This window comes from Myotis nattereri (assembly GCF_964212035.1).
Source record: "Myotis nattereri genome assembly, chromosome: 14".
NCBI classification, from domain to species: domain Eukaryota; kingdom Metazoa; phylum Chordata; class Mammalia; order Chiroptera; family Vespertilionidae; genus Myotis; species Myotis nattereri.
The window spans coordinates 51,476,205-51,538,772 of record NC_138089.1 but is presented as its reverse complement, the minus strand read 5'-3'; the positions used below and the strand labels follow the sequence as shown (position 1 = coordinate 51,538,772).

The 62,568-nt window shown below is 46.6% G+C and overlaps 1 protein-coding gene across 1 annotated transcript; it reads left to right on the top strand.

Moving 5' to 3' along the window:
• Positions 1-13,379: 13,379 nt before the first annotated feature.
• Positions 13,380-27,632, top strand: DCLK3 (doublecortin like kinase 3). Its single transcript, XM_081106226.1, has 4 exons — positions 13,380-15,233; positions 24,977-25,109; positions 25,691-25,858; positions 27,027-27,632. The coding sequence occupies exons 1-4, from the start codon at positions 13,425-13,427 to the stop codon at positions 27,263-27,265; spliced, it is 2,349 nt and encodes a 782-aa protein (XP_080962352.1). The 5' UTR covers positions 13,380-13,424; the 3' UTR covers positions 27,266-27,632.
• The last annotated feature ends 34,936 nt before the right edge of the window (positions 27,633-62,568 follow it).

Below are 62,568 nucleotides of genomic sequence, written 5' to 3'. Positions count from 1 at the left end.
GGGCGCCCTGTGCCCAGGCATGGGATGAGTAGGGAGGGGTTCAGCGCCCGTGAACCCCCTCATCTTTGTGCCCAACAGAAGGGGTGGCATGGTGCTTGGGCGCTCTGCTCAGAAAAGCAAAACCAGATTGCTACCCCACTATTCTGAGCCTCAGAGTTGCTGAGTTGTCCTAAGATCTCATTTCTTGGCTTCTCTCATCCCCCTTTTTCCCAGTTCAAGGAATCTACCCTCCATGTTTTCCTAAATATTTGAATATTTTAGGCCCTTGTTTTGCTTTTTTCTGGTACAGTGTCGAGCTGGTTTAATGTCTCAGCTTCTTTCTAAAGCCACTAAGTGGGAAGAAAAGGCTGTCTTGGCCAGTGGAACCAGCACACCACAGACTGCAGGGGGTGGTACCTGGTCAGAGAGGGTGGGCAGGTCTCCACCCACCTGGCCTTCCAGGAGGCCTCTGCCGGACATGGGCTCACTGTGTCAGGGTTTGGATGGGCTGCTGTAGGCAGAGGCTCTTGCCTGATGAGGTTTCCTTTCCTTGTATCCATGGGGCCATGATATCTGGTGTCAGTTTCCCCACCTTTTCCTTGGTGGCCTCCGGTTAGTGGCTAAATTTGGCCCATCTGGTGGTAAAGCATGTGGGGGAGTTCTTTGGAAAGGATTTTTTTTTTTTTTAGCTACCTGGTAATGTAGGTCAGAAGAGGGAAATACCAGGAGAGTGGGAGAGTGGGGAAGAAGACGGCTGTCCTGGGAGTCAGGGATGTGAGGGCTCTGGCACCCTTTTGCCCAATGAAGCAAACACGTTTTTGTCTTCCACGGGTTTGAAGAAAGCCCCAGAGATCTGAGGCTCCCTGGTTTCCTGGGGCAAGTCGTTGACTTCTCTGGGAACCTCAGTGTCTTCACCTTTATTAACTTAATCATGATTGTCCAGCCAACCTCAGAGGGTTGTTTGATGATAAAAGGGAAAATCTTTCTATGGGCTCATCAACATTATTGAGCAAGCCCATAAAATCCATACCCAGGAGAACCGGCAGTCTCTCTGGGACAGTGGTGTACGTGGAGGCCTCGTGGTGTGTGTAGTCAGGGATGGAGTAGAGAGAGCACCAGTTCAGTGGCTGTATGAAGGGATAGGGAGGTCTCCAGTGCTGCTTCGGCTGATCTCGAAGGTGGAGTGTTCACAGAACTCTGTAAATGGCAGGGTGCCATGGAATGTGTCATTTCGGGGGTTAGAGCTCTTGAGTCCATCAGAACTGCCTTCACATCTTGGCTCTGAAACTTCAAAGCTGTGTGATTCTGAGCAAGGTACTCAACCACTCTGAGCCTCTTTTTCCTCATTGATAAAATGGGCATGACCATGTTCTGAGAATTTAGTGAAGTGAAAGCTCTTAGCAGATATTATTGTAAATGGAAGTATTATTTGCAAGTTACCCTTTAGGCGGAAGAGATCCTGTCTGGGTTCTTATGAATTTGGGATGCTATGTGCTACGCCACCTGAGTTGTCTGATGGCTCAATGCTCTCAGCCGTTTCCTCGCTCGATACTTAGTCCGATTTGTTATTTTTCTCGTTAGCCTGTGACAGTTAAAAAAATATTTCTTGTTGCCTACTACATCATCAATGCAAGAATACGTACGGTGAAATAATGTGGCAGCACTTGGTCATCACGTGGTCATTCGGATGATCCAGAATACGTTTCATTGATTTTCTATTGATGATCTTAAAAAAGGTGATCATGAAAATGAAAGGATAAAGTTAAGCGGGGAATAATTTTAGAGAACATCTGAGCCCCCTAGAATATGTGCGAGGCTCCCCCAGAATTTGAGAACAGGTGGAAGTCCACCAGACTGTTTTCTAAAGGTGAGATGACCCGCTTTGTGGGTTAGAGACATCACTTTGTCCAGGTGGGTGGGGAGGGGAGGGGAGGAAGGCCGGAGACAGATGGGTCAGGTCACATGTGATGAGGGTGGGCTCTAAGGCAGTAAGTAGTTAAGGTGCCATATTTGAGAGGCATATTGGAGGTGGAATCCACAGGACTGGGAGATTGACCGGATGTGGGAGGTGAGGGAAGAGAAGAGGAGGTGGAGATGATGCTTAGTCACGGGGATCTGGGCAGTTGATGGTGCCACTGACCGGGGTGAAGACCACACGTGTCCACAGGAGGACCGGGAGAGCTCAAGGCCAGAGCTGTGTTCAGCCACATTCATCACCCCATCTTTCCTCACTGACTCGAGCGTTCCTAAACCAATTTCTCAGGAACTGCTGCATTTTGTGGTGTCTATTTTTGGGGGATACTTCATTAGCATTCATTGGGATGATTTGAGGTGCTTTGCTAGCCTTTCTGTTGTGTCTGCTGGAGAGGGTTCTAGCGACCTTTTGCCTAATTAAGTACACACTGTTTTGTGTTCCACATGTTTGGAGAAAGTGAAAAACATTGAGAGAAGTGTGGATGGTTCGGAGTTAGAAGCCGTCATAGTATGTCACGTGAGATTGGCTATCTGCCTTCAGTTTTGAAGAGCACCAACAAGCAACTTTCCACTCTGTGTTTTTGGACTCAGATGCTCAACGTTCTCCAAGGAGACAGCAGACCTGGTGCAGGTTAAATAATCTCCGGGGAATTACGTAACAGGGAACGTGGAAACTCAGCACTCTGGGGAGGTGGGGGGCAGAGAACACGAGGTCACCCTATCAGACAAACAACAATTTCACCAACTGCCCTGGCTGGTATGGCTCAGCTGGTGGGGCCTTGTCCGTGCACCGAATGATTGCTGGTTTGATTCCTGGTCGGGGCACATGCCTGGGTTGCCGGCTTGATCCCCAGTAGAGGGTGTGCAGGAGGCAGCCAAATCGATATTCCGCTTTCACGTAGATGTTTCTTTCTCTCTCTCCCTCTCCTTTCCTCTCTCTACTTCTAAAAATCAATAAATCTTAAAAAATGTTACACACTGGAAACAAATCCTTGTGGTCGCTAGAGTGAAATCATGTGTTACAGTTTGCAGCATTAAATAATTTAAACTGTAACTTGGTGTTTCCTCTTTGTATGAATTATTAACCTAATGCACCAACTGTTGGAAGCCACGTGAGCCGGCAGTGGCTTTGACCCTGATTGCTCTCGCCCATGACAAACTTCTACTTGTCTCTTGGCCTTGGTACAGGCATCACCTTCATGGCAGAGCCCCCGCGGACCTCGAGGGAGACGTGTAGTGCCCTTGCTGCATCTCTTAGGAACTTGTGACAAACGCTTCATAAGCAGGTGCTTACCTGTCACCCCCAGAGACCACATACCACTTGCCTTTTCATCTTGGGATCCCCCCAAAGTAGCAGGGCATTTTCCCCACCAGCCCTCTCCATATCCATGAGCTAGTCCAGGGCACCTGTCAAGAAGCATCGCTGGGTCTCAGGGCAGGTTGGAGGAGCAGGTTTCCCAGCAACAATAGCCGTGGTTTTAAGAGTGTCGTTGCAAGAATAGATTGCATGAAGCTGGTTGTTCAGTTTATTCCAGATGCCAAGTTGCTTTCAGATTGGCTGCAACCAGAATAACCCTCTGGAGTTTGTGCCTCTACCGCTGAGGCAGACAGGTGGTGCTCCCCAGATATCATGTGCTCCCCTTCTTTAGCAGATGCTCTCATTCCCTGTCCACAGTCCCTATTCTGACAGTTGGTTGGCCCATTCTTGGGGCAATTACTAGGATGATGAAGTTGATTTGTTACCGCAGCAGAGCTGAGCCTATGTTGACTAATACGTCTTCAGGAACTGAGCTCTGCCTCCCTGACTAAGCCCTCCCCAGCATACTCCATGCTTCAAGCAACTCTTAGTTCAAGGACCTGAACACACCAAACGGTGTGTCATTCTCAGGTAGAGCCAAGGCACTGCCATCATGTCTCTCCCACTGCTCAGCAACCTTGGAGGATCTGAGCTGGAGGAAGGCTGCTCAGTCCACATGGGAATTCATAGGAACAAGAGGCTTTACTATGGAAGCCACTGAGCTTCTTGGCATTTATTGGTTGTGGCACCTTCCTACCTGACCCATGGCCTCAGCACTGTCCCGTTGTGGGTGCCAATATGTCAGTCAGCCCATCGCACACCTGCGTCCTGTAGGACACAGAAGAACTCCTGGGATTGTTTACTTGTGTTCTCCCTTTAATGTTTCTAATTTCCAGACTTCTCCTCTCTTCAGTGGTTTGATTTATGTTTGGCTGTGGCTCTTTTTGGTTTATTCTCACCCAAGGACATTTTCCCATTGATTTTTAGAGAGAGTAGAAGGGAGGAGAGACAGAGAAAGAGAAACATCGATGTGAGAGAGGCACATCAATGGTTGCCTCCTGCACGCGCCCTGACCAAGGCCAGGGATTGAGCCTGCAACCAAGGTATGTGCCCTTGATCAGAATCGAACCCGGGACCCTTTAGTCCTTGGGCTGCTGTTCTATCCACTGAGCCAAACCGGCTATGGCTGGCTATGGCTTTTAATTAATATGAAATTGTTTTGACATATACTTGTGAAATAAAAATCCAAATTCATTTTTATCTCCAAATTAATAACCAATTCTTTCAATCTTGAATAAAAATTATTTTTACCTTCCTGATGAGCTTGTAAGGATCTTTTATTGTACATTAGATTCCCATGTCGAAAAGTATCTATTTTGGGGTTACAGTTTTCTTTTTACTTAAATTCAGCTATTCTTGTATAAGTACCAAGATGCTGTAATTATAGCTCTGTAATATATTTTACTATGTTCATTACTCATTACTCATTTCTCTTCTGTCTTCCCTCAACAATCCTGTTAGTGCATCACAGCGACAAATTACAATGGGAAAGAATTGATGTGTTCAGCTCACTAGGACTTCACATTCTGGAATGGGCAGTCATTGAATTGGATCTTCTATGTCCTCTCCCAGTTTTGTAGTTTTCCTTATGTTGATCATATACGTTTCTTGCTAACGTCATTCCTAGGAATCCTTTTTACGTTGACATTACATGTGTTCTTATTTTTAAGTTTTATTTTTCCAACTGGTTATTGCTATTATGTAGGAAAGCGTAATCTATATGATTAAAAATTTTGGCTTTATAGTTTGTCCACTTGCTAATGATATTTAGGAGTAAAAACATACAAAGCTATTTCATGACGTTCCATGTACTCTAACTGTCTTTGCAGGTGGCACAGAATAAACAGAGACATTCTAGAACTGAAATAAATCCGGGGAGAGAGAGGAAAGGATACAAGGAGTTGGGCTGCGTAGGAATCAGAGGGTCCCACCCACACTGCAGGTGCAGAGTTACAGATGCCTGACAACAAACAGCTTGGGTTCGTCCTGTTTTCTCGCTGAGACATAATCGCTTACGACGTTCAGCGTTGCTTGTAGGTGTCTCTGACTGTCCTAGACATCACTGGCCCCCACATCATAGTCTTCCCTTCGCCAGCTGACACATGTTGGTAAGAACATGTTTATATTTGAGTCTGGATAATAAAAGATAATGTCAGGACGCCGGTTCTTCAGTGATACTGGAGACAGGCCTGGCAGGTCAGACTGGCTAATGGAAAACCAAATAAAAGGCGCCCGCAGCCCTGCTCAGTGTCTCACCTTGAGTTCAAGTTACGATAACCCCAATCATGGACATACTGATTTAAAGAGAAAAAAGAAACAGAAAGACACCAAGTGGACTAGATGGAGATGAAGCTTCTTTTCCTTTTCTTTTTTAAAAATATATTTTTTATTGATTTCAGAGAGGAAAAGAGAGGGAGAGAGAGAGAGAGAGAGAAACATCAATGATGTGAGAGAATCACTGATTGGCTGCCTCCTGCACACCCTCTGCTGGGGATTGAACCGCAGTCTGGGCATGTGCCCTGACTGAGAATGGAGCCGTGACCTCCTGGTTCATGGGTCGATGCTCAACCACAGAGCCATGCGGGCTGGGCTCTTTTTTCTTTCTGGAACTGGGAGTCAACAGATGCAGACCTCCCAGGGCTGCAGACCCCCCGCCCCAGCAATCTCATGAGGAGGTCACACATGTGCTGTGTGCCGGCTATTAGGACCGTGTAGTCCTTTCTTTTAATGCCATTCATATTACTTTAGAACTCAAAGGCGCTGATTGTTTTCTGTAAGAACAGCATAACTGAAGATGTCTCATAGGTCTTAAAGATGATGATCTTTTTCAAGCATGTCCCGGGGTGTAAAAGGAAAACAGGAGTCCCCCCTCACATTAAGGGGAGATGGAGAATAAGCCAGCTCCCCTCCCCAAGAACCAGTGGGGTGACCCCTGTGGTTCCCTTGTTCTCTGCCACATTTATGAGTTCGTTGCTTTTTTCCAGGGGCTTTGTCTACAGTACAAAGCACCACAGCCGACAGCCAGGTGGCTGCCTGGGGCTCTTTATTTTAGTTGCACTTTCCTCATCACAAGTACAAAGCAGGTGTGTTTGAGAAGCTGTTTTCAGAAGGGAAAGGAGTGTTGGTGCGGAGGTTGAGAGGGCTGGGTTAGGAGACAGGCTGGTGTCTATCCTGCCCTCAGGGTGTTCTCCTGGCCATAAACACAGTGGGCCCATGCTCAACCACAGAGCCACGCCTGCTCGGCTCCTTTAAGTAGGCTTAAGTGAGGATGTTAATAAAGAAAAACGTATATATTTGATGGATTTTTACTCTCTTGAGAAGAGGGAATGGGGTTTTAAATATCAGCCCATCCCAAGGGGAGGGAGAAAAGGAGAGTTTTATATTTTTCATGCTGCCTTCAATCAGTGTCAAACATTCTCAGCGGTTTCTGGCTATCTGGAGGTTGGCACTGTGTTTTTTTAACCTACAATTAACTACCATTCACTAAAAATTCAAGCAGTAATAGGTCTGTTGTTTCATAACCATTCATTCATTCATTCATTCATTCATTCATTCATTCATAGATAGAGAGCTAGGGAGAGAGAGAAACATCGATGTGAGAGAGACACATAGATTGGTTGCCTCCCCCACATACCCCGACCAGGGCTGGGGTAAAACCTGTAACCCAGGTACATGCCTTCGACCAGGAATTGAAGCCTCAACCTGTCAGGACTCAGGTAGATGCTCTAACCACTGAACACACCGACCATGGCTATCTTTTTTTTTTTTTTTTTTAATATATTTCATTGATTTTTTACAGAGAGGAAGGGAGAGGGATAGAGAGTTAGAAACATCAATCAGCTGCCTCCTGCAACCCCCCACTGGGGATGTGCCCGCAACCAAGCTACATGCCCTTGGACGGAATCGAACCTGGGACCCTTCAGTCCGCAGGCCGACGCTCTATCCACTGAGCCAAACCGGTTAGGGCCGTTTGTTTTTAATGAAACATGAGAGGAAGGATGGCTTCTACTGAAGAATTTGGGGGGGGGGGGAGCGGAGCTCCTGAACCCTGAGTGCTCGTTCTTATTTTAACATGTAAAGGCCTTTCATAATTTCGGGCAGTGGTGTGGGTCTAGGTTCCTTAGAAGCAGAACCTCAGAGCAGCATTTTTGTGCACATGATTGTGCAAGGCGGCGGGGTGGGGGAAGTCTGCTGTCAGGAGAAGGGAGCGAGGGGAGCAGGGCGTGGTTGCAACCACAGGAGCTCTGGGGCATGCATTGCACCCCGGAGCTGGTCCCGCCTTCGGGTGAGGGGCTGGGCTTTTGTACCCTTCCCGGTGCCCGTCAGCCAGTCATGGATCACGGGCTGCCCTCTGAAGGCGCATTGCGTGTGTCAGTCCCTGGGGCTCCCGGCAGAGGGTAATTCCTGGGATAAGTGAGCAGTGGCGGCCCCTTTACAGTCAGCATTCGTAAGCGCTGGTGGGTGGGCCGCTGCCTGGTTAGGGGCTGGGGGTGGGCACCTACAGCATCCACAGCTGTGCTGGCCTGTAGCGTGTTCCTTACTGAGGCTTTGGGGCAGGAACATGGGAAGTCCTGAGGACAGGGTGGCTTTGATCACCCAGCACGCTCTGATGATTACGCACTCAGCGGGGAGGCTGTTTGCATTAACTGGATTTCCTGGGTTCTTTCACACAACACCTGTTTGTGGCCAGCCCACCCCAGGCCTGGCGCCAGGTCTGTGTATTTGGAATCTTCCCAAGGAAAGCCCGTTTATTTAGAAGAGCCCGTCCCTTCCAATTACATATTCTTGGCAAATGCCAAGAGACAGCATCGCAAGGGAGACTGCAGAAGCTTCACCTCCACTCCTGGGGAAGCCACATCTGCCACCGTGTACCCTCTCAGGGCTCTGAAGGCAGCGGTCTTTGTGAAAACTGTTATTTATAGGAGGCCCTCGGAAGGCCCGGGCTGTTTGAGGGATGATGTAAGGCTCTGCCCTCTGACATTGGCTTCTCAGCAGAGGGGCTGGCTCGCCTTGGTGCCCCTGTTGGCGATCTGCTTTAACCAGCAAGCATGAGTGCTTCCCACATGCAGGTCCCCTATGTCCATCATTTCGTTACGGTCTTCACAGCCACCTGGGAGCTGGGCAGGTGGGGCCGTGCAGGCCCCATGCCAGTGAGGACATGAACACCTAGATGTAGGCCAGGCCCCTCGTGGCTCTGGCACTCAAGGTGGCTATTGGGGCCACTGCTAGAGCTTTGGGGTGCCTGTTGGATGCCTTTTTACAGCCAGGGTCATGGTACATGACTTTCCTACTTTTAAAATATACACATATATTTTAAATTGATTTCAGAGAGGAAGGTAGAGAGAAAGATAGAAACATCAGTGATGAGAGAGAATCATTGATTGGCTACCTCCTGTATGCCCCCTACTGGGGATCAAGTCCGCAATCTAGGCATGTGCCCTGACTGGGAATCGAACTGTGACCTCCTGGTTCATAGGTCGACACTCAACAACTCAACACTCAACCACTGAGCCATACTGGCTGCGCTCCTACTTTTAAGTAAGAGGAAACCCAAGCCCAGTTTGAATTTCCTAAAAGAAGAAAAGTTTGCACCACAATCTGCTTTACCCCAACATCACTCTTCTTTGTTTAGAATCTTAAAACACTTTGGGGAGTTTGTTTTTTTAGATCAGTGTTTTTTTAGAACACTATGGGGACATCGGGGAAAAGCTCACTTGTTTATTGCCAGCTGCAGGAACACTGTGTGACTTTATTTTGTCCAGTTGGGGTTCTGGCTGGCTTAACAATTAGGACACAGCTAAACGGAGGCTGCTTTGCTGGGGTATCGATGCCCGTGGATGGGCCTGTGTCCTGCTCCATTTCCTCTGGATGATCCTGTGAGCTTTGCTTTATTTCGTGATTCAAATGACACCCCTACACCCGTCTGAGCCATTGTTCAAGAAGATTGAGGATCTATGGAAGGACTCTTTCAGTTTTTACTAACTAGCTGTGTAGCCTTGGGCTGATTGCCTACCGTCTCTGGTCTGCAGGTGCATTTGAAAATTGAGGGTGGTGGCTACTGGCCCTTTCATTTCTAACTTGCAGATTTTCACTCACACAGCCTTTGTGTCTAGAACACGGATCCTCCTTAGAATTCTCCTTTGCATCCTGCTTAGATTGGATTGCTGCCCTTAATTTTATTGAAGGATATTTACAAAGGATATATTTTTCAACATAAGCAATTTTCCCCATGAATCCAATCAGTCATATAAATGACCATGTCTTGAATATTTATGGAAAGTTCTTCCTCAGTGTACCTAAGCTTCAGATAAATAGCACAGGGGAAGCTATTAGTTTATTTATTCCTCCTTGAGTCAACTTTGGTAATATGTATCTTTCATGGAATCCGTCCATTTCATTTAAGTTATCTTATTTATGAGCACAAAGTTATTCATAATATTCCCTTATTATTATTTTACATAAACAGGCTCACTGTTTTTCAAATGTGTATTCTCTCCTGAATATGAATGAAAGCTATATATCTTTTGGACACATTTCTTCTCCCATAGTTTTACTTGCTATTTAATTTTATGTTGTACATTAAGGTTGTGTTTTATTTTAATCCTCACCGGAGGATATGTTTTTATTGATTTTAGAGAGAAAGAGAGAGGGGGGGAGAGAGTGGGCGAGAGAGAAAGAGGGAGAGAAACATCGATGTGAGAGAGAAAGATTGATGTGACAAACATTGATGGGTTGCCTCCTGTACACTCTGCCCCAACCAGGGGTCGAACCTGAAACCTGTGTATGGGTGCTGACCGGGAATTAAGCCAACCGGTGACCCTATGACTCCAACCAACTGAGCCCCACCGGCCAAGGCCATGAAGGTTGTCTTATCCAGAAGTCAAAATCATGCAAAACCACAGACCCTTTGCCTCCTCTGTTCTGTACAACAATAAGTGGTGGAGGTGTCTGCCTGCCCCTCAGATAGGCATCGGGTACATGAGGGTGAGAGGTTTCAGGGCCCAGCACGGACACATGGTTCAGAGATTCCCAAGGTCTTCACATCAGTCTCAGATCTGCCCAAACCAAGGCACAAAGATGGAGAAATGAGATAGATGGGCTCAGTCTTTCCACACAGAAGATGGAGGAGTGCTTTTTGAGTGATTTCTGCAGCCTCACCCATAGGGGTGGATGGGTCGTGGAAAAAGTCAGCTAGTCCAGTGTTTGCATGTTGTTGTGGCACAGGTCGGTGGAGACAGAAAGGAAAACATGGTGAAGTCTTGCGGGCATCAGTCAGCTGCAGACTGGCCCCAGGTGGGGGTCCTCACCGCTCTCCTTCTGAAGGGGCGCGTCCAAAAAGCCAACCTGGACAGCGCCGGGAAAAGCAAAACTCGGCCCAAGTCACGGTTATCGTGAATCTCTGAGCTGCCACAGACAGTGGGGATTCAAAATCCAGGGCATAGGAAACAGCAGCCGGCTTGGGAGCCCTGCCCTCTTGGAATTTTACTGAGTGAGTGGTGACACCCCAGCGATGAGGTCGTGGGTGAGCTGGGAGTGTTGGGAGGAAACAGTAAACCCAGGGGTGAGACAGAAAGATAAGCTGTTCTCCCCGCCCCCGCCCGCCCTCCCCCCCCCCCCCCCACCCCGGGAAGCTTTGGGCAAAGCGAACCAGCATCAGGTGTCTCGAGGACAACACCAGGGCCAGGGCGGCATCTGGAGAGGCTCCCCGCAGTGGCCCACGGACAGCGGGCAAAAGGGAGCATAGAGGCTTCGTGTGCCGGAATGATCGGAAGTGGGAAGAGGGTCCGTCTGGAGGAAAGCCGCCAGGGAGAACTGTGATTGTGATTGTGTGGCCACCGGATGTCCGGGGCCTCGGCAGCCCTGGGAGCAAACGAGGCCGCGTTAATATTAATGTCCAGCGTGGAGTCCCAGTGGCTGCACCTGCTCCCACGGGACCTCAGCCAGTGTCCTCGGAATCCCCAGGGCGGGATGTCACCTGTGCTCAGGTACACCGGCTCCTGTTCTTCCTTGTCATTCTATCACTCCTCACGGCCCCTCCCCTTGCTGTTCCCTGGCTGTCAGTGTGTCCTCATGGCCCCACATGGCCGCACCCCCACACCCACCCCCGGGGCCCTGGGGCCTGTGCGGCTTACGCTGTTGTACCTCATCACCTGGGTCCCAGCGCCTCTTACAGGCTTTTGAAACACTGCTCCCTCTCCTCCATCCTGAACCCTGGGCATGTGCCCTGACCGGGACCTTCTGAACCATGACCTTCTGAATCCTAGGTCGATGCTCAACCACTGAGCACCTGGCCGGGCTGTACTGAGGGTTTTACTCTGAGAAGCACCATAGGAATAACAAATGAGAACACGGGTTCCTTTGCGCACATACATTGGAAGGTCACCTTCCTTGGCACCCTTCAATCTTTCCATTGAGGAAACACAAACTAGTATTGCTCCTGGAGCCCTCTCTCTCAGCACCAGCTCTCTCCGACAAATACGGAGGCAGACTACGGAGCACGAGAAGAAAAGGAATAACAGATGCCCATAAATAGTGCCACTGTCAGCGGGATGGTTAAGCTCACAAATCTATGGCACGTGGGAAGATCAGTACCAGCCACCACTTGTCATCTACTCTGACACCTGTGTCTAGATGGAAATCATCGCAGAACAGATTGTATGTTATAATTAAAAAACGAAAAAAAAAATGTTCTGGGTAAATACGCTCGGTCAAGTTGCCCATCCTGGCACAACAGGAGCCTTTGCCACAATTCAAATGTTCTTCAAAAGTCACTTGTAGCTTCTTTTTCGAGGAGGCACAGGTGGCAGGTTCCTACACGTGGGACGTGGCATATGGATCCTGTGGGGTCACTTGAATAGCTCCCCGCCCACCCTCATGGTCGAGCTGCTCTACACATTTGGTCATTTTCCTGTTTCCTTTCCCGACCTGGAGGGGAATGGAAATTAAACCGCTTTTTGTCTCTTCTAGTTTATGCTGGCTGGGTACAGTTGATCAGGAAACACAGAATCTTGGTTTATTCATTTATTCAGTTTATCTGGAAATACAAGGAGAATGAACAAAATGCTCTGAACATTAAATAATGGTTTCTTTCCTTTTTTTTTTTTAATAATGAGAGAAAAAAACCTTTTGGAGGAGAACTTTCTAGATGTAGACTGAAATTGTCAACTCTTTTTTTTAACCCCCCAGAGCAAGAAAATCCCAATCAGAGCTTTAAATACCCACCCCGTTGTTTGCCCAGGAGCTCTGTGAGGCCAGGTGAAGCTGTGCACAGTGGGGTTCTACCTTCTCAATAGATGACGTTACTACCGATGAAGTGATCATACAATTAGATGGTGTAGACAGGATGAGTAGCTGCCAATTACTATGCCTGTGTGTTAAGTCCTCTAAGTAAATTGTATTCATTTTGTTATTTATTCTTCACAAAAGTCCTGGGAGGAGAGTGTTAGCATCCCGACTTCATAGATGAAAAGACTGAAATGTTAGTACTTTGCCCAAGTTCACACACACAGTCAGTCGGTGGCCATGCCAGGATTCAAAGCCAGATCTGTCTCAAACTGTGACATAACCTCTTCACAGACTGCCTCGCCGTGAGTGGGTTGAAAGTCAAGCTGAGTAAAGTTGAGATGGGTGAGATTAAGGTTCTGTAAAGTTCCAGAATGTTCTCACCTCTTGGTGGTATTTCTTGGGTAGCAAACCTTGGACCTTTTTTCTCAGTTGTGGATCCTTGAAGGTCACCTCACTTTAGGGAAGCAGGAGTTGTGTTCTCAGAGTCAGGCCTTGCCTAGAATGGGCTCCTGAGGGGTGGTCCAACCTAGGGGGTCCCTGGGAGGCCTACAGGAGCCACCTCAGGCCCAAAGCAGATTCTATTCCACACTCCTGGTCTCTCACAGAGGAGACAGCGATTAGACCTAAAGTACGAAGGCCCCGTCATTTCAAGCAGATCCTCAAAGGTCACCCTTATAAACTGTAATAGAACCAGGAACCTTTAGGAGAGTCTTGCTGAAGGTCAAAGGCTCCTTGAACCCATTCTTGACTAATACCCTGTTGTCCTTTTCCTCTGGCAGGACATCGAGGCCCATGTGACCATTCGCTAAAATATCTAAGCTCCAGACTCATGGAGCGGAAGCTGCAGGGCACGGGGCTGCCTGCTGGCCGGGGGCACGTGGAGAGACCGTGCCTGGGCCCCCGCGGCTCCCTGGTGCCCGTGTTCAGCCCTCAGCACGGCCTTCACTGCATCCACGCCGAGAACAGCGCCCTGAAGCCCAGGGTCGTGACCGTGGTGAAGCCGGGCGGGCACCCCCTGCGCAAGGTCACCCTGCTCCTCAATCGGCGCTCCGTGCAGACCTTCGAGCAGCTCTTGGCGGACGTCTCGGAGGCCTTGGGCTTCCCACGGTGGAAGAGTGATCGCGTGAGGAAACTGTTCAACCTCAAGGGCAGGGAGATCCGGAGTGTCTCTGATTTCTTCCGGGAAGGGGATGCCTTCATCGCCATGGGCAAGGAACCCTTGACGTTGAAGAACATTCAGGCGGCCATGGAAGAGCTGTACCCCAGCAAAGCCCGGGCCCTCACGCTGAGCCAGCAGAGCAGGGTCCCTTCTCCGAGGCTGAGAAGCAGGCTCTATAGCAAGGCTCTGAAAGGGGGACACCACTGTGGGGAGGCTGAGCCGGCCAAGAGCTGCGGTGAGGCTGCTGGGTCCAAGGCAGCCATCAGACGGCAGGGGAAGACCCCCATGGAGCCGGGGCTGGAGGACGGGGCGAGGGCCCAGAAGACGTGGGTGAGGGGCGCACGGGAGCCTGAGTCCGGCGGCAAGCCACCCCGGGAAGGCCCTGTCGAGAGGCATGGCAGCGGGGAGAAGCACCTGGGCGTGGAGATCGAGAAGACCTCGGGGGAAATCATCCGGTGTGAGAAGTGCAAGAGAGAGAGGGAGCTTCGCCAGAGCCTGCAAAGGGAGAGGCTGTCCCTGGGCACCAGCGAGCTGGACCTGGGCAAGGGCCCGCGCTATGACGTGGACAAGCTGGTGAGGACCAGGAGCTGCAGGAGGTCCCCCGAGGCCCACTCTCCAGGCGGGGAGGACGGGTGGAAGGCTGACGGCCCCAGGAGCAGGCCCAGGAACCCCACTCAGGAGCTGAGACCCAGCAAGAACACGGACAAGAAAGAGGACGCAGACCCCAAAGGTCAGGAAGGTCAGCCGCAAGGAGCAGCCAAGGCTAAGAAGGATGTCACGGAAGCCCAGCCCGTCAGGGAGGAGGGGCCGCGGGATGGGAAGAAAGACGCCAGGAATAAGCATGGTGGCTGGTTCCTCAGGGAGCACCCAGCCGACCCCGAGAAGCCGCCCAGGACCCGAGGGGAGGAGCAGGAGGCAGAGAAGGAGAAAAAGCCACCTGTGTCCGGCGGGAGAAAGATGCTTCCCAGAGATGACCAACCCGCAAGGGTAGAAAAGGAGCCCAAGATGAGGGCAGAGGAAAGCAAGCCAGAGAGGCCCGGTGGCCGGAAGCGACGGCCCGCGGGCATCATCTCGGCCAGCGTGGAGAAGCAGTACGAGGCCGGCCGGGTCATCGGGGACGGCAACTTCGCCATCGTGAAGGAGTGCCGGCACCGGGAGACCAGGCAGGCCTACGCCATGAAGATCATCGACAAGGCCAAACTCAAGGGTAAGGAGGACATGGTCGACAGCGAGATCTTAATTATCCAGAGCCTCTCTCACCCCAACATAGTGAAGTTGCACGAAGTGTACGAAACGGACACGGAGATCTACCTGATCATGGAGTACGTGCAGGGCGGGGACCTTTTCGATGCCATCATAGAACACGTGAAGTTCCCAGAGCGCGACGCCGCCCTCATGCTCATGGACTTGTGTAAGGCTCTCGTGCACATGCATGACAAGAACATCGTGCACCGGGACCTCAAGCCGGAAAACCTCCTGGTAAGCCTGACTCTGCTGCCTCATGGCTGTTACCCTTACGGCCAGAACAGTACCTTTATGCTCATAACCTACTTGTTCCAGTGTTCAAGACCTAGGTTGTAGTTCATAAGTTGCTGACCTAGATTGGTTTTGATGAGATTATTGAAAAAGAAACCTTCCAGTTTAAATAGAATGGAATATGTTTCCTCATCCCTGTCAGGTGGACTGATCAGGTGGACTTGTTTCTTGGGCATTTGCAGGAACTCTGGCCTAGGTATCGGGGTGTCCACTGGTAGCCGTTTGCCCTGTAGGCTTCGTGTCCTCTCTCCCACGGAAACCACCCCTGACTCTTTTGGAGGTAACTTCCTGCCGCGGGAGTTCAAAAGGCTCACACTGCTGGAATCTGTGTGTGGAGTGGATAAGAGGCTGGTTGGTCCTGAAGTCAGATAACTGACTTTTTAAAAAAATTCTTTACTTTTTTAAAAAAATTGAATTTATTGGGGTGACATAGGTTAGTAAATTCTATAGGTTTCATCAGCTAACCTACTTAGAATCCTGGCTTTCTTAGTTGCTTGCTTTAGGGTTAGTCCTTCCCCTCTCTGGGCCTTAGTTTCTCGTTTATAAAAGAAAAATGACACAGTAGCACCTGACTTGGAAGGTGGAAGGAGGACTGAGTGCAGGAGAGAGAGAAGCAGCCCTGACAGCTGGCCGCCGGCCTGGCTCCCCCGCTCAGCAATGTGCTCTCCTACTGAAATAAACAATTCCACGGAACATCAGCATCAGCTAAGGCCACTCTGACCATGATGGGTCAAGACAGATGCAAGATCTTCCCTTGTTAGTCATTTCCAGATGCAGATAGAAACATGATTGTCCAGACCTCAAACATGGCCACATCTCCCCCTTCTGGCAACTGGGAGTGATTGCCTCACTGCCTTCTAGTTAAGAGTCACTACAGTGCCCACGCATAGAATCACTCCCTCTTCCTGACAGTATATGATTTAGAGCAAAATCCTGCTTTATTTTCGACCCCTTCCCCTAATCACCTAACACAGCCCAGGTGTTGCAATAAGTGTCTTGAACATCCTCTTCTTCGGTGCCTGGATCCCAGGGCTGTGGGTGCTCCCTGTTGCAATGAGTCAGTAGGCCCAACGTATTCCTGAACCAGAAGTGTGCTCCTGGAGGTCTTGTTTGGACAGCATACTTATCCCACTCTCTTCTTCATTGCCTTGACCACTGTCTGGTACAGCTGTATTTAATTTTCTGTTTTCTTTCTCTTACTGGGAAGAAAGTTCTAGGACAGTAGGAACTTGGTTCTACTCAGATTGTACCCTGAAACCTAGAGCAGCGCTGTCACATGGTGGATGCTCATTAAATGTTAGCGGGATGAATGAATGAACGCAGACATATCCTGCTGCCTGGGAAGTAGTGAGGATTCCATCAGTGGCAGCTGCCATCATTGTTATGACATCAGCATAACTGATGTTAAGGTGGGTATTGTGAGTCAGCATTCAAAGCTGGATTGCTGCAGGTAAAGCAATCGTGGGTGGAGACGAGGATCTTGATGAGTCATATTATTATGATTTATTTTTTGGTCAGAGAGTTACCCTGTTTCCTTTCATTGCCATGGCTGTAGACCCAGCCTGGAAACACCATCCCCATGCATTTATCTATCCGTAAACTGTTCCCTCCAGGAGAATGGAGCAGTGAGTGAGTCAAGCTAATTATCTGGTGAAATGAGATCTACCTTTTTTTTTTCTTTTTTTTTTTAAAATATATTTTATTGATTTTTTACAGAGAGGAAGGGAGAGAGATAGAGAGTTAGAAACATCGATGAGAGAGAAACATCGATCAGCTGCCTCCAGCACATCTCCTACTGGGGATGTGCCCGCAACCCAGGTACATGCCCTTGACCGGAATCGAACCTGGGACCCTTCAGTCCGCAGGCCGACGCTCCATCCACTGAGCCAAACCGGTTTTGGCATGAGATCTACCTTGACCAGTAAGTCAAGTAACCTTGTGTTTGCCCACATTCACAGAACTGTGGTCCGAATTACCATCAAATAACTCTTCTGTGAAAAATTTCACTTTTGTGCGAGCTGAGTGCCCTCATCCTTTCCTCATTTGCTTTTTGTCTGTCTTCTGGGTCTGAGCCCAAGTAATCTCCACGTGTGATGTGCTACCCACTGTTCCTTACGGCCACTTGGAACGGCAGCCGAATAGAGCTCTTTACTGCCCCTCTGATGTTCCCCAATTGTCTCAGCAGGAGAGGGTCTGCCTAGAGGCCTGGGCTGGTCTCATGAGCCAAACATGGTGGGCGTGTGCCTCCTAAAGCAGTAGCCCAGCTGTACAAGTTCTCTGGGATGTGGATGCATCATTGACCTTCCAGGGTCATTTTCTGTCGGGGACAGCCACCTGAGCTTGCATTTTCTCCACAAGGTCCTGGAACCAGGCTGTCGAGCTGGCCCGTCTCTTGGGCAATAGAGACTCTCACTTGTGTGCAGGGACTTACTCGTCAGCAGTTTTTAAAATGGAAAGTCAGCACTGGTGTAGATGGCGTGGAGAAGTTCACTTCAGGAAGTAGAAAACTGCAAGGTACACGTTTACTGTGGATAAGCTAACAGCCTCAGAGAAGTCACCTAGCAACTCTTCATGGATTTAGCTGTCAGTCAGATGTGTTTTTAGTGCCCTTAAGGGCAGTGAAGTGTGTTTACGTGTTGTGTGTGTGTTGTATGTGTGTGTGTTCTGAGAGAGACAGAGGCAAAATTGGAGAGTAGCTATACTTTTTCATTCTAAATACAAGAGTTGTTTATGTGGAATAGGTAAGTAACTCTTCTCCTCTGTGGATAATTTTGTCAGCTTGCATTTATAAAAATGAATAGACCTGTCATATTTATTCACCATTTGTCCTTTTTCTGGGTGAGTAAAGTTCAACGTATTGCTGTGTCAGGAGTCTAAATGCCATCTAATGTCAGCGCTGTCTGGTTTTCAGAAACATCTGGATTGTGTTGGATTTGACTATGGGCTCATTGTCTGGGCTTAGAAAGCTGTCATCGCTCAACTTGCTGATATGATAATGATATTGAAAACTCGCTGGGCCTTCTAAGGTTTAATATGAGTAAATGTTACCAGGGTGACAGCTGTCCATCAGTTAATATTCTCTAATTTAGTCTTCTGCACTAGTGTTGAGCTTTGTATTATCAGAGCAATTGTTTCTTCCTTGAATGGATGGTTACTGTCCGTCTTAAGACCTATATTTGCTAAGCTTAGAAAAATGATTATGTGAGAACTAACTTTTGATTACATGGCTGATGGCAATTGTTGCTGCTTTTAGAGACTTTCTGAAGACACTGAGAGCTCTTAATGACGACAGCAAGCTTATTTTTGTTGTCTTAATCAACAGAAATATTTACATCTGATAACTGGGCTCTGGAATAAAAAATGTGAGGCCTGTATTACCGAGTTTATTTCTGCAGATCGCATCTCCTGACAGGATGCTAGCCGTCTTTCCCCCTTCGGGTTATTTAGACTCCTGAGATCTTGCGAAGTAAGTTTTAATTATGAGAATTTCCTGCTTGCAGAAATGTCAGCGTTAATTGCTTCTCCTGCCAGTGTGCGCTGGGCAGGGCTGAGATGTGCTGTGGGGTGTTGACCGGGCCCTGGGAGGAGGGAGGAAGCAAACAGGAGCTGGAGAGGCGATGATGGCCAGATCACCCACGCAGCGTGGGAAGTGGACAGGCCAGGTTGTTTATGGCCAACAGCCAAGATACCACATACGGCAAAGAGAGCTGAGCGAGTTGCATGTGTGGGGGGAGCCTGAGGAGATGTCAGACAGGAGCAAGGTCCTTTGAGAATATCTGTCCCGGAATAAGGGCAGACAGGGGCATGTTCCTGCCTGGAAACAGGGCTGGAACGGGGCCCGTTGGCCTCCTCATCCCATCGGACGAGGCATCCCTCAGATGCTTTCCCTTCCTCCTGTCCATCATCACATACTGTAATAAACACACTGTAACATCCCCAACTTAGAACAAAAACAAACCTTTGCTTTCTCCACATGCCCCTTCGGCTGCCACCTCCTTTTTGTGATCCACACACGCGCACCCTTGACAGAGGTGTCTCTACTCACCGTTGGCTCTTTTCCACGTTTCATTCTCTCCTGAACTCCAGCCAGGCTCTCCGCCCCACACTGCACTGAAACCACCCTTGTCCGTCAGAAAGATGGGGCCACCGCTGACCTGCTGCTCGGGGTCAGGAACCTCAGAGGCGCCCCTGCGTCTTCTCTCCCCTCATCCTCACAGGCAGTCCATTCTCTCGTCTTATTTTTACCCTCAGTATGACCTTCTCCACACCTCCCTGCACTACCCAAGCCCAAGCCCTAGCCCAAGCCACTGTCACCTCTTGCTGAGACCGGCAGTCACCTCCTCACTGGTCCTTCCTCTTCCTCCGAAGCTGCTTCCTCACGGAAGCCTGACTGGCCTTCTCCAAATGAAAATCAGAACCTGTAACTCCTCTGGTCAGAGCTGTTGTTGGCTTCCCATGGCACTCAGAATAGAGGCTGAAGTTCATTTCCATGGCCTAGAGGCCCTGCATGATGTGGTCTCTGTCGTCCTCTCAAAGCCTCACTCCAACCACTCACCCCTCACTCACTCCAGCCCTGCCCTCAGTGGCTGTTCCTCATTGGGCCAAACATGCCCCAGGACCTTTGCACTTGCTATTTCCTTCACCTGAAAAGCTCACTCCTCAGATTTTAATATGATATTTTTTTCAAATGTTATTTTCTCAGTGAATCCTTCCTTGACTACCCTATAAAATACCACCCCCCTGCCACTGTCCAATAGAATGTACAGTGATGATGGAGTTGTCCTATATCTACAGTGCCTAGTACGGTAGCCACTAGCTCTACAAGCACTTGTTGAAATGTACCTTGAGAGTCTGACTTGAACTTTACATCTTATTTAAAAATAAATAGCAAATGTGGTTTGTGGTGAATGAATACCATACTAGACAACATAGCCTTTATCTCACTTTTTCTTCTTTATAACACTTATCACTACCTGAAATTACATGTTTTTTGAATATTATTTTTTAATAGAAAGAGGGCTTCACAAAATCAAGAAGTTTTCCTGTTTCATTTACTATGCTATTTCTAGGGCCTCGGCCAGAAATTAATGCTTGTGGAATGGATATGAGATGTTAAAAAAGACTCGCATGATATGGAGGCTCCAAAGGCATTTCATGGGCCTGATATGTGTCAGATCCCAGGGGAGACTTGGTCCTTACTTATTTTTTTCAGCCATTTTTTTATATTACAGTATTGTTTGCTGTCGAAATGTAAATTGATTTTTAGGAATATTGATATGAATTGCTTTCTATGATCAGTTTGGTCCTCATAGCCAGTTGAACAGGGAACCATGGAGGAAGAGGTCGGAGGAACCATGCACGATCAATTAAGATTTTGGCAAAGATACCTAAGCCTTACCCACATCAAATACTTTTTTTCTTAGGGAGACGCTTGCTGTTTGGTCTGTATTCTGCTGCCCTCTTCTGTTCAGAGATGATAACGACAAGATCACCCTTAACATTGACCTACCATTGAAGGAGAGAAGGGGGGGTAATTGTTAGAAAAGTAATGACTCCTTTTGAAGCTGTGAGACCATCCAGATGTTACCTGGTGCTTATGTAGACAATAAAGACCACCTTGATTCAAGGCAGGGTGCCTTGGTGTGGCTGGAAAAGGGAGGGAAGCCCTAGCTGGTTTGGCTCATTGGATAGAGGATTGGCCTGTGGACTGAAGGGTCCCGGGTTCGATTCCAGTCAAGGACACATGCCTGGGTTGCAGGCTCGATTCCCAGTAGGGGGCGTGCAGGAGGCAGCCAATCAATTCTCTCTCATCATTGATATTTCTCTCTTCCTCTCTGATATCAATAAAAAATATATTTAAAAAAGAAAAGAAAAGAAAAAGGAGTGAAGAATGCAGATGGGTCAATAGTCATTACAGTTCTGTGCAAATTAATCTCGAACACCCTTAGGTGAGAGGTAACTGAAAGCAGAGCCTCTGAAGGCCCTCGACCCAGAGCAGTGAGTTTAGATAGATCGGAGACTATCAGAGAGATGGAGATGTGGGGTGAGGGCAAGGTCTGGGGCTGTGGGCAGGCCCTCAACGAAACCTGGCTCAGGAGGGTGAAGGGGAGGGGGAGAAAGAGCACCTTTTCCCAATACCCTCCTAGGTTCTGTGACTGGGGCCCTGGAAAGTAGGTTCACAATGGATAGATTTAACAAGACAAAAACAACAGCTTATTTACCTGGGCACCATGCACGAGGGAGAAACTCGGGGGTGAGTAACTCAGAGGGGGGGGTGAGAACTTGGGGCTTATCTAGCATTTTAGCAAAGAACAGTCCACATTCTCAGAAGTGACAAGACCAAGGAAAAGGGGTTTTGGCTTCTAGGGCTGGCAAACTGGGAGGTAAATGCTTGGAAACGAGTGGAAGATGAGCTGTTTTAGGAAAGTTAGTTATGTAGCTTTGTCTCCCTGCATCTCAGGGCTAATAGAACCCTTTGGTGATTTTGTTATTTCACATGTTTATTTCAGTGTATGAAGTCAGCCAAATGCTTTCAATGCTGATCATTTGTTTGGAAATATTTGCAAATATTTGTGAGGGACATATTTTTTCAACAATCACCCGGCAAATGTGATTAATGTAGACGATCCATCTGGAAACTCGAGGCAGTGGGCTATTTTTTGTCCTTCTCTTGCAAACTCAATATTCTAATCTAAATTATTCTAATAATTACCTCCCTGGTCTGCTTTCGGGCCATGCCTGTCTTGTACGCGCACCAAGGCGGACTCGCATTTTCGTTCTACGTCTACGCCTTTCCATTTGGCTGGGTTAATTATGGAGACATTGATGAGATTGGCCGGTGGTGACTCAGACGCAGTAATTAAGACATATCTGCTCACAGAGCTGTGAGCTCACTGGCCGGAGGCAGGGCGAGTGCAGAGAACTTACTCCTGTGTGGGGAGTGGATGCCCCACTCCCCCTGCATTTTGGGGTGTTGCTGTGCCCTGATGGGACACAGGGAGAGCCAGAGTGCTCCCTCTTGTCCTCCTGTCCCCCTTCCTGAGTGCTGGTGGGAGCTTTGAAAAACTCTACTCAGTTTTATTAGAGATGGGAGAACATGTGCCTGCAGACAAGTGGGCACTTTCTCCTGTAGCTCTGGGGGCCCCATCGAGTCTCTCCCTTGGGTGGCATCATCACCAGGCTCATCCCAGTATGTTTTCCATTGTGTGGTCGTTACCTGCTCAGGGCACGGCTGGCCTGAGCATGCAGGTTCTGTGATGAGCAGGGCGATACCCGTGCCAGCTTCTCTGAACTTCTCATTTTGCCCGCGTCAGTCCTGGCCTTCAGAGGGGAACTGTTTTGGTGGCTAAAATAATATGGTTGTACTTGGCAAACACTTATATTGCGCTTCTTAGGCGCCAGGCACTGTTGATGTTACAGATGCACCCTCATCACCGCCCCATAAGGTCATGCAGATCCGCATTGTACAGATGAGGAAATGGAGGCACACGGAGTGCAAGTTACTTGACCCGGAAATGGCGAGCTGGAGTTTGGACCCCGACAATTGGGCTTTTGAGGCTGTGCTTGGCACTGCACATGACACTGGATACTCCAGCAGAGAGTTTCCTTTGCAGGAGGTGAGGAGGCCCATCCAGAGGCCCCCAAGAGAACCAGAGGGAGGTGGATCCGAGGCAAGCCTGCAGCAACAGGAGGCAGAGCCAGTACATTTTATCATTGTTGTTACAGAAAGAGCTTTTGCTGTCTGGTTGGCCTGGCTCAGTGGTTGAGCATCAACCTATGAAACCAGGATGTCACAGTTCGATTCCCGGTCAGAGCACATGCCCAGGTTGTTTGATTCCCAGTGTGGGGCGGGCAGGAGGCAGCAGATCAATGATTCTCTCGCATCATTGACGTTTCTATCTCTCTCTCCCTCTCCCTTCCTCTCTGAAATCAAGAAAAATATATTAAAAAAAAATTTTTTTTAAAGAGCTTTTGCTACAAATTCCTCAGGCTGTGCAGGGTCCGGGAGGGGCACCGATGGGCCTTTTACTGGCTGTAAGAGATGCTAGGTTTGCTCCTTCATTGGTTATTTCTCTTTTATTTGAAATATACTAGTATCTTTAGCTTTATTATTTTTTGCATGGTCATCTAAACACTTGCTAAGCTCACCTCCTGAGATTGATTTCTTTGGGGTTAAGAGCCACCTTTTCCTATCAACTAGCACGCAGATACCTCGAGGTGAAGAAGGATAGGACAGATGAACCTGGCTGACCAGAGGTCAGAGAGCCAGCAGCTGGACTCGAAAGGGAGGAGACTCGTCGGGTGGGACGTATTTTAATGAGAACACGGGAGAGCAGCCAGTTCTCTGTATTCATTTCAGAGTGAGGGTCGCTGTCTTTTCTGTGTTTTTTTTTTTTTTTTAAATCACCATTTCTACCCTTTCTAAAATTTGGTGGAAGTGGCATCTAAAGGAAGAACCAGACATAATTTCTTTCACCTTCATGCACAAATATTAACAATTAGAACCCAGATGGTCAGTTCCAATATGTAAGCATAAATCTCAGTCCCATAGCATTACTTTTTGAAAGATTTATTATGTGCAAACTAAGACAGCCATCAGATTGTTTTAGAAATAAAAGTCTTTAAATGAAAGTTTAAAAATGAAAGCCCCACATCCGGGAACCCCCCTGAGTCCCCAGCACTCTGGGACTGCTGGTCCCTCAAGGGTAGGGGTGGGGAACCTTTTTTCTGACAAGGGCCATCTGGATATTTATAACATCATTCTGCTTAATATGATTCACTTCGTATACATTTATGTTGCTATGAGAAAAGCTCTGAGATTTACTGAATTTCGAGTCCTGCCTGCGGTTGCCTTGGCAGGGCCAGACCAAATGATTTCTCGGGCCTCATACGACCCGCAGGCCTGGTGTTCCCCACCCCTGCTCTAGGGTTAAGACAGAGCAGGGCAGATTACAGACACTGAATGGAACTCCTACTTGCTGGGAATTTTCACCCCCTCCTTTTTTTTAAACAAATGAGAAAATGGAAACTCAGATCAGTAAAGAAATTGTCCAAGACCATCCAGCTGCAAGTCTTGGAACTGGAATTCAAGCCTCCTGTCCTGTTTGATTCTTAAATCACCCCTTTTCCTTGCTCCCCCCAATTTGGGCTGGTATTTAACAACCCTCCACTGTTCGTTTGTCTACTTATTCATTTTAATTACTATTCCCGACCCCCCCCCCAAGACTTTGCATTGCCCACAGGCATTTCCTAGTCCTCACTAAAACTGTCTGTACTCCCAGTATCACTGGTTCTTGTCCGAGGTCGTGCTGCCCAACAGGACTTTCTGTGGTGATGGGAATGCTTTGCACTCGCACTGTCCAATCTTGTAGCCATTAGTCACCGATGGCCGATGGCCGTTGAACACTTTCAATGCCGTTAGTGCATCTGAGAAACCAAATTTCAGTTTTTTAATTTAAACAGCCGCGTGTGGCAATATGGTATAAAATCCAGCTCATTAATTTGTTACTTGAAAATGTGAGCACCCGTCACTGGGATCAAATTGGGTTCATCCGTGTTGGGCTAAACTGTAAGGGTGTGTAGGTTCATTGTTTGTTATCTTGACCTCTTATGCTTGTTGTTGCAGGAGTTTTCCTTCTTTATTCTCATCACAATTTTGGTGGTTTGGGGATTTGGGTTTCTTACAGGTTCAGAGGAATGAGGACAAATCGACGACTTTGAAGCTGGCTGACTTCGGCCTTGCCAAGCACGTGGTGAGGCCAGTGTTCACTGTGTGCGGGACCCCGACTTACGTAGCACCTGAAATTCTTTCTGAGAAAGGTAAGTGGGGGACTCTTGCTCACTTACTGATTAATGTTTCATTTTTTAATATTTCATATTTTATATTCTTTCAGTATGGAACAAAGATCTTAGAGATGGTGCTAAGCTGGCATTTAGGTTTTAATGGGAATATTGGAAGTTATTCTCCTTGACCAAATCATGAGAACTCTTTCTAAATCAGGGATCACAGCTCACGCCACGTGTGACTGACCACATGTGTTACACAACCCTGAACTGATGATCTATACCCTGTCCACTGTGTGCCCCTTGGGCGTGCAACTGGATGTCATAGCCATGTCAAATGAGAGTTTCCAGATGTTTCCTTTCCATGTCTTGTGCTTATTTTATGACAGACCAGTGATAAGGGGTCACCCAGGGGCCGTGGTCTGAGGACCACACATTGAGTCACCCTGGTGTGTACCCCTTGTTGGTAGGAGTTGGCAGTCATGTTTGGAAGTGGCTCTCGCGTGCAGAGAGCTGAGGCCCTCTGTGGCCTGAGCCATGATTCTCCACTGCTTATCTCATCACGTCCGATCCAGCCTGGCCTCAGCTGCGCTTGTGTCTCTGCCTCCGCTGCACAGGTTACGGGCTGGAGGTGGACATGTGGGCCGCGGGCGTGATCCTCTACATCCTGCTGTGCGGCTTCCCCCCGTTCCGCAGCCTGGAGAGGGACCAGGACGAGCTCTTCGACATTATCCAGCTGGGCCACTTCGAGTTCCTGGCCCCTTACTGGGACAACATCTCTGAGGGTGAGATTCGGGGCCTCCACGCTCGGGAAGAGGGGAGGCAGGACTGGAGCCCCTCTGGGTTCTGACTGTGAGCAGGGTCTCGGTCGGGTGTGTGAGGAGAGCGCAGCGCCCCCCGCAGCGCCTGCACAGGGCGGGCTGTCCACACGTTGCGCTCCATCCTTTAGCTCCTGCTGCATCAGTCTGCGTCCTTTGAGGACCTGAAGGCGTGATGCTGGTATTCTCGAGAGATTGGAGGAGGAGGCTCAGAGAGCCAACCTGGGAGAACCAGAAATCTTTCCTCCTCCCTGCCTGCCCCCTGGTCCCCTAGGTCAGTGACGGCGAACCTGTTGAGCTCGGCGTGTCAGCATTTTGAAAAACCCTAACTTAACTCTGGTGCTGTGTCACATATAGAAATTTTTTGATATTTGAAACCATAGTAAAACAAAGATTTATATTTTTGGTATTTATTTTATATATTTAAATGCCATTTAACAAAGAAAAATCAACCAAAAAAATGAGTTCGCGTGTCACCTCTGACACGCATGTCAGGTTCGCCATCACTGCCCTAGGTGTCACCACCTCTCTCCAGAATCACTTGTGATTTGGGGCAGAAAATGAAATTAATTGTGAATTTGCACTGTTTACTACTTAGGCTTCTTCGCACACATTCTTTAATGTCAGTAGGAAGGCCTATTTGTCAACATTGGAAGGAAGAACACACATGTGCCATTTAGTACCTTCATAGTTTGGTTAACAGATGGAAAACATGTAGACAGATGTGGCCTCTATTTGTCCCCTTGGGCTGGGCGCCATGGCTGTCAGTGGTCCTGGCCCTCCACACTGGGGAGAAATGAACAAACACCCTGTAGAGCTGTTCGGTCCAGCAGGGTAGCGCCCAGCTGCACGGGGCTACCTCAGTGTAAATGTAAACGTGAGTGAGTTAAAAGTGAATGCGACACAAATTCAGCTCCTTAGTCGCACTAGCCACGTTTCAAACGCCCCATGGTCCCAGCGTGGAGCACAGAGGTGGAGGGTTTCCGTGGTCGCAGAAGGTTCCCTCGGACAAAGCTGCTCCTGGGTAGCACGTGGTGCTAAGGGGGATGTTTGGGTTCAGTTCACGGATGGGGAAGAGAAATTCAGAACCACCTGCATTCGTCTCATTTTCCTCCTCCTCCTCTCCCTCCGACAGCTGCCAAAGACCTGGTGAGCCGGTTGCTGGTGGTGGACCCCAAAAAGCGCTACACGGCCCACCAAGTTCTTAAGCACCCCTGGATCGAAACTGCTGGAAAGACCAGCACAGCCAACCTGGGGAAGGAGCGCAAGGAGGCGTCCCCAGGCAGCGAGGGCCACCTCCGGAGCCAGCAGGCCCCGTGGTCTCCGCCTCCGGCCCCTGTTCAGCCCTCGGTTCTGCTCAAGGACAGAGGATAGAAGTTTAGGAGAAACGCAATGTAAAGGGCGTCTTCTCTTCTCGTGATTGGAGAATCAGGGGAGGGAGAGATGCTCAGTCTATTTTAAAAGAGAAACTTGAGTCTTAACGTTAAATGTTGGAACATATTTTAGATTTGCATATTTGAAGCATTTAATACTTGTTTTTTTTTTGGGGGGGGGGGTGAGGAGGGGAAGACTTGTTACCAGTATGGAGTTTTTGGTAATAATGATGTGTTTTGTTTCCGCCTTGTAATCAAGTTCATGGTGTATGACATGAGTGGTGCTTTCCGGGGTCGGAGTGCCCCCTGTGAAATTAATAAGGTGAATCGTAGTCTTTCTGTGTTAATAAAACGTGCTCTGAATACTGAAGTGGGTCCTCTTCTGATTCCTTCTCAGCGCTGGTGGTGGGAGCCAGGGAAGCCCGGTTTAGACACGCCTCCCGGTGCCAGTATGGCTGCATAGACACGTTGTGACGGACACTCGATGAAACGCGAGGTCTTTGTTTATTTCAGTCAGGAGCATGTCAGTCTTAGCTGAAAATCAGACCTGGCGCAGCCTGAAGAATGGAAAGACGAAATGGTGGATTCCTTCTTGCCCTTTTGATACCCATCTAGACAGCTTTTAAGCCAATTATCCCCGAGCCGGAGTCACTTCTGCGTGAAGTTAGGCACTCAGGCTGCGACTGTGTTAACATTGCAGATCTCGAGGGAGCCACCTACTGCATTAATGCGTCAGACATGCGGCCAATGGATTACGCTCCGGCTCGGAGGAGCTCAAGAGGACTCAGGCCTGTTCCCACCTGCAGGGCAGACACACGGAGGGCGCAGAGGGCCTGTTCCCGGATTATTTCAATCCAGATTTCTGGGCCAAAACGTTGGTCTTTTCAGATGACGCTGGGAGTGTGCGTGAGCTGAGAGCAAAACATGATGCTGTTATTTACCAAACTGACCTTCTGGGTTATATGTAACCTGGTCAGTAGGGCACAAAATTAGTCACAAAGTGCGGGTTTCTCAGCCCTCTCCTCCCTTCCCTACCAGTGTTGGAGTCCCCCTTGCGGGGGTGTAGGGGTGGGGTGGGGGGGCAGGTAGACCAGTCAGGAGCAAAGATGTAGCACTAGAGAGTTTAGTGGAAGGAATTGCTCAGACAGGTGCTGGAGAATGCAGAAGCACGAAGGAGGCTCTGAAATAATTAAGAGATACGAACTGCAGGGAACGACTTCCACTCCTAGGTGGGGAGCCGAGGGCAAAGGTTGGGGTGAGTAGACCCTAGAAACTTCGAGGAGAAACCCCTTGTCCTGGACACTCAGTGTGTTGCCAGATCCCGCTTCAAGACTGAAGGGATAAGCTGCTGGTGCTGTTGGCTGACAGCTCAGCGGTCATTGTCTACGGGGATGACCTCCCTCCTGGGGCAAGATGCATCCAGTGACTGGTCCATGTAGGGTGTGACCAGTGGGGACAATGCTGATGGGCCATTCTCCTAGTAAGTGTTGGCTGAGCCCTGGGTTGAGGCAGCATCCCAGCCAACTTCTCCCTCGCCCTGTCCTGCTTCTTTCCTTTCTCTTCCAGAGGTGATGACCCTGGGACCACCCCCTAAAACACTGCCTGCATGCTCATCTCAACCTCAGAGTTGGCTTCCCAGAAAACCGGGCCGTGACCTTCCTTGAAACCTGGAACTGCTGGAAGGGGGTACCAGCTGGTGCTTTAACCTCAGGGGCTCGGGAGAGGGGGCCCACAGAGTGGGACTCAGACACCCGAAGAGCTGCCCCCCAGCAGGCAGTGCAGTGGTGCTCATCCTGAAAATGGAGGAGGAGCCTGGGAGCTGGATTTGCTACTGGAACATCTTTTGATAAAGTCAGCAGAGGCTGAGATCCAAATGAGAACCTTCAGTCTTCACATTAGCATCATTTGATTCTATCGACCACTCTCTTTTTGAGTCGCTTCTCCGGTTGACGTCTGTGATGCCCCATTTTCCTGGTTTTCTTCTTGCATCCCTGTCCGCTCCTTTGGGCCTCCTGCACAGGTTCAGTCTTCTTCCACTTGCTAAAAGTTGTAGTTCCATCGTTAGTCACTAGGGGAAGGCAAATCAAAACCACAACGAAACAGCGCCATACACCTGTTACAATGGCTAAATTAAATGGCTATGATGAGAAGACGGACCATATCAAGTATTGGCAAGGATTGGGAGCAACTAGAACTCTTGTACATGCTGTTGGGGGTGTAACATGGTCTTCCCCCGCTTTGGAGAACAATTGGGCAGCTCCTTTAAAAGTTAAACATGTACCTACCCTATGACCTAGCCATTCTACTAGATGTTTACAAGAGAAATGAAAGCATATGTCCTCACAAATACTTGTAGAGATATTCACAGGTACTTTACTTGTAGTAGTTCAGAAGTGAAAACAACTGGAATGTCCATAACCTGGTGAGTGTATAGACAATGAATACTATTTGGCAATAAAACGACACGAACTCTTGATACATGCAACAACGTGGACAAAACTCAAAGTTTTGGCTGAATACACAGAACCAGACCAAAAAAAAGTCTATGTTTTGTATAATTCTATTTATATACAATTCTAGAAAATGAGAACCAGTCTACAGTGACAGAACATAAATCAGGATTGCCGGGAGCGAGGCAGGTGGGAGGGGTTATAAAGGAACACCAGGTAACTGTGGAGGTGATGGGCATGTTCACTACCTTGAATGTAACAATGGATCCATGGGTGTATATATGTCAAACCTTATCAAAGGGGACCCTTTCAATACGTGCAGCTTATTGTGTGTCCATTACACCTCAATATAGCTGTTAAAAATGCTATTCTTGCCCGGTTGGTTGGGCATCAGTGGTAGGGCATCAACTATGAACCAGGAGGTCATGGTTTGATTCCCAATCAGGGCACATGCCTGGGTTGCGGGCTCAGTCCCCGGTGTGGCAGAGGCAGCCGGTCATTGATGTTTCTCTCTCGCTCATCATTGATGTTTCTATCTCTCCCTCCCTCTCTGAAATCAATTAAAAATATTAAAAAATACTATTCCTGTAGTACCTTCAGGACTAGCTCTAGACTTCAAGACAGTGCTCTCCTATTACTCCATATTCCCAAGTTGTATGGCCTTGTCCTTGGTCCCAGGTGGGATCACCATGGCCATCCCTCCATGGGAAATACTCAAAACTGAGTTCCTGTAAAATGGAATCTCTATGGTTGTTTTTCATTCATTCTAAGATGGATGCTTTTCCACATTTCAGCATTTCTTCCGTTGGAGTGCAGTTTAAATTGACAAGTACTTAATAGAGTTTCCTTTTCCCTTTGAAAGCTCTTATTAAATCTAGGGTGTATCTTACAGTAATGGTGTCCTAGAATCTGGAAATCAGTCACAGTGGAAACTCTGTAATTATTTTCCAGGAAGCGATAGGACTTGGAATAAATGGTGGACCTGTCTCTTTCCCTTGGGTTGTATTCTTTCTGTTTTACACAGACACTGTACAGAGAAGCCTCAGATATGTATTTTGTTGTTAGTGGTGTATTGTTTTTCTCCGTGTTTATCTGGGAATTGAATAATACGAGAATATAAAGGTATACCGAGATTTGTTCTGACAGGTCTCATATCACTGACGGTACCTGGCGAAGGAAATTTGACCTTAAGAAAAATTACATTGAGAAACCCAGCTGCTATTATGAAAATCGTGCCGCAGAGAGAAAAGGATGCTTTATCTATTGAGATAGCCTGTGTAATTTATGTCAACAGAAAGCCAATAACTTCATCATGATCTGAGAGGAAATTTCACTTGAGAGATCTTGGTCTCTCTCCTGATCCGACAGAAGGAAGCATACTGTATAAATCCTCAGCTCCAACTTCCCAAAAGAACTCTGGTGGGAGGTGGGGGTGGGGGGCGACCTATGGCTTGCGATTGCTCTCATTTTACGTCAGCCATCACCAAAGGCCCCCAGGCATTTGACAGAGAGATTTATGCAGGAGCATCACGGAAGTAACTCTGGAAACAGAAAAATATGATTTTAATGAGCATTCTTCCCCAGACCAAGGATGTCATTTGAAATTGACATGTTTCTCCATCACATGTAGATTCATCCAGTTCTTTTTTTTTTTTAAGTTGAATCTAAATGCAAGTTGCCTCATTAATCTTTTGACTTAATGCAAGTTGCCTAATTAATCCGCTTCTCTACGTGGATATGGCAGACATTTATATTAGTCTGAAACCACAGGTGTGCAACCGTCATTGAATAATTTTATTTTCTGTCAAATGAATTATTTTTTGACTGTATGCTCCCAGCTCTATTGCCCTGTGAAATGCCAAGTCACAGGGTGGTCCTGTGACTACCATCCTTTACTGGTCAGTTCCCATGGGGTGACTACTGACACCCCCACAGTCCCAGCCCACTGCTCTGCTGTTTCCTTACCACTCCAGGGCCTGGAGTCGATTGTACAACTGTCCATGGTCTTATCTCCATTGGTCACACTGATTCTTCTTCTTTGAGGTTCTGACCCCTCACTGAGTCCCCACTTGGACCTCAGGGGCTCCCAGAGCCTATAGAATTCTTTCTATTCACTCAAGCCCATGGTTCGGGGAGAACCCTTTCTTCCTCCTTTTCTCTCTGCAAACTCCCGCCCCCCCCCCCCCCAACATACATCCTCCATTGGTCTCCAAATTCCCCCCTGGGCTGGGCTGGGATTAGGGTGAAGTGAATGAGGAATCCCCCTCAGCCACCTTAAAAATCATGGATTTTTATTTTTAATTTTAAAACTGTTGCATTAAACTATTACTTCATCTTGGTTGCTATGGCTTACTTCTCTTTTCTGTCTTGCCATGTGCCCCGAAACCAGCTTGAACTGAAGGGAAAAGAGGGGAAATGCAGGAAGGATGAACCGCCAATTACTATTTCCTGACAGATCTCGCCACACAGAAGCAGAGTGTCGGGCTCTCACGTCTGCGGCTGACGGACAGATGTACACAAAGAAGATCCCAGCTCCCTCACCCACCTCAGTCATCAGCAGCAATTAAAATTGCTCTGCGGCTCAGATTCTGGCTGTGGAGACGTGGCCAGTGGACAGAGCCTCAGAAGCTAGAAAATCACAGCAGAAATGATGGTGGCCCTTGACCTGCCAGGCGGCTCTCAGTTGCCTTTCCCTCATGTCTTTGAGGCCCAGCTGCTCTCTTGCTGGCTGTGGCCCTGGGCGGCTTGTCACTTTTGCACTCATTAAAAAACAAAAACCAAAAACATTTTTTTTTCAAGAAGAGTCTCCATTCCCCAAAGTGCATCAGCAAAGCTGGACTCTATTTTTATAAAAGGCCTGGCTTTTGCCCAAGGGCACCAACAAGGAGCTCTTGTTAAGGAGGGGGAGCTGAGCCTCCCGATTGGAGGGCGATGCCTTGTATTGCTTTTCTTTCTTCAAACTTGACCTCGGGGGTAAAAATCCCCGCCAGGAAAGCAACAGAAGGTGGTGAAAAGCCGGCAGAGCTGGTCCCCTGCCTGGAATTGGGAGGGGCCCGGCCTTTGTAACCGGGAGGCAGCTGCTTTCAAGCTGCCTGGCTTGGCGTTTGCAGCCTCATAAAAACCATTCAAGGGCTGAACGTCACTGTTTTCCCCGCTCTGCCTGCTGACTCCCTTGAAAATGACAGAAGGGAGTAAGCCAGTCAGAGGAAGACAAAAGCCATATGATTTCACTCATCTGTGGAAGCTAATGAACAAAACAAACTAATGAACAAAATAGGAACAGACTCACAGACAGAAAACAGACGGGCAGCTGTCAGAGGGGAGGGAGGTTGGGGGGCTGAGTGAAAAAGGTGAAGAGATTAAAAACAAATTTCATAAACACAGTCAACACTACGGTGATTCCCAGAGGGGAGGGGGCTGGGGGGAGGTAGGAGAGGGTATGCAGGGGTGGGCAAAGTTTTTGACTCGAGGGCCACAATGGGTTCTTAAACTGGACCGGAGGGCCGGAACAAAAGCATGGATGGAGTGTTTGTGTGAACTAATATAAATTCAAAGTAAACATCATTACATAAAAGGGTACGGTCTTTTTTTTTTTAGTTTTATTCATTTCAAACGGGTTGAATCCGGCCCACGGGCTGTAGTTTGCCCACGGCTGGTATAGGGGGACAAAAGGTGACGGAAGGAGACTTGATTTGAGTGGTGAACACAATACAGTAGATAGATGATGCATTATAGAGTTGTACACCCGAAACCTACATTTTATTAACCAATTGCACCCCAATAAATTCAATAAAAATGTAAAAAGAAAGAAAATGACAGAGGCACCATGGGACATGTAGTCCCACATTTGCTGCTTCTAAGAGTGTGTGTGTGTGTGTGTGTGTTTTCCAAGCTTTCTGCACAGGCCTCTCTTCTGAGGGCTCTGAGGGACTGAAGAGTCACTTTCTCTCACCTTGTTTTCCCAGGTTGCACCTTCACATGTTGGGGTGAGGCCACAACATTAGAATTTCTGGAGGATGAGGCCCAGAAATCAGGGTTTTAAAAAGATTCCCAGGTGATTCTAATGTGCAGCCAAGGTTGAGAACCACTGGGTTAGAAGAAGTTAGAAGTAAATTATTTTATATAATGTAAGTATTTCAAACACGACTAGTAGATATTTCTTATCCTTATAATTCACATTCAGCCACAAAAGAAAACAAAATGACAAACGGACGTCAAAGAAAGCGACATCAATAATCTACACCAACACAACGGGATGGACCTTGTTTTGCTTCTACAACGTGGTCTTTGCATTGGACATATGCTCCCTCCTGTTCTCAGATCCTGATGGGTAAGGTGTGCTCATACCGTCCTGAGCCTGGCAATGACTCAGTTTCTGCACGTTTCTACGGTCACGATGAAACTCACAGCTGCACCCTTTGGCTTCTATGTAGAAATGCTTTCTTGAGAAGATAGTTCACCTCTGCTCTGTTTCACTAACAATGAAAACAGCAGCACCTGACACAGCCTCCGAGTCCAGTCCTCACAAACGCAACATAAAGGAAGGCCTGGAATCCGGTGGGATGACTTCCCTTCCATCCTCATTCCCACAATCTGGCATCTGCTTGTATTACGTATTTCATGTTACCATGAAAACGGAAACAAGTACAAACAGCTCACCAGCCTTGCGGAGCACTTCAGATCCTCGTCGGCGTGCTCATGCACCTGAGACCCACCAGGTTAAATCCCTTGTGTGAATAATGGCTTTAAAGAGAGAAACAAGCCGGACTTTTCGCAGTCTGGGCAGCAGGTGGTGCTGTTGACGCTCGGAACCGCAGTGGCGCCGGCAGGAAGGACCAGGTACGTTGGTCAGCTTCGGATGTCATTTGCTGGTATTGCACTGCAATGTGTTTACTGGTTTTTAATCTTTTGAAAACACCCCCTCTGCCATGACCTCATCTGGGCCGAGTCGGCCAAGTTTAACCCAGTGTAGCCCAGGCCGGGGACTGGGCTGCGGTTTGGTCCCTGTTTCTGTTTTGCGGCAGTGAAAGCCGTGCAGGCCCCAGCCTAGCAGCTGCTGGTTTGTGGGGAGACTTTTGGACCCTCCCTCCCCTTGATGCAGGCAGTCAGTCGGCTTCTCCACGCTGGTTGACTCCCGGCCTCACACCTGCAGGCTGGCGGGTTCATTCCAGTGCTAAGGTGGGGGCCTGAGACCTTCCTGCTCTGGCTATTTAACTATGGGTCTAAACCAGTGGTTCTCAACCTTGGCTGTACATTAGAATCACCTGGGAATCTTTTTAAACTCCTGATTTCTGGGCCTCATCCTCCGGAAATTCTGTTTCTTTGTTATGGGGTGGGGCCACAACATTAGTAACAAAGAAACAGAATTTCCGGAGGATGAGGCCCAGAAATCAGGATTTTAAAAAGATTCCCAGGTGATTCTAATGTGTAACCAAGGTTGAGAACCTCTGGTCTAAGGCAGTGGTCAGCAAACTCATCAGTCAGCAGAGCCAAATAACAACAGTACAACGATTGAAATTTCTTTTGCGAGCCAAATTTTTTAAACTTAAACTATATAGGTAGGTAAATTGTTGTTATTAACTTAATTAGGGTACTCCTAAGGCTTAGGAAGAGCCACACTCAAGGGGCCAAAGAGCCGCAGTTTGCCAACCATGGGTCCAAGGCAAGCATGTCAAACTCAAAGGCTAACATGGGGCAAATAAAGTTTAAGTTGATGTGGGCCGCAAAAAAACAAAAGCTTCAATTTTCATAGAAACGTAGGATTATTTCAAAAAGTATATATATATATATATATACATATATATATATATATATATATATATATATATATTCAAGAGCAATGATAAAATTAATATTTTCTTCCTGACACTTGGCATCTCTTCTCTGTTACTATTTTTCCTATTTCGGGGGAAATCTTGTTGCAGTGATTTCTCTCAAAACTGACCCAAGGTGAATGTCAGTAATTCTGGATCTGACAGGAGACTTATTTCTTTTCATAACTGTAAATAACTGCCGACACTGCTATATTGGCTGGGCTGCAAAAATATTCACTGTGGGCCACCTGTGGCCCGCTGGCCATGAGTTTGACATGCTTGGTCTAAGGCATCTCCAAAAAGGGCAGTTGTGGTGGTTGTACCCTTAGCAGCCTGGAAACCCAGCATGCATGTCTCTTCAGTGGCGTGGAGGTCTTCAGGCCCCTCGTGTTCAGTTTGCCGCGTGGTCTCCGCTGCTCTAAGCCTTGGTTTTCTACGTAGCAGCTCGGAACAGCGGCGTCGTCTGAGGGATGGTCGCCTATAGGAGGCCTCACTTCTCTGACTGACAGTGAATGTCGCCTGCGTGCTTCCGGTAGCTAAAACACAGAATGAACCACAAACGTTAAGATGCGAGATCACCTTGTTCCTCTTACTCCTTTTACAGTTGAACATCTAGTGCCCAGGGAGGGAGCATAAACTTGCTCGAGGAAGCACAGTGGGTTTTTTTCTTCCCCAATCCAGTGGAGGAAAAAAGACCCTGCTGAGTATTTCCCCATACAGCCGGTTCTGCATGCTGCCATGCCAGCGCTGTGTCGCTGGCTGCTCACCTGGGTCTGTCTCGCCCCGGTGATTCCTGGCCTTGAGAATGTTTGAGTTCATCCTCTGATACAGTGGTTCTCAACCTCCCTAATGCCGCGACCCTTTCATACAGTTCCTCATGTTGTGGTGACCCCCGACCATCAAATTATTTTCGTTGCTACTTCGTAACTGTAATTTTGCTACTGTTATGAATCGTCATGTAAATATCTGATATGCAGGATGTATTTTCATTGTTACAAATTGAACATAATGAAAGCATAGTGATGAATCACAAAAACAATATGTAATTATATATGTGTTTTCCGATGGTCTTAGGTGACCCCTGTGAAAGGGTCGTTCGATCCCCAAAGGGGTCGCGACCCACAGGTTGAGAACCACTGCTCTAGAATGAGAATCTGTTACTATATATTCAGTCTTCATGAACCTAACCCAAATCTGGGGTGTCCCAAAGCGTGGAAGTATCCCTTTTTACAGATTGAAGATGTCTTTGATGACATATCTAGTAGTCTGGGTTGCCAGTATGAAAACCCATAGCAATTGCTTTTTTTTTTTTTTTTTTTAAGTTGAGGGCTATTTAACATACAATAAAATGCACTGATCTTACGTGTTCAGCTTGATGAGTTTTGACAATCAAGTAATTGCTTTTTGAGAACAAAACTGACTATAAATCTAAGTCTTACGGGGGTTGGAGTAATGTAATTTGTATCTGAGGAAAAGAAAATCTCTCTGTGAAGGCCTTTCTGGAGAGGGAGGAAGACTGGCCTCTCAGAGACCCTGTGCGTTCTCCTGAGTGGGGTTGCTACCCTGTTTGGTTTCCTGGTGTGTTCTCCCGCAGAGGGAGAAACCCTGATTGTGGCCTCCCGGGGAAGTCACTGGACTTCCCGCACCCGTGGGGGAGGATGCTCTGGCCATTTCTACTGAGATTTCAAAAGACAGGAGCTAGCTCTAGCCAGTTTTGCTCAGTGGATAGAGCAGGGGTGGGCAAACTTTTTGACTCGAGGGCCACAATGGGTTCTTAAACTGGACCGGAGGGCCGGAACAAAAGCATGAATGGAGTGTTTGTGTGAACTAATATAAATTCAAAGTAGACATCATTACATAAAAGGGTACGGTCTTTTTTTTTTTCTTTTTAGTTTTATGCCCGCGGGCTGTAGTTTGCCCACGGCTGGGATAGAGTGTTGTCCTGGGTTTGATTCTGATCAAGGGCATGTACTTTGGTTGCAGGCTCCTCCCCAGCCCAGGCCCTGGTCAGGGCTCCTGTAGGAGGCAACCAATCGATGTGTTTCTCTTACATCGATGTTTCTCTCTGTCTTTCCATCTCTCCCACTCTCCCTAAAAATCAGAGGCAAAATATCCTCGGGTGAGGATTAGCAGAAGCCAGGAGCTGTAGTTGTGAATCACAGGCTCTGATTGGTGCTTCCAGGGCGTCCTCACTAGTGATCTGGGAGCCACAATTCACCAATGTGGTCAAATACCAGGCCTGTGCATGCCCACCGTAGGGCCTGGGTGTGGCTCTGGGCTTTAAATGGCTGGGTTTTAATTCCTTCCTCCTGGGTCTTTGTCTTCAGTCTCCATGTCATAGTTCCTCCTGGGACCCTCTAATTCGAGTGGCAGGTGTGTGCCAAGTCTGCTCCTGCCCATTCGGTTGGGGTGCTGTGAATCTGAGACTCACCCAGGGTGTGTAGGCCGGATCCTCCTCCTCTGATTTCTCATGCGGGAGCCTCATTCTGTGGTGTTGACAGGAAACTTCACCTCAGGTATTACTGTGGGCATCTTTCCACCCTGGGGCTGTGCCAAGGTCCTGAGGTCATTCCAGAGATTAAGCAAAGGGGAGGCCTCTCTAGTCACCAGTCATGTGTTCACACTGGTTAATGCCGAGACACACCTCTCGTCCCAGCTTATTGGGCCAGCCCGGAGCCAGGGTTTCTCATGAGGCTGGGAGCTCTAGGCCATTCGGTCCAGCCTCCTGACCCTCGCATCTCCTTGAGGTCTTGTGACCACCCTGGAGTGCTGTCCCCATGTCTCATGGACTCACAGTCATTCCCAACACCACAGACATGGGACTCACAGCTACTCCTGGCCCTGCACCCTCTCCCTTCTCCTCTGGGACACCTCCTATTTCCTCATCGGGGGGCCGTGACAGGGCAGAAGAAAGGCAAGCTTCAAACTCTGAGTCGCTTCTGCATCCTGGTCTGCAACATATACCCCAAGGCAAAGAATTACACAGGCGACTTGTATGAAACCCGAGGGGATAAAAATAGCGCCCACCAACCATACATCTAAAAAAAATAGTATTCTGCCAAAAGTTTACAATCTCCCATTGGCCGGCTTTGCTCAGGGTGCTTCACAGTTCTCTCTCTTGCTCACTTTCCCAGAATGTTCTGTCCCCTTGGTCTCCTGTGACTTCTCTGGCACCATCAGGATGATCATGGCAGGGGCTCCAGTGACTGTTTTTACCTGGAAATAGTCACGTCCTGTATTGGTTTGAGCTGAAAGGACGCATCCTGGCAGCAACGTGAGTCGTAGCTGAAGCATCTACGTTCAGGGGCGTCATTGTTCAGCGACCCCAGCCTCATTCTTGTTTGCAGTAAGGTTTTGGGGGCGAGCTGGATATTGTCTTTAAACACGGAGATGAAGCATTCATTTAAAAGAGGGTTGGAAAAGGTCAAAAGAGGCTCTTGGTTGTGTCACTGTCTCCAGACGAATGTGGCCGTCGTAGATCCTCATGCTGGACTGAGGACAGCAAGGGAAGGTGACCGCCTGTCCCAGGGGCAGCCAGGCAAGGCATTCCCCGTCCTCATTTCCTGCCTTTTCCAAGCCATGGAGGGGGCGGACCTGTGGGGACAACCACAGACAGTGCTGCATCCCACCGTGGGCTGGCACACCCCAGCACTGCTTCTGGCGGATTCCATGTCCGATGCACCCCAGCAAAGGAGAACATTGCTTTATTGCAAACTGAATTTTCTCATCATGCTCATTGTTGGGACCAGACACATCTTGACAGTGGAACAAGAGTGAGCAGGTGGAAGAAAGAATGAAAGGCAAAGCAAAACTTTGGACTTTTCTGACCCTTATTTTGCGGGTGCTTTTAAGAGGTTCCTCAGGCTGGCACAGCCTCAAGGAACCACCAGGTGGCGCTCTGAGCAACCTAACGGAAGGCCTCTCCCAGGCCAGGCCCAGGTTATCAGGAAATCCGTCCGTGCCTCCAGGGCACTGTGGTCGGGCCTGGGGAAGCTGAGCTTTCTGATCAGGGAGTGACATGAGTTTCACGAGGCCTGGCTCCTGCGTCCTGATCTTGTACCCGAGGGATCTGATTTGTATTGGCTTCTGATAAATGCTTTCCCGGACAATCTGGGTTTGGTATCTTTCTCATTTTCTGCCCTGCTAGGTTCCGTCTCTCAGAATGGGATATTGCTGCCTGACAAGATAAGGGTGGTGTCACTGTATCGAGATGTTCTTGCTCGTGGCAATGAAAAAGCTTCACGGATAAGTTCTAAAGTGTGCAGTCCTGCCCCTGGCGCTCACCTAGTCTGCCCGTCTTCATCTCACCCCACCCCAGAGGTCAGGGGAGAAACCTGTCTGTCCCAGCGATGGGCTGGATCTTGGACAAAGGATGGGGACAGGGATGAGCTGAGGCTGTTAGGCGGCCCGAGGATGAGTCCTTAATGGGGAAAGGCTCAGATGCCAAGTGATGCTGAAGGGTAGGAAAAGGCCGTGGTTTACCCGTTACGTGTTTACAACGGGTAAGAGAAGTACTTTCACACTTTGCTACTGATGCTATAAAAGGCCGGAAACAATATCCTGAAGGTTAGAAAAGCCTTATCATGTTGCTGCCTGAAACGCCCTGATTCATCAGATGGGTGGCTCCAGCCATGGGGAGCCTGTCTGCCAGGATACACCGGGACACAAGCTGAGCAGCACTGGCTGGGTCCAAATCTCTGAGGATGGGGGGGGGGGGGGCGGGGTGTGTGTGTGTGTGTGTGTGTGTGTGTGTGTGCGCGCGCACGCTGGGATATAGGGTCCACTGGGGGCTGCAGACACAGTTGAGGGTGAGAAACAAGTCTGGGTTCATTTCTGCCCCAATTTTGTCTGTGAGAAAGATTGTTCGAATGTGAATGTCAGTTCTGGTTCTCTCTCTACAGCCAACGGCTCTAATTCCTGGCTTCGGGAAGCAATCCACGCGTAGAGCTGCTTAGCCCAAGCTTGCCTGGCCGGGACCAGCTGTCATGAAGAGGAGATAAGATCTCAGACTGAAATGTTCAAATTGTACAAACTTTTTGCCCCTTCATAACAGAGTTGCTGACAGTTGGGAGGCCTGTACCACGCTAACCTTTTAAAGTTATTAAGGGTCAGCCAGCATGTGAAGGTTAGATACTTGAACTGTGCTATTTATGCCCACGACACGCCATTGGCTATGGCGTTAGAAATGTAAGTTTTCATATGTTGAGGAAGATCAGTTTGTCCTAAAAAGAAATTCTCTTCTTATGATGGAAATGTGTTTTGATCTCTGCACACTGCAAAAGCTTGGACATATGTAGCTTTGGAGGGTGTGTGTGTGTGTGTGTGTGTGTGTGAGCGTGAGCCTGAAGTATTGGGACATTTAATGTTTACTTTTCTAGAGCAGTTTGCTTGCCAACTCTCAGGATTAGCTAAAAGTTTCCCAGAACAATGTAGAATGCTCCTAACTTCTAGGAAAAACTATTGTTTATTCTAGGAGGTTAGGGCGACATACATTGGAGGAATGAGTGCTTATTATCTTACCCAGAGCCATGCCTTTTCCATGGTTGTTTCTAGCACTGTCCTGCCCTTTCTTCCATGAGGAGAAGAGAGAAATACTCCCTAACTTTAGCTTCACAGATGACTTTGTCCAAATTCCCTGAATTCTTTTGGGGAGAGACATATGGCAAGTGTATCAGTCAGCTATTGCTATGTAACAAGCAAGCACAAAAAAAATCTCAGTGGCATGCAAAAGAAGCATTTATGTAGTGCAGACATCTCCACGTCAGATATATGCCTCTGTTGATCTCAGGTGGACTGTTCTGTTCATGCATCAGGAGTTGGCTGGAGGTGGACTGATCTAAGTGGGACCTGACTGAATGGTTCTGCTTTGAGGGCAATGCCTGGGACATTCCATTTCTCACTGCAAGTGTGTCTCATTTTTCCTGGACCAGCAAACTACCCAGGGCGTGTCTATGTCATGACAATAGAAGAGGTCCAAGAGGGAAGGCTCCCTTGCAAAAGCCAGATTTATGTCACATCTACTAAGATCCCTTTGGCTAAAGCAAGTTTACAGCTGATCCTGAAGTGAAGGGATGGGAGTTGCGTGGAGGGATTGCAAAGTCACATGGGAAAGGGTGGAGTAAAGAACTGTCCCCCAACATGTAAGCTACCGCAGTGTGTAGGAGACGCAGCTCTGCCTTGTCCAGAAAGCATTAGTGGCCTGCGTTACCTTTAGGCTTTCACTCAGTTTCTCTGTAACTTCTTATAGCCCTCCTGTACCTACTCCCCCCCCAACCCCCCACCCCCCGCCAAACACATATTAAAACATGCCCACCTTTGCCTGGGTAGCCCTCTAGAGTTTCTGTCACCTGTTCAGAGTATTATCAGGAAGAAGTCCTCCCGCCACTGTGACCTTCATCCTTAATCCACAGATGATGAACCAGGAGGTTTCCTCCCCTTTTTCCACGCTGAGCTCTTAGTATCTAGTGACCCCTTGGCACAGCTGACACTTTAGCATTGGGCCATCCCCCATGTCCAGCGGGTATAGACCCGCCTAGTAGTCCCAGTCACAAAACTGCCTATGCAGCCACCTCTTGGGACCTGCAAGGTTAATTCCAGGAATCCCTGTGGATTCCAAAACCCGAGGATGCTCAAGTTTCTGAGCCAGCCCTCCACTTCCTCAGGTCCCTTATTCCTGGTTTCAACCACCTGTGGATGGATTAGTTTGTTGAATCCGAGGATAAGGGACAGGTGGATACGAAGGGCCAACTGTACTCCCAGTGAAAAAGGCCAAGGCACTCCAAAGCAGTAGAAAGGGAAGAAGTTCAGTGAGCGGGATTATTATTAATATAATTTTTAATAATTAATAGATTTTACTTTTTTAGTACAGACTAGATTTACTGAATCATTGAGGAGCTAGAACAGAGAGTTCCATATCCCCATTCTTCGGCACCCCCCCATCCCATGCACACCATTTCCCTACTATCATCATCTTGCATTAGTGTGGTACATTTGTTACAATCGATGAGTCAATATTGATCCATTACTATGAATGATAATCCATAATTTGCATTAGGGTTTACTCTTTGTGTTGCACTATGGGTTTTGACAAAGGCATAGAGGCATACACCCACCATTACGGTTTCGTACAGAATAGTGTCACCACAACTAAACATCTGTGCTTCACCCACTTATGCCTTCCCCACACCCCACCCTCTCCCCTTGTTCTGTTTTGATAAGTGGATTAGGAAAAGCAGGGCAATATTCTATGACCCTGAACTATGAACTAGAGTGGCTTTGTCTCCTGACTTGTTTCCTCAGGAAGGTCCCCTCTACCGCAGCGTCCTGCAGGGTTATGTGGCAAGTCATCCCAAAGGAGACAGAGTGCTCCGTACAGGTTAACCATCTTCCCCTCCTCCCGCCAGGCGTGGCTGTTGGAGAAAAGGCAGAGGCAGTCCTGGGCACCCAGGTGATTGCATTTTCTCGAGATAACTCTTTTCCCTGCCTGCATCCCAAGGGGATAAGCAACAGGCTTCTCTGGCACCAGTCGGAGGAGAGATCTGGTAGAAAATTTAATTTCCTTTGTGAGTTTAAGGGAATCAGAGGCCAAGGCTTTCATGAATCACCATGAGAATCCTCTGCAGCCCCTTTGCTGTGGGCATAACCCGTCCTGAACCAAATCTTCTTGGGGCCGGCCATTCAGAGCCACCCACATTAACCCCTTGCAATGGGTTCTGACCCTCCCTCACCACCTGCTGAAGGCTGGCTCCCTCCCCTGCCCCCCTGTCCTCCTCTGACGTTGGAATACTTCTTCCTCGAGGCAGACTCAGTCCTCTGTGGCAGGATTTCACAACAGACATTTCTCCTTAGCACAAGCTTTCGTAGTGCTGATTGGAAGTGATGGGATGGATTAATTAGGAAGCTTAATCTAGCATGGCTCTTGCTCACAGCTCAGATTCTTTGTCGGAGTGGCTCTGTGCTCGGCTTATCCTAACAGGGGTGGGTCGGTCAGGGTCTTGCGGAAAACCTGGCCTGTGCCAATATGCAGTTTAGGAGAGCTGAATGAGGAGGTGTTTGCCGAGGTGTAGATAGGATGAAAGGCACCAACAAGGAGTGGTGAGGCACTGTAGTAGCCAAATGGGTGGGCAAGGGGTGGGAATAGTAATGGGAACTTGGCAAGAGCAGCTGTCAGGGAGGGTCTGTCTGAATGGAGCTGTGGCCTTGGGTGGAAAAACAGACACTGCCCGACTGGCATGGCTCAGTGGTTGAGCATCAACCTGTGTACCAGGAGGTCGCTGGTTCGATTCCAGGCCAGGGCACAAGCCCAGGTTGCTGGCTCGATCCCCACTGGGGGGCAGCCAATTTCTCATCATTGATGTTTCTATCTCTCTCCCCCTCTCCCTTCCTCTCTGAAATCAATAAAAATATTAAAAAACAAAAAAACCCTGACACCATCTACATGTTGTGTAGCAGGGAGGGATCCAGAAAATAAACACATAGCTTTCTGCCCTTTCCCTTCAGTTGTTTAACGGCACCTCCATTTGCCAAATCCAACCAGAAGCCAGAGGGCCAATGAGGCTGGGTGATGCATTCCAGCAAGATGAGCTTTCTGGGCTCCTGGGCAGGGCAGGGCAGGGCAGGGAAGTGTGGACAGAGCTGGGAAGAGGACCCAGTGCATGTGGATTATAAACGGGAAAGAGGTGATAAGAATGTGCGAAGCAACCAAGACCAATACATGTGCTAGTGGTGAAAGGAAGACCTGGTATTAGTGCTGCGCAACAGCCATGTGAAATAAAATCCTACATGTGCTCCATGATATTTGACTTGGCGACTACTGGATGAACTCTATAGAAAACCTCTTGGTACAATATCTACAGGAAAAATAACTCATAAATCTGTAATTGTTGAAGCCCTGCCTACCTCTTTAGCACCTGTACTCCCATGACCACCGACATAGTCATTTTATTTTCTGATTGTGCTAAAAACACACAAAGTTACCCTATTAACAACTTAACCGTCCACGACAGTAATGCTAACTATGTCCAAGTTGTTGTACCGCGGATCTTTAGAACTTCTCCATCTTGCACGATTAAAACTCATTGAACAACGGCTCCCTATTTTCCCCTCCTCCTAACCCTTGGCAATGACCCATCTACAAGTTTATGAATGTAACTATTCTAGGTGCCTCATATAAGTGGAATTTGTCTTTTTGTGATTGGCTTATATCACTTAGCATAGTCCTCAAGGTTCATCCCTGTTATAGCATATAATTTTACCTCTTCCATTCCAATTTGGCCTTTTATTTATTTCTCTTACTGAATTGCTCTAGCTAGGATTTCCGATATTAATGTTGAGTAAAAGGGGCAAGAGTAAGCAGCTGAGTACTAGACTTATGGGGTGATCACTTCGTAAGTTATATAATTGTCTAACCACTATGTTGTACACTTGAAACTAATATAATATTATATGTCAACTGTCATCGAAAAAATAAATTTAAAAAAGGAATGTGTTGTTTAATTTCCACATCGTTGTGAAATTAACAGTTGTCCTACTGCTATGGATTTCTGGTTTCATTCCATTGTGGTTGGAAAGATACTTGTATGATTTCAACCTCCTTAAACTTGTAAAGACTTGTTTTGCGGTCTAACGCGATCTATCTGGAGAATGTTCTATGTGCGCTTGAGAAAGAATGTGTATTCTGTTAACCAGTGAGAAGACCCAGGGGATCTGAGCAAATGTCCCCTTAGGATCACATAATTGAGAGTGCATGGTGGTTAGCGGTGGCGACAGCCACGTTTAACATTGCCATAGCTTTTTCCACTTTCATTTCTCTGTCCTGATCTGAGCTTGGGCACGTAGACCCTCTCCTCACCATACTTGATGTAGAAAAGGCATATTTGCTTTATAATGCTTTGCATGTTTCCTCTGGCAAGAGACCATAAGTCTACTCCTTCCTTTTATTTACAAGGTCATAGGGCTGCTCACGTCACCTCTCATTGTGTCAGAGCCCAAGGTTGGAGCAGATGAGCATATTTCTTATTCCAATAAATATATATTTACCGGAAGTATATACAAAACATATTTATGAAGAATATATTTTACCAGAGGTTTGATTTTGTGTTTTGACCATCCATGAAGTTTGAGACCATTTTCCTTTTAATGTCACATCCATCAAGGGACTGGGAGGTAAAAAGAGAGAAGCTAAAACGCAAATGGACCTAAAATTCAAATGAGCTTGGCTGTGAAGGGACTCCTTATTATTCTCTGTTGACCCCTTCTACATAGTGTTTGCATCATGTGACTCATTTAAATGGGACACATTTCCCTAAAAGTAGCCATAATTTGCAGTGATGTCATTGGTGAGTTTCTGATTGATTTTGGATGATGAGAGCACGGGCATAGTATCAATCAGTTCTGGAAGCTAAAATTAGTAGCTGAAGGCAGTGGACACCCGACCTCTTCTGCCGGGAGTGAGGGTAAGGAGGCGGCAGGACCTCAGGTGTCTTCATTCTTACCTCCATCTGCTGTCCCTGCATGTGGACAGGAGATTGTCAGAGGGAGCTGGGCTGGTCCATCCATCCCACGGTCTCCTCCTGCCCAACATGGTTCATGCACGGGGTGCATTGGTAGCCGCTGCCTTGTGGGGTTATAGCTCATTTAGAACTTCTCCATCTTGCATGATTAAGGTCCCCACCATTCTGGCTGTTTCTGGTGTCCTGCAGTAGCCAAAGCCAAAGCAGATTAACGTTTGTGGATGTTATCCTAGCATAATTATAGTGCAAAGAGGGATTGCTTTTCTTAAGGATGTGTCCTGGACAGTATGGGTCAGTTTAAGAGGTTTTTTTTGGCTACTTTAAGAAATCAGACCTCATGCCAAAACTCTGCCAGTAAGCAATTCTCAAAGGGCAGTTTAAGTGAATGTCTGTTGAGAACCACTAAACTTCTATGCTCCCTTGAAGATAAGGTCTGCAATGCTATGATATTGTAATCTGTGTTAAATGGCGATCAAATCCAATTAAAATTCTCTATTTTACATTTACTACTATACTTATAATGAAGTAGAGGCCGGTGCACAAAATTCTTGCACTGGGGAAGGGGGTGCCTGTCCCTCAGCCTGGCCTGTGCCCTCTCGCAGTCTGGGAGATCTTGGGGGATGTCCGACTGATGGCTTAGCGGGCCTAAACCATCAGTCAGACATCCTTAGTGCTGCTGTGGAGGCAGGAGAGGCTCCTGCCACCACCTCTTTGCTCACCAGCTGTGAGCCTGGCTTCTGGTTGAGCGGTGCTCCCCCTGTGGGAGCACACTCACCACCAGGGGGCGGGCAGCTCCTGTGTTGAGCATCTGCCTCTTGGTGGTCAGTGCGCATCATAGTGACTAGTCATTCCACCATTTGGTCGATTTGCATATTAGCCTTTTATTATATAGGATTATTATATAGGATGATTGCAAACAGATATATATAGAGACAGCCTTCATGCTGTGAAATGTTTGTGTGGGAGGGTTCCAAGTTCACTCATACCACGTTCAGATGTGGAAACAGACGCCAACTTCTTTATTTCTCTTACTACGGTTTCAGCTTGGCTCCAGGGCCTCCTCACATGCTAAGTCTGCGTCTTCCAGAACTGCCAGGGCTGCTTCCTTCTCTCTTGTTGGGGGCACGGATGCCCCTCCATCACGCCCCCCTCTCGGCGGAAACAGCATTTCCCCTGCACTCTTTCCAGGCCCAAAAGATTTGGTGCAGGCCGAGGAACTGGCTTCCTGATAAGGGGCTATAAGCTAGGAAATACTTAGAAAGGCTTAACTCATTATATTCTTTCAATGGACCGTGATACTTGTTTGCTCTTTACTTGCTGCAGATTCAAATAGGACAATGTGGTCTAAAGACATCGATTGCTTGTATTTTATAACTGGGTAGCTCTTGTAGAAGGAAGTTAAGACCAAGGAAGATTAGAATGAAGGATTAGGAAGATTCCTTAATCTCACAGCGGCAGCCGTCTGCCTGGCGAGCTAGCAAACAACCTATTGTTCCTGTTTCCAGATCTGGGAAGCTGGCCCAGGGCCCCTTCTTTGAGCTGCTGTTGGAAAAGCATCTTGATTTTAGCAGTGTACCTGTTTTCATTGACACAGAACCCTCACCTCTCATGACCTGTGAACTGGTCATATATGAGTGTGTTTAAATTCTCCTTTGATGGGATGGATGCATAAAGTTTCACATTTTCCAGAGGATAATTTCACAGAGCCATTTCTGAAGAGGTACATTTTTACAGTTAGTTGAACTTATTATCCCAGTAGTGACAGTTAAACATCGTTTTCGGGAGATATTCACTGCCCCACTGGTAAAGCTGCACATTTACAACTGGCATCTTCTTTTTCTGGTTTTTACATATTTAGCTTTCTCTTTTCAGCAAGCACCTTTCAGAGGAGATGGTGTGTGAGGCTTGGAGGTAGGCACGACAAGATCAATACTCCCAAGACTCCTGTTTTTCAAATGCAAATTGATATACCGAAAAAAGCCTTTCTTTTGTCCTCTTTGACGCTCGAAGCATTTAAAGCTTTTATTCCTCTCTCAAAAGTTCAACATTTTAACTGTAAGAATCAGAGAGGGGTGATCATTAACTACAAACACTGTTTGAAAGCAACTGCGTTTTCTCAACAGATAACCCCTTCCCCAAGCCAATTGTAGGATGTCCAGGGCGCCTATGTCCATGTCCAGTCATTTAATTACTAGGAGAAACAAGATCTTTTAGAAAATTTATTCCTGGGTCTTGTTCTTTTTGCATGAATACCCTTATTTTAAACCCAAGACTGGTGTATTGGTTTACTATTACTGCATAACCAATTGCCATGTAGAAGTTTAAAAACAATACCTGCTGCCCTAACTGGTTTGGCTCAGTGGATAGAGCGTTGGCCTGCGGACTGAAAGGTCCCAGGTTCGATTCCTGTCAAGGGCATGTACCTTGGTTACGGGCACATCCCCAGTAAGAGGTGTGTAAGAGGCGCTGATCCATGTTTCTAACTCTCTTTCCCTCTCCCTTCCTCTCTGTAAAAAAAAAATCAATAAAATATATTAAAAAAAACCCCCAACCAATACCTGCTTATTAGCTCACAATTCTGTAGGTCAGTAGTTCAGTAAGACATGACTGGATTCTGTACTAAGGGTCTCAAAAGCACATTCTTATCTGGATGCTCTGGGGGAAGTATATTCAAGCTATTGGTAGCTTCAATTCCTTGTGGTTGTAGGACTAAGGTCTTGTTTTCTTGCTGGCTGTCAGCTGGGGATCATTCTCAGCAATTAGAGGTTGCTGTTAGGTCCATTTCAGATGGCCTTCCTCATCTTCAAGTCAGCAGTGACATGTTGAATCCTTCTCATGTATGAATCTCTAACTTCTCCTTCTGCTATCAGTCAGAGAAAACTCGGCTTTTAAAGAACTCATGTGACTAAGTTAGGTCCATCTGCATCATCCCTTTCTTAAAGTTAACTGTGCCATATAACATAACCTAATCATTAGAGTAATTTCTTTTCATATTCACAGGCTCCACACACTCACAAAGGGTTAGACTTAAACAGGGGCAAATGCCATTTGTGGGTCATCTTAGAATTCTGCCAATGACAAGTGGGGATAATTTAATGATAACATAGTGATCAGTTTCTCTGTCCATTGAAAAGATCTCTTGAGTCTTGAATCTCATGTTCAGCTATACAGAAGATAATAGGAATAAAAATATTTACTTTTTATAAAATAGAAAAGCTATAGCACAATCATATTCTTTCCATAAGAAAAAAGAAAAAGAGAATAAAAGAAAGGCAAGATGGAAGAAAGAAAAAAAGAAATAAAATGCCAAAGGAGTGATAAAGTTCAAAACTATGGAGGTTACTGTGAAGGAAAGAGGGGTGTGGGAAGGTAGTAAAGAGTAAAGGGAATCAAATATATGGAAGGAGAGTTGACTTTGGGTGGTAAATACACAATGAAATATATAGATATTGTATCATAGAACTGGATACTGGAAACCTATATAATTTTATTAACCAGTGTCACCCAATAAATTTAATAGTAAAATATCACCTCCCCCCAAAAAACAAAACCCCCCAAATGTCACATTCTTCTACCTTAATTTATGCTCTTGGATTGTAACAAAAATGAAGCATATCTACTTTGTACTCTTTGTGCTTGTCACTTTGAGGTGAAAGTCTCTTTGCTCCCACTTCTAACTATGTGACCCTGGAAGGTCACCTTCTGTGCTCCACACAGAATCCCCCTTAAATGGAGAGTGGGGAGAGGAGGTGGGCTTCCGCTTTCCCTCCTTTCAGCCACCTTGAAATGAGCTGGCTCTCAGCCTCTAGGGGAGGTGAGAGCGGCCCACTGTCTCCACACTCCCTTCAGGTCTGTCAGCTTTGTATAACCTCTCTTCCTCATCCCCATCACCAGCTGTCAATCATTCCAATTTATTTATTTATTTATTTATGAGTTTATTGGTTTATTTATTTTTCTTTTTGGATGGAATTCTGGAAGGCGAAAGGTCCATCCATGAAGGCTGGGGAAGGGATGAAAGACAATGCTTTTCTGGTAAGGCAATCAGAGGTTTCCACCGACAATAGAGGCTTAGCAAAATTCCTGCATCCCACTTGTATGTTTGCAGAACCACTGTTTCTGGTCTCAGTGTGATTGGAGTGGTTCCCTTCTGCTAATCTGGATGGGCACATGGCCAATCCTGTAACTGAGTTGATTTGGGTTTATGTGGCGGATGTTATGTAAGTTTCTCTGCTCACAAGCTGTTTCCATGCCTGCACAAGCACCCGTTTTATTCTTCATGCCTGTGGTTTATCTTCCTTGGACTTGGAGACGCCATTTTACTCACAAACGAGCTCAGCTTCTCAAAAAGTTAAGCCACAACTTGCATGTACCATTGGATGCTGCCATTAAAATGGTCAATATTAATACATCCATGATGTTCAGCTGATGGTTTTTAAAATTGATCTTTGAAGAAATAGGGTCAAAATATTCTAGACGACTGTTGCATCCCAAATTGAGATGGGAGCCAGAGGGTCCTATATTAACATGTGCATTTCAGTTGAAAAATAATGTTAGATTCTTTGGATAGAAATTGAGCTCTGATTTGGTGATTGCTTTGATATTAAGACTGGCATTGTCATTAGGTTATATGCAAACAATTAGCATGATTTATTTGCCACTCCAAGTTTAATTAGAAACTAAAAGCATCCCCCCCTCCACCAAAAAAATATTGCCTTAACACAGATGAGTTAAAATTAGCCATGTTATATTTTCCCATTCTTTCTTCAAAGTTTCCTAATGGCTATTGCTGAAGGGCACCTTGCAATCAAAATACGAACTACAAGGGTCTACAAGGAGATGTCTGTGGGAAGCTCACCAGGGTCCAGGTGAGTGTCCCCTCACCCCCAGCATTTCTAGCTGGTAGCATTACTATTCATAGACCGAGACCAGCACTAAACAGAAATGCTTTGCTTGATGTCCTTACGACTGCTATGATGTCACTAGGTGCTAGAAAATTTTCATCTCCATTGTAATCTTACTGGACCCCCATGGTATATACCGTCCATCTTTGACAGAATTATTGTTAATCAGCACATGACTGTGACTATAAAACTACAAATATCTATATTTTTGCCCCATAATCTACTAGCAGTAACACAAAGCCAACAATTCTTGTGAAATCTGGCAAGAATCTAGGGGATGGCTTAATTAACCTGTCCAGTCTTATCAATGTCCCCATTCTTAAAAGTAGGTGAGACCAGCTGCATTTAGAAAACTCCCTAAGACTGAGGGTCTGAAAGTGTGGAAGGGGGGCTTTTGTGTGGGTGAAGGCCACAGCCTACGTGGCATTCGGAATAACTCTGCTTCCACTTCCTGGGGTATCGATTTCCCTTCATCCAGAGCTTCTTAAGTACTAAAGTGAGCCTGGCTATATTGTGGAGTGGGATGTAAGATGTATACTAAAAGTTTAAAGATATCGCACAAGACTTCTAGGAAATATTATCTGGTTGGATCCAACAGCCACGCCTTTAGAACCTGTAGGTGTTGAGTTCAACATTCTCTGCTATTAGGGGGTCTTTAACCAGTTAACTGCCATGCGTCCAAAATGGAAACCATCCCCATACGCCACAATATTTTGAATTTAATAAAAAAAAGTTAATTTGCAGTGACTATGATAAAAATATATTACAATGCGGGTGTTCTCGAATATTTTTAGCTGGAAATTCTCACGAAAAATGATTTTAAAGTTGGTCAGGGCTGCCACTTAGGGAAAGCTTTTTTATTTTATTTTTATTTTTTTTAAAAAATATATTTTATTGATTTTTTACAGAGAGGAAGGGAGAGAGATAGAGAGTCAGAAACATCGATGAGAGAGAAACATCGATCAGCCGCCTCCTGCACATCTCCCACTGGGGATATGCCTGCAACCCAGGTACATGCCCTTGACCGGAATCGAACCTGGGACCTTTCAGTCCGCAGGCCGACGCTCTATCCACTGAGCCAAACCGGTTTTGGCTGGGAAAACTTTTTTAAAAAAAATAGACTTGCATGGTGTGTGGGGAAGGTCCACCGCTTGCACCTATAGACGCTTATGGTGTACAATGGGTTAATAAAACATTTGCGAAACCTGCTTTCAGGGCGTCACCTGTTTAAGGTGGTCCTTGTCGTGGGGAGGGAAAGGACCCCAGGCATCCTCAATGCCCGCATTTCCTATCGTGCAGATGTGGCCCTCGGTGTGTGGTCCTGCTGCTGGTCCATTTGCCGAGGCCATTCCGGACATGGTGTGGAGAGGAGTTCGCAGAGTTTGCAGAAGTTCCGGAGGGTTTTCTTCTTGGCTGACATTCAACGGGGAACGTTCTTTTGCTTGGGTTACGAGGAGGTTGATATCTCATTAACAGTGATGACAGATTGTAGGGGCTGTAAGACAGCCCCGTGCCAAATGTGAAACAACCAATATGTTTATGAAATCATTGAATCCATAATCACAACACGGAAGGAAAGGGGCTGGTGGCTTGGCATTGGCATTTACAAGGCTGACACTGTGAGATGTTTCTGAGAATTACAGATCCAATGAACTGTGTAGCTTATGAGCCCCGGGGGAAAACCAGATCCATGTAGGGCAGTTCTTGAAGCTTGTTGGGCAGGTCACGTCTTGAATCAACCTGCATATAAGAACCACACTTAGTTAATTTGCTATCCCGTGCAATGTCGTGTTTCCTGGTCCTTAGCATTTTCTGAGGGATTTGGGAAGCAGAGGGGATATAACATTCTGTTCAGTTTTGCTGATTAGAAATTTTTTATTTTCCAAAGATGCCCCAGATGAGCTACAATTACTTTCTCTTACCATTCAGGGGCAACAGAGCTGTGCCTTTCAGTGTGCTTCCTGTATTGACCTTGAAAAATTACTGGAGTTACCTTCCATCAGATAAATCAAGAGCCATAATTTGGGCCTACACGAGGCTGCAGACAGAGCATCTGTGAGATTTCTGTGGACCCTGGGGATTCTCCTCATTTTCCATAGCGGAATGCAACCCCTCTCTGAACTCCGGCCGCCCTGATCTCTATTTCAACGGGTCATTAACTGTGTTCACAGCCATTTATCCCTTTACGGCGATTTTAGAAAGGGCCCATATATCAGCCTCCACCATCGTATAGCTGTGTTGTGTTTGGGACTGCAGGTCACATTTAAGATGTATCCAACAAATCCATGCCTACCATGACCTTTCGTGTCTTTATCTGGAAGGTGATTCTAATGATATTAATGTTTGTGGTGGCCACGAGGACAAAATGGTCAGCAAGTCTGAAGCACCAGCACACTGTTGCTCAATTAATGTCAGTTTAATGCCTGCCCCCATGAATATACGTATCCATCAGGTTCTCCCAGGGCAGGGAAAATGTGCTGGGGTGTAACTGTACGCTCTCTTGGACTTTATGGGTGTGGGGTGATGCCAGAGCTAATCAAGCTGAGAGTGTAAGCTTATAGGAAGAACCTCAAAAGAAGCTGACAAGTGTCGGCTGCGTGTCTTTGTTGGGTGGGTAACATGTACCTTTCTCCTGCTATTCCATATTCTTTAAAACCACATTTCAGCGGCTCTTATGGGCCTCAAGCGCCTTGCTGTCTGCAGTAGCATTTATCTGTACAATCCTGTGGGATTTTAGTGTTAAAGGTAAGATATGTGCACTGACAGTGCTTTCCGTGAGTAGCTGGATCTCACAGGGGTAATGGGCATGGCACTAGAATCCAGTTCCAGGTTTTCACTCTGTCTGTCTCCTCCCCACTTTTGTTATCTATAATAATAATCTATAATAATAAAAAGGTAATATGCTAATTAGACTGGGTGTCTTCCGGACGTCTTTCTGGACATCATCCCGGACATCCTTCCTGACCAAGCTGGGGCTGGAGGGAAGCCAGCCCAAGTCCCAGGTGCCTGTGGGCAGCCAGAGGGAAGCCAGCCGGGTCCTGGGTGCTGGAGGGAAGTTGGTGCCGGCAGCTGGGGGAAGGAAGGCCTATTCTTGCACAAATTTTCATGCGTCGGGCCTCTAGTTTATTGTATTTAGGATGTTTGAGCAATTTGGGCAGCCCCTGGACTTGTCTGGTTTTAGGAGGAGGCATCAAGAATGGCACTAGGGCACTGGCTGGTGTTGCCCAGTGGTTAAGCATTGTCCTGTGCTTCCTCTCTCTCTAAAAAAATCAATAAAAACATATTTAAAAAAAAAGAATGGCACTAGGACTGGGACCACAGACGAATGCTGTGAGTAGGGGCCGAGGGCCAGCGGAAAGGGGACAAGGAGGAAAGGAGATTAAATACTTAAAGCAAGAGCTACATCTCCAAGGCAGAGGCGTTGGAGAGGATTCACTAGCCAAGGAGTAATGAAGGATTACTCAGAAGTGACTGCGTTTCTGGCAGTGTGAGCTGTCAAAGGGAAGTGAGAGGTTGGCTGAGCTTTCAGTGTAGTTTCAGCTTGGGGATAATGAGACAACATTTGGTTAAGACTCAAAATGTTCAGGCATAAATTTACTGGGAATGAGTCACACACAGATGATCAACTTGAGGGTGAAAAGGGCTTCAGGATTTCTCAGAGCTTCATCATTCATTAGCCCGGCTTGGTCTCCCAAGGAGATAGGTAATTCCTAATTTTTCACAAGGAGAGCAATACGTGTTTGTTTTTGTAAAAGGGGCCTGGTTCCCTTCCCTTGTATTTCTTGTGGAACATAGTTAGACAATGAACGGCCAGAAAAAAATGGGTTGCATGAGATAGGTAGGTAGAGGCTGAGGAATTTATGACGTTTTGAAATTTCTTTGACGTCACATTATTGCCTGTGTTAATTTTAAATGATAAAACTGACTACACAAAAGAACTCTTTTTGGATGCTAAGTAACTATTCAAGAGTTATGTAGAATACTACGTGAAAAGGACTATATTCGGCACTTAAAATTCCTCTCAGGTGGAAGAAGAGGGATCTGCACAAGGAAATAGGAAGGGATTATCCAGGGAGGAAAGAGGAATATTAGCAAAGTGTGGCGTGCGGAGAAGAAGAGGGGCGTATAATAAGGAGGGGATATTTTAAAGGATTATGAGAAGTCAAGCAGCATGAGAAGGGAACAGTGCCCACTGGGTTGTTTAGCATAGAGCTTTCTGAAGACCGTGGCAGCAGCAGCTTCACGGGAGGGGGTGTGGATTGGAGTGGGTTGAAAGAAAATGAAAACTACTCCTTAGTGAATGTTTGCTACAAAGGACACGGAGGATTTACCTCTCTGGCTGTCAGTTACTTCTCTGGCTTCGTACTTGATGTCCTTGGACTTGATACAACAGAACTGGGGGTGCTTCTTCTCTTTGGCTGTGAGATGTCTCCAACGCTAAACATGGGGACAACATGTGAGCTTCTCAGTTCAAGAAATGAAGCCCTTGACTCTATTTTTAATAATAAAATGGCTGCCTGGAGCCAGGCTGGCAAGGGTGGGGCAGTGACTTAGCTCTGTGCTGTGGGCATGTCTGATTCTGGTGGAAGGCCTTTGAGCTTGGCCATGAAGATGAACCTGAGAACACTGGGCGTCTCACACGTGAAGCCACATCCTTAACCCCCAACTCAGCTGCTGTTTAGCACCATGTTTCTCAAGCTCATTCCTTATTGTCCCTTAAGGAGCCTGTTTAGATGTTGTTTTCCTACTTGCTCCTCCCCCATGAAATGTCCCAAACCACAGATATGCTGTGCATCTGTTTATGTACTATCTGTTTCTCTTTGTTTATACATAAAATGAGTATAATTTTTCCAGTCCCCTAAAAATCATTTTTTTAATGGTGAAATCACTCTGGTCAGAATGCATGGTCTTAGCATGATAATTTTTAAAATCTATAATGGGGCTTGGCACTTCTTTTCTGTAAAGGGTTAGATAGTAAATATTCTAGGCTTTGCAGGCCGCATATGGTCTCTGGTCTCTGTCACCTATTCTTTTCTTTATTTAAAAAATGACTCTTTAAAGATATAAAAATTATTCCTAGCTTGCTGGCTTTGTACGAAAACAGGCTGTGGGCCAGATTTGACTCACATGCCATAGTTTGCCAACTCTCTGATTAATAACAATAGAAAAAGCTTAAATTTCGGTGTTCAAGTAATTTTTTTTTGCAGGTTTATGGCTTGGCAGTTTGAAATAGATGATTGTGTTGTAGATTTAAAAGCCTACACAGAATTCATTCATTTATATACTAAATAATGATAGACAACTTCTTATGTACAAAAGGTATGAGTAATTCTATATTATGGTGAATCAACCTGTGGAGTACCTAAGTGTTGAAATGAGTCAAAGCAATTAGCAGTGTGTAGAACATGCTGTGGGTGAGATTGGGGGAAGCCTGGAGTCATGCAGAGGGACTTGCTCCGGGACTGGGTTCAGATAGACTTGGGTTTGTATCTGTACTTATGACCTTGGTCTTCCTGCATGACCTTGGACAAGTCACTTAACCTTGTAGAGTCTCAGTGTCTTTCAGTGGCAGTGCAGCCACCATTACAGGGTTGTTGGGAGGATTACAAAGTGCCTGGTCCCCCATAGCAGCTCTGGGGTGATAGCTTCCATTTTCTTTCCTTTGCTTTTAAGATGATGGTACTGAAGAAGTTTATATGAGCATTGTTATAAATTATGCCAGGAAAGCACATATATGCCCACTTCAGAGATGAAGACATACAGTGGGGCCTTGAAGTACGAGTTTAATTCGTTCCGAGACCGAGCTCGTTAAGGAGCTCGTTAACTCAAATTATTCTATCAACTCAATGCAAAAAATCAGCCGAGAGACAGCTGGTATCTCAAAAAACTCGTTAGTCGGGACACTCGTAAGTCAAGGCCCCACTGTATGAGTATTGTTATAAATTATGTCAGGAAAGCACATATATGCCCATTTTAGATATGAAGACAATAGAGGCAAGCTGTTTCCATAATGAGGATGCTAATGGAATTTAGGAAGTATGTACAGAGCATCTTAAGGAGAATAACCACCTGGGCAGCCTGGTTTGGGAGGTCTCGGGGGGCACCTGGGGAATGTTCATTTTTAGAGCATGCAGGTGATTCCGATGGAGGTGGTACATGAGCTGCACTTTGAGAGACACTGTCCTGTTATTAAACAGAAAAGCTTGGTTGAGGTTTCAAGACCCCAGAAATGTATAGTTTCTCTAGCAGGTTTTCTAAGACTTCAGAAGCTGTAAAAGGCAGCGGGGAGGGGGACGGGAGGGCAGGGGGTGAAATGCCAGGGTCCGGGGGAGTTTACCTTGGCTATCTAACGGTGGCATTGTGCAATGGCCCTCCCTGTTCTGGGCAGGAGAGATCCATTATTTGGGGAGAGTCGCTCTCAGAGACTCTGATTGTTTGGAATGTGGTGAAAGTTGAGAACCTTCCTTTTCAAGCATTACTTGATCCTCCCCCAGGTTCTCCTTCCACCTCTGGTTTCCTCCCACTATCCTGGGAGATAGGAAGAGAGATGACGGGAGCAGGGTTCTCACCTTTTTGTGTTTGATTTCTATGAGCCCTCCGAGGGCAGCGCCAAATATCCAATCAGGCACGAGCAAGCCAGCCACCACTCCAACAAAATCCCCAGCCGCTGCATGACAAGGCCTCATGCTGCCGTAAAGCATCCGTCACCCCACTAGTCTCTGGTTTGCCCTCAGAACCCTGCTTCTGTTTGAGCTCACCTGTTCCTACCCTGGCCACACTCTTGCATGTACCCAGGGGAAAGCTGCTCCCATTCCTCCTTTGACTCTTTGACTTTTTGCTGTGTCCCCCCTCTTACTCCCAGCAAGTTGTGTCCCCCTCTAAGTTGTCCTGCATAGCGCAGTGTCAGCCGATGGACCTGAGTGCATCCCCCACTGCAGGAAGAGTTGGTTTCCCACAGTGATCAACAGTTGGAGGCATACTTGTGTGGCTATGGTTTTCGGGGGCACAGGGATTGAGAGCCATTGGCGGAGAGCGATGGGGGGAGAGAGACATTCAAAGCCCCAAAGTCAGAGTTGAACTGGGCAGAGACAGATGGGGTGCCATTCAGTGCTGTGAGAGAGCAAAATATTTCCATGAAAGCCCTTTTTCATAGGAGTCAATGGTTGTAAACAATTTCCAAGCCAAGTTAAGGCCTACACTTCTTGTTTCCCATATGCCTTTTGGGGCAGGAGAATACGTCCCATGTATGGGCTGACTCCATACACCCATTGGTTAGCTGGGTTGTATGCTGGGGCTTTCTGCCAATGGGTCTGGTTTCAGCAGTGAGGGCAGGAATGAAAATGCGCCTTTAGAATTCACTTCTGTTTTCCCTCTGGGGTACCAGAGTTTATCCCCGTGATTTCTCTCTCTTTTGTTCGCTGGTGAAAGCCCAATGTGTTCATGTTAATAGGATTTGTCTGGCTGAAACTGTTTTCTGCTGTCATTATGAATGTAAAATGACAATTATTATTTACAAGCATTTCAAACAAAAACATACTCCTTACAAATGAATGTCAAGTTGATGTTGTATGACGATGGCATAATTTTAAAGCTGAAGACACAAATGTCTGTCAGCTCGTTTGCAATCTGCACGGTTTTGGAGGCATTAAGCGGTTAAATGCATTGCTCCAAAAATGCTAATTTTCCACAGGCCTGTGAGTGGATCTCCGATGTTTCAAAGAGGCTGCGGCTGTTTGCCTTGAGTGTTTGCAGAATGAAGTACGGACATGCCCATTTTTCAGGTCCTCTAGGTCAGGGTTATTCCAAGTGTGTTCTGAGGGCTGTGCTAGTTGGCCATCTGTTTATGGCCCATGAGGAGATGGGTGTGCAAATGAGAGGATGTGTTTAGCTTGTTGATAGCAATTTGGCATTGCTGCCACTTCCAAGCGATGACCAAGTCCTCTGTCTCTGAATGAAAGATAGAGCAGTTCTGGTGATAAACTTCATGGTGAGTCCCGGGTGTCATGAGCTGCAAAGTAGGCATGCCAGGTAGGGCCATGTTAAGCATTAGGAAAGGCTAGCTTGCTGAAATGGCTTTAAACTCTCTCCTTCCATTTCTGCCCACATACCTCTGTGGGAATGGTTTATCTACCCTGAGTCTATGAGTGTTAGTAAAACAAAACACTGAAGTCATTTAGCTATTCTGTCTGGTTGTTCCTTGTGAGTAGCATTGTTAATCCAATTTAGCATATCACATGCACTTGTTTCATGAAAGCCTTTAAATGTGGATATACATGTCCTCACCTATATCAGCGTTTGAGCAAACTCCTGGTGTTTGCTCAAAATGTACAGATAGGTGCTCAATGTGGGGACTTGCTAACTCTATAATTTTTGGTTTAGTTATGAGTGTGCAATGACAAAAAGTTATGACTATCATAATGATTATGTTCATTGTGTCTATGAACACTTTCAATGAATAATATGCACAGATTTTGTTCTTTTCTTGTATCATATGTTGTCAGATTATATTTAGTGATGAATTGATGTATTTATCAATATGTAATTTTACACCTGCTGAATCGAATAATAAAAACTTAGACTTATATTTGTATATAGATTTTTGTTTTATTTTTATAGTAATTCGTTTTTGTTATGTTTCATAAAACTAAAGCCTGTGATGGATTGGAACATAAAGAAAAAGTGGTTCTTCACCACGTGTATGTAGAGAAGCAATTGTATAGTAGTATTTCTCAAAATGAAGTCTATGGAAACACATATCCGAATAACTTTAGGGGGATTTATGCTGAATCTCTGGGGACAAGCTGGAAAATCAGCATTTAAACAAGCTTCCCAGGGTATGCTCTTACTTAAATTTGAGAAAGACCCAACTATAACACCAGCATTTACTATGTGATAAGTGCTGCACTAGGTACTTCTGTATTTTAGGATTCTTGGAAGGTCTGTATAGAAAGCAAAGTGGAAATATCTCATGAAGTACTACATCCACCCCTCAAACTCTAGAGAAGAACAGAATCCATTGTCCTAAACTATAATCATTCAGTTTATTTCTGTGACTGTGGGCAATTCTAGGTGCCCATCACAATGGCCTGTTGTCAGGTTGATTGACAAGTAATAGATGAGAATGCACATGATGATGTTATGTATTTGATTGTCTTGACAATCTCAAGAACTGAGTCAAATCAACACTGTGGCCCTCTTGTGGCTTTTTTTTTTTTTGACAGTTAACTGTTGAGAAATAAGGATGAATGTTTGAAACTGAATATAATCATATTCCCTTCCCACCCCAAACTGGGTCATCTTCTCAATTTTCTCATTTTTATACTGAAAAGCCATGATGGCATTCTTGGATCCCTATAGCAGCCTCTGATTTCAGTAGTTTTCAGAATTTTATTTTAGGAGTAAACCTCAAAATACTTTAACCCAAGAGTGGCTTCATATCCCATAACTATCTTAGTAGCAGTCACTTTTGGTAAATTATACTCTACTAGGAAAATATACATTTCATCCAGTTTGCATAGTCTTGAGTAATGTAGTTTAGTGTTAATCTTTAAATTTTATATTTTTGAAAAAAATATTTTTGTTAATTTCAGAGAAGAGGTAGAGGGGGAGAGAAATAGATCATCAATGATGAGAGAGAATCATTGATCGGCTGCCTCCTGCACGCCCTCTTCTGGGGATCGAGTCTGTAACCTGGGCATGTGGCCTGACTGGGAATCGAACCATGACCTCCTGATTGATAGGTTGACGCTTAACCACTGAGCAATATTGGCTGGGCAAAATTTCTCTTTTTAAAAATTTATTTACCCTTCTTCATATATGTATTTTTGTAAAAATATTTTTATAATGAAGTTTTTTTAAAAAAGGTTTTAAAAAATAATTTTAAAAAGTTTTATTTTCTATCTTGAGGGTATAAGTTCAGTATATATCAGGAAGGCCTTCTATTGCTCTATTTGCCTTTGGTCCAGCAGGCTTCTGGTGGATGATATGACTACAGAAGGACATGAGCAGGGTCTTTCATAGCTGTGGCCTAGATTAGGTTCCACTCTTGCCTGGGTCTAGGATACCCTATTGTTAGACATATATCAGAAGAGTTAGTGGTAAAAAGACTGACAATCCCAAGTATAGGTGAGCAATGGGGCTTCTGCTTCTCTTAAACACTGCTGGTAGTTAATTGTGTATAAATTAATATAAATATTTTGGGGAATTGTTTGGCAGCATTTGCTAAAGTCTGTGATGGACATTCTACTCTAGGTATTTACCCAATAGAAATGTGCACATACATATACCAAAAATGAGTACAAAATATTTCTAACATGATTGTTCGTAGTAACTCCAAGCCAGAAACAACTCAGCATTAGAATGGATGCATAAATTGTGGGGGTATTCATTCATTCAATGGAATACTATACAGAAATGAAAGTGAATTATCTACATATGATGATATGGATAAATCTCACAAACTCTGTTGCCCTAAAGAAGCCAAACCCAAAAGAAGAGGTTCAGTGTAATTTCATTTATATAAAATTCAAACATAGGCAAACTCATGTTTGGGGACAGAAATCATGATATTGGCTGCTTTGAGAGGAAAGAGGGGTTTCTGATTAGGGTACGTGAGAGTGGCTTCTGGCATGCTGGTACTGTTCTGTTTCTGAATCTGGGTGGTTGAGGGGTGTATTCCTTTGATGAGCCATCAACCTGTACATGCATATTTTGAACTGTATACATCTGCTATAGTTCAATTGAAAATATTTAGCCAAAACCGGTTTGGCTCAGTGGATAGAGTGTTGGCCTGGGGACTGGAAGGTCCCGGGTTCGATTCCGGTCAAGGGCATGTACCTGGGTTGCGGGCACATCCCCAGTAGATGTGCAGGAGTCAGCTGATCGATGTTTCTCTCTCATCGATGTTTCTGGCTCTCTATCTCTCTCCCTTCCTCTCTGTAAAAAAATCAATAAAATATGTTTTAAAAAAAAGAAAATATTATTTAAAAAAATAATTGGAGGTCATATCTGTTGGGGTTTTCCTGACCTGGGAGAATCTGACTTCTTTGTCAATTCTTCTGTCTCTTACCCTTTTGTGTTTTCTTGCTTAACGAACTGAGGAAGTGGAGGGTTCTCTGTCCATACTCCAAGGTAGTTGCGAATGGATGCCACGGTCACATATAAAATAAACTGCCACGTATGTCCTTCTGGGAGTTCTGGGAGGACCAGGTAATCCAGGCAGAGAGGATCAAGTTGTGATCGGTGACCTCATTGAAAACTGAATGGACCTACAGAGCAAGTACAAGCCTTTGTCCCAGGGAGAGCAACAAAGTCCAAATGGGAATAGCTGAAGGTCTAGGAGGTGAGCACTAATCTGGAAATGGGAGATAAGCCAGCAAGTCAGGAGCCAGGCAGAGCACGGATGGAGCTGGGCAAGAATGGAGGTGATGCATGAGGGAGGGAGTGTTGCCTCCTTGTAGGTGTATGGTTCTACTAATGGAGAAGAGCTGGGGCTGGGAGCAGGGGACAAGGGCCTGATCCAGTGATTTCTTCCACATTTTAATTCTGCAAATGGTCTTAACAATATGTGTTCCAAGCTCAGGCTTCTAAATGGATAAAAACAAGTGCATAAGCATTGCAGCTTGCACGG

What these genes read in the sequence shown, in the direction of transcription:
- DCLK3 (XM_081106226.1), top strand. Translation starts at nt 13,425, where the DNA reads ATGGAGCGGAAGCTGCAGGGCACGGGGCTGCCTGCTGGCCGGGGGCAC. An exon ending in TCAAGCCGGAAAACCTCCTG is followed by an intron (nt 15,234 to 24,976) that starts GTAAGCCTGACT and finishes GGTTTCTTACAG; the next exon opens with GTTCAGAGGAATGAGGACAA. An exon ending in CTGGGACAACATCTCTGAGG is followed by an intron (nt 25,859 to 27,026) that starts GTGAGATTCGGG and finishes TCCCTCCGACAG; the next exon opens with CTGCCAAAGACCTGGTGAGC.